Genomic DNA, 72,089 nt, shown 5'->3' on the forward strand with positions numbered 1-72,089 from the left:
TGAAGGTGACTGAGTTTCTTACCAGAGCATCAGAACTGTAGAATTTTTGAAGACATCTGATTCAGCATGGTTAGAGGCAGCTGATACAAGAATACAGCATGGTCTGATATATTTTTTTCTCCCCTTTTTCTTCCCTTGCCAGCACAAATGCAATCCCCTTGCTGTTACAGTACTCTCCTGTTTTGGGACCTGTGCAGGGGCTTTTGTGTAGAGCAGTGGTGGTGAGGAGTAGTGCTGCGTCCTGTTATCTCCTGGTTGCCCATCTCAGAGGTTATAAGATAGCAGCCTGCTTGTCCTCTGCCTGAAGAGAGTCCTGGCACAGTTGGATTCAAAATTCTTGATTAACACAGGCCATATTTCTTCTTCTGAAACTTGTGTATGAGATGTCAAAGGATGTAACTACATGACATAGTGGACTGCTTTGTTAGATGACTGAGCGAGCTGGTTTCTATACTACAGTAGTGTGTGATGTGCTGCTTTTGTTTCTGAAGAGCTTCTGTGTTGCATGTGGTCAAGCTGTTTCCAGCTCTCTTTAGAGATTTTCTGCTGTTCTTTATTGTAATCATAGCCCAAAATGGAAGCTTAGCACCGCTAAGTTTATTTAGAAAATAAACAGCTTTATATTTATGCTATGTTGATTAAGAAAAAGCTGTTAGCTACATCAAATACTGGAGAACTTTTAAATACTATGTGGTTAAGTAAAATGAGTGGAAATTGCTATATTCGTATACCTTTATAGTCTTAAAGACTCAAGTGTATTGTATGTTCTTCAAGTGGAGTGTTATTATGAACATTCATGACTTTAAAATGCAGATTGTCATGTAGAAGACATGATTTATAACTCTCAGGGTATAGATACTTATGGTTGATACTTAATGATGTTTCAGCGATGATATTTTGCAGCCATTTCTGTAGCTTAAAAATTTCATTGATTACATTTAATAGATCAAATGAAAGAAGAGTCCTCTGGTCTGCAGCACAGAATAGCCACAATCACTTATTTAATTTTTATTTGCTTCACCTACTTTTTGTCTCTCAGTCCCTCAAGACATATTTAGCTTTCATCTTGCTGGTGCTCTGTCCTTTTGCTGCATTCAGGCTGGGTTGTTTCCCGCCATGTAGTGGTGATATACTTCATGGATGATGGAAACGAATAGAATAAGGTCTTCTTCCCAGACATTTTGCTGCACTGAGAAAACACATATTGTATTTTAATGTTGTATGCTTATTAGCAAAGTGTCTGTGGACTTTTTATTAATGATAAGGAGCATGGCACTGTTCATAAGACATACGTACCAATATTTCTGAGGTGATAATTCAGAGAAGTCCAGAAGCTTGAAATACAGATTGGTGAAGTGCTATGAAATTCTCTTTTTTTATCGTAACAGGTAGATTCACTTTGTGATTAAAACTTCAGGCACTTGTTTGCAATTAAGTTTTCTCTGTAACCAAAACAGAGCACAGAAATTACCCTTGTTGTGTGTTTTTGCAGCCTTTTTATTCTGTGGATTACATTTTTTTCCCCAAAAGTATTATTTTCCTAGATTATTGTAAACCTAGGTCTTATTTAAATACCCTTTTTGTTTTGTTTATTTCTTTAGAAATAGGCCTGCAAGATTTAAACTATTTAAACAGTTGTTGAGACATGCAGAGAATGAAAGAGCTTTCCTATAAATCTAAAACAATTTATTTGACAACTCTAGAATGATAAATCATAGCAATTATTTTAAAGTGAAATAGTACCATGTGGATATGTTTATTTTGTTAAGAGTATAGATCCATAGGTAGGATGTTCTGCACTGGAACCAAAGTTATTCCAGTCTAGAAAGGAATCTCAAAATTTTATACAGTAATGCATTTTTTTAATACTATTTTTTTACAGCCTCTTTGGTGTAAAAATAACATTCTATTAGCCTTCCTTGTAGGACAGAAGTAAATTTCTAGTATTTGCTTCTTTTATAATTTTTATTTATTTGTTTTCAGTGGGATGATTTGACAGCATGTGACAACTGAATCCTAGAGTAGGAAACAGGAGGCAAATAAATAGAATCAAGCATTTATGAGCCTCAGAACAGCAACACCTATTGTTCCAAGCAGAGGCCATCATTTGCAGGGTCAGCCTCCAAATGATGATGTTTTGAAAATTCCACAGCAGCGCTGATGTCTTTTTTTCGTCAAAGCGTTAATTAAAAACCAAAAAGTTAGACAGCCATTTCCTACAAGGGTCCTAGTTGCTACTCTGTTGGCATTTTTTTTGATTAGTGGGATTCCATACAGCTCTAATGGAAATAATAAATAAGGATGCTCTTCAAGTTTTTCCATTTAGAATCTGCCGTGGTCAGATAGATTGAGGACTCCTCCGCCTCTGGTGGAATGGGTCAAAAGGCATGAGGTTGCTAATTTATAAATAATGAATGAAATGCAGGAGATGTGCTTACAGGCAAAGAAACTAGCCACAGAACACCCTTTTTTATTTAATTACAAAGCTGCCTTTTTCTTGTTCTTCCCTCGTGGTTATGTGCACACATAGGTATCTTTTAGAAGGAACTCAATGTTTAGTTTCGTGGGTTGAAAGACATTCTAGTAAAGTATTTTCTAAGAGGTATACCTTTTTTAGTGCCATTCTTCTAGTTTCTTATGCAGTGAGTTTCTTAATTTCTTTTTCCTTGATCTTTTCAAAACTTTTTGTTTACTCAATTTTAATTTTAGAAAGCTGGGCATTTTGAAGGTACTTGAAGATACCTAGAAGCTTCTTTAAGTTTATAGACTGGGCTAAACTGTAAAATACATATATTAAAGATACAGACAGAAAGATGCATACTTCCCCTTTGCTTGGAGTTCTAAGAGATGAAAAGAAGTGAGAGGAATATAGACACAGACTAATAGGCTGTTCCCTCTCCTGATGAGTATTTCATTAAATTATTTATTCCTTCTGGATGATGTTGGAGAAGGAACAGGAAAGGTTTTGAAGCTGTGTCACTGCACAGTGCTGATAAAGTACAGAGGATCTGGTGATCTGGCCTGAAGCAGTTGCTTTCTTTTTGTCTGGAAAAGAAAATAGTGGTTTAAGTAAAATAAGTAAAATATATATATATATATATTTTGATAGGTGTCTTGAAGTTCTGTTTTAATTATATTGTGGTTGTGCAATGTAATCCACTTTCTGCGGTGATACAGCTCTTTGGAACAAATACTTTCTTGTTTCTAGGGAACCATATGCTACTGTATACACAGCAAGAAAAGTTGTGTCTCTAAATCAAGGAAAAGCAAGTTGATCTATATACTGTGTTTTGTTGTACACTTTGATTTTTACATGACCATCTAAAATGTTGTCCTAAATCCACTGGTGCAAAAGGAAGATGTAGGGTTGCGTTTTGGTGCTTCTCTTGCATTCAGCTGCACTTTTTTTCTCCTACATACGGGAGTTATAAATGTGCGTATGAATTAAGCAACAGTAGTCAGTAATGAGAGGCTTTACCCGCTAGTGCAGTACTTTGATGCTGAAGTGGAAAATGTTATGCTGTTGGACCTTATGAAATGTATGTTTCAGATTTTTGGTCATTTTAGGGTGTTCTTTAAAAGCTATTTATAATAGAAATATTATTTTTCATAAACTCTTTCACATGAAGAAAGCATCTTTCCGTGATTTCTAGTAGTTCCTTTTCATTTGGTTTTGTAGCTATCCAAAAGTTACTGTGTATACCAAACATGCCCTGTGATCTCAGCCTTGATGAAAAGGTTGGAGAGGGAAAATGGCCTTTCAAGCTCTTCTCATTCACTAAAATATTAGAGTTTGAGAGTTGCTGCTGACCTCTTAAATTAGGAACCTCCTCATGTCTTAATTTGGCTGCTAGTTCAGGATTCGGCTGGAGGCTATGATGAGCAGTCTAGCTTGGCTAGGACATCCTAAGTTTTCCTGTGAAGGCTCAGGGACTTTGAGGAATTGTAGCTTTCATCAAGATGTCTGAGGTGTTTCAGGAACAAAGAGTTCCTGGGTCTTCAGAGCCGTGCCAAGCGCCCAGCACACTCCTCCACAAGGTGGGAGCCACTGGAGCCAAGGCAGAGGCCGCAGGTGATTCCAAGCAAGAGAAATGGTTCTGGGTAGATATTTCTAGACTGGCAAACACTTTTTCTTCTTCTGTTCCTGTTCCTTTTCCTTTCTAAGTGGCACACCTTGAATATGCAGTGTAAGCGGGGCAGCTTTTTCAAATATAGTCATGGAGCTGTTGCAATTATTGCAAGTGATTTGAAGTCTTCAGAAGTTATCAATATAAAATACATATAAAATACATATACATATATGTACATATATATGTACATATAAAATACATATAAAATACATATAAATACATATAAAATACTAAATACATTTCTGTCTCTTCATTCTTGGTTATTGCAATTTTATTTAGACAGCTCATTGCCAACATGAAGTAGGTTTGGTGAAGTATAAAAAGTGAAGAAACTCAGTTCTCTTGTATTTTTTTTGTTGGCAGTGATGAGAAAAGTAGATTGCAACAGAACCCTGCATTTATCTTTGCATACAGATTTTAGTGAAATTACTAGTTAATCCTTGTTATCTTCAAAGATTTTTTTTTTCGCCTGCTCAATGAAATTTCTGATTCTCATTCCCTGGACCAGGGTCACCCTTTAAGCTGGACTTCAAACTTTAGTGACTTGCCTGTTGAATTCAGTTCTTTGTTTTGATTCTAGTGTCATCAGTAATAACACTTTATTAATAAACTATGAGTATTTTTCAGTGTTTTTCAACAGTCTAGTGTGGTCTGTGATTTTTGTTGCAGCCTCTTACTCATTACCATTTGGAAACTGATATTAGCCAGTTCATCCTTGACTTGCAAATTTAAATACAGAATACAAAACATATTCAGAGGGAAGCAAATTATCATGAAATTAAATCACCTCTTCAGATTGAATTTCCTTTCACATTCAGCTTTTTGTTTAGTTTCAGAGGGTACTGTCAGATCTGTTTACTTGTTTGTTGCTTTTTCCTGCGAGTGGAATGGTAGCCTAACCTTGACTTTGTTTTAGAATTACTAACTCAAAACCGTCATTTTCTGCATTGTCTGTAATGTTGTTTATACCAAATGGAATTAGATTTTTTTTAAAAAAACAAGTAAATAGGAAAACTAAATGAAAGTATAAATGATGTTTGCAGCTGTCCTTTGAAGTCTTTGATTGTGTGGAAGTCGTGTGGCTTTGAGAGGGGGAAGAGGCTTCTTGTTGTATTGCTGCCAGTTGGATGCACTGTCGAATAAATTGAATGCAAACCATTCAATTGAATGTAAAGCCAAGGACGAGCGGGAAGCGGGGGAAGGAAGAACGGACAAATCCTTAAGAAAATACAAAAATTCTTGGAGTCAAGCCCTAGAGAAAACATCTGCCAAAGTTGCCTGGCAAGTTCCATTGTCCTGGCTTATGATCACATGAATGTCTGAAAAGGGCTCATAAAGGCTGAATTAACATCACTTAGAGAAAAGGTTTGTTAGGGTTTTAAGAAAAATTAAATCTCTGAACCAAACTGAGTAAATATGGGGAGCATAATAAATGCAGGTTTTATGTGATCATGGAACAGACCTGTAGTTATCATCCTAGTCTCACTGTGACTTTTTCTGCTACTTCAAATTTGAGCAACCATTCTTCCAGAGTGATTTTTTCCTTTTGACTCTTTTAATTATGATGGAAAGCAATTCTGTAGCCGAATAGATCTGACTCTTAGAGTAGGAAAACCACAGGAAACACTTTTTTTAATCTCTTCTGTCATTGGCAAATTGTTGGAAATGGTGTAAAGTTATCACCTTAAATTAAAGTCTAGATTAAGAGCAATGGTGATGTGGGTGCTTTCTGGGGAAACACGGCATGAGGAAAAGAAGATAGATCATCAGTGCTTCAGATCAGCCCTTTATGTCCAGTAATCCTCTTTAACTGTTGTCATATTTGTAATCTGTTGCCTTGCTCTATATGTCTTTCTATGTTACTGTTAACCTGTTATAATTTCTGCTTCACCCAGAGGAGTTTCTTCAGATCTCTAACGTATTATATCTTGTCTATACCCTTCTGGCATCTTTGTTTTGTGGGTTTTCCTCTCCAGGAAGATGGTTGTGGTGCCAAAAGGAAGGCACAATCTTACATTAATGCTGATATTTAGGAAGGTTTTGTTTGTTTGTTTTGGTTTTTTTTTGTAAGTTCATAGAAATTTGCACAGGTATATCTGAATCTCTAATATTATTATGCTAAATTAGTCAGATTGGTCAGCCCAGAATGTGAAGATGACAGGATTAACTCATTTACTTTCAGTGCGTTTTTCTAGATCATAGTTGCTTTTAACAGTGAAGTTGGGTTTGTGCCTGTGTGGTCTTTGTGTATCTTATCAATAACAGTAAAAATACTGAAAAAAAAAAGAGAAAATATCCTAAATTAGAATTTAACTTGCACAGCTTGATATTATATTTTGGTAAAATCAAAATCTGTGTTCAACAAGTTTTGATTCATTTGTCAATGTAAACTCAAAATGTAATGTTTTGATATGTAATATATATAAATGGTTATTTCAAATATTCCATCTTGCCTCATATATACTTTGTTCAAAATCATTTGGCTTATAGACATGTTCCAAATCATTTGACTTAGAGACATGATGATTGTCTATAGGCTTCTTATAAGGCTAAACTTGTTATAGACTTGGTGTGTTGCACAATCCTGGCTGTTAGATGTGAAATCAAGTTTCTGTACATTTGTGAATCTCTCTGTTGCCTTGTTCAAGTGTGGAAACTTTCATTTGCCGTTTCAAAAAGTATGTCATTGATTAATTACTCAAAGGTGGCTGACGCCAGGTTGCAGGATTTTGGAAAAAGAATTACCACATTTATCTTAGCTATATCTCTCTTTATAGAATCTGTCTATACTAAATATAGAATGAATTAACTGGGACTAATTATCAAATAATATTCTTTATAGATGTTACCTAAAATCCCAGACACTTTAAGGCTTAGGTTGTGTTGAGGCTTAAATGTGATTGCAAAAATTTGAACTGAAGAAGAAACAAGGTCTTCTTACTAACAGGCTTGTCTGTGCGTGTCTCATATACTCATTACTCAGCACTTTTTCTTCTGAACTACTTTACAGGTTTAGGAAATAAATTCTACTATTAGTTTTTTATTTTACAAATAGGTCTACTTATAAATGTTTATTTAGGAATGTAGCTTATATAAGCAGACGTTATACTTTTAAGGGTGAAGGAGAATAAAATCAAGGTTAACTGATTGCAAAATAAGGGAACTTTTTTATTTCTTTCAGTCACTTTTAAGCTCCTGTGTTGTCAGGATTCTGCAAATGCTGGTGGAAATCACTGTTCTCTTCCGGTAGGTCAGTCACCTCTAGGTGGGACATCAGGCAAATAGGAATCTCTAATGGATATTCATCCTTCAGTCTGGCTTTGCTTAGGGAAGAGAGCCCTGCTTAGGTCACTGCTCTGTGAAGAACTGAATATGAATCTTTTATGTTAATTATCTTTTTTTCTTCTCCTCTCTTACTAAAGAAGAAAATAATATGGATATTTGTCTGGAAGACATGCGTTTTTATAGATTCAAATGCAAGTTTAAATATTTAGAAAGTAAAGCTTTATAGTTATCTATGGATTGGATGCAGTGGGAACACTGGCATTAGAATTGCTCCAGAATTGCTCGGAACTTCAACTGGAAGTAAATTAGCAGGATTTTTTTCTTTCATATCTGCTTTGATCTTCGTCTCTCTTCTGTGGCTGCTCATTGTCGTGTTGTAGAATATTTTATCTTCTCATGCTCTTCTGTCCATTGGGAAGTAGATACTGGACTTTGCCAATGTGGTTGACAGCCTCAGAATCTCTTCTAGCATTAAAGCACTGTATTTTAGGCCACTGAATCGAAAAGGATAATTGGTATTGAACATAATCAGATTTTTACAGGTTTATTCTGCTTTTGTGGTCTTTTAATGGATGTCGTGCGTATATACCTTATTTTATTTTATTTATTTTTTTAAATACATACAAAAACCCAATAATATTCTACAGGTACCAAATCCTCTTCGTGAACCTTTTCATGAAGAGTATCTCTCTACTCTGCGCGCTGATGGAATTTTCCATTTTCAAGGTGTTTGCCTGGAGGCTTATATGTCCTGGCAGCATGGATTTGGGAATACTGCTTCTGTTATATCCGTATAAACCTAGCCAGAGTTTACTGATCATCTCCAGTCTTTATTGATTTGCAGAAATGCAGCTGAGCTTTGTTAGAAAATTAGGCACAAAAAGGAGTCAGATTACACTAATGAGACCATTAGTTGAGGAATAGGGAGCCTGTCTGGCTGGCACAAGGAACTGAAAGCAGAAGCCTGACACTGCTGGTTTCTCTATTTCGGTTATTCTGTAGCCAGTTTTCATCTTCTGTATATTTACTGGAGATTGTTCTTGTTCTTGTATTTGCTTTTCACCTGCATTCTCTTGTTTCCAAAAAGAAAGAAAATATTTCCTTCTTCCACCATTTGAGGGAGAAAACCTGATGTGACTGGTATTTGCAATCGATAAAGCTCATACCATGGACAATGTGTACAAAGGATTGACAGGTTACATGAAGTACCTTTGCTGATCTCTGGCCCTTTCTCAGAACACCTTATATCAGTACATGGAGAATCAAACTACAAGAAAAAACATGTTTTAGAACACCTTATATCAGTACATGGAGAATCAAACTACAAGAAAAAAAGTGTTTTAGAATGGGCATTAAAACACCCTCACATTGCTAGTAAGTATCACATTGCTTTTCTTACGAGACTTGAAATAAGCCATTCAGATGTTTCTGCATTGCCCAAGTATTGTGTACCGACTCGGGATATGTTTCATGGAGCTTTCTTACATGTGTGGCCTAACAAAAGAATTTTGATTCCATATTGATAATAGCTAAAACAAAAAAAAAATCACTTGTGTGTGGATGTGTACAACTTTGCTGCCATGCACAATGCTTATGTACTCTGAAATATTGTGTGTAATTTATTTATTACTTTATTAATAATGTATTAATACTAAATTGTGGGACCTGAACAAAATAGATTGTGTAGCATTTCTGGTTAGGTGCTGAGATGCTCTGGAAAGTGGAGAAGGTCTGAGAGGATGTATTTTAATACATCTACAATGGACTCACTGGGTTAATTCCAGCACCTCTCTATAAAAAGGCAAAAGAAACTCTCAACTTCTGTCTTTTATTCCAGGACTAAATCCCTTAACTTGCAGTTAAAACATCCCTTAAGGAGAGGATTATCTGTATCTTTTCATGAGAGAAAGGGAGAGAGAGGATGAGGGAGCATGACAAGGGAGAAGAGAGAGAGAGGGAAAGAAGGAGGGAGAGAGCTACATCTGAAGAATTACTCTTGGATTGTCTACTTTTTCTACAGAAAGCATAATATAAATTATTTCTGTAATAAATGTTTCTTGAGATTTGTATCTAATACTGATTCCAAGAATTAGTTTCCTTTCTTAAGATGATAAGTAACATAAGATGCCCTCTAAGAAGGAAGGTTCATCCTGGTGTATAGCCTAGTGATAGAGCAGTGAGAATGACAGAAGTTCCCTCACTGTAGTTAAGGTTAAAGCCCAGCAGCAGGAGCAGTTGCAGACTCTCAGTCTTGTGCCTTAAAGCACTTTTTTCCAAATACCATCCTTACTGGAATAACTAAAATGTCTGTGGGAATTTATTTCTATTCCGCACATTCAGCTCTTCCTGTATGATGTTGTTTCATCTGATGGTTGGAAAGAACAGCCAGTCGCGAACTTGAGATTGTCTTGCAGGTCATAGGCAGGGCTCTGTAGGCTCTGAGGCCCCTGTGGGCGGGCTCTATGATTTTTGATGTAGTGGTTCTGGCTGGTTGTAGTACATCATACATATATTAACTTGAATCGTCTCTTTGGTTAAGAAGTGCATACAGTTTTTGGAGATAATTTTAACTCATTCTATGCAACATAATATTGCTGACATGGTGTTGACATGTATGAGGTAATTCCTTCCCCTAAGTTTTCTTAATGTTCAGCACCTCTCCCACCTCTTGAGGGATAGTCATTTAGAAGTTCAAGTTAAAATTTCAGGTGTGACATTGTTTAGAAAGATATTTTATTCCTTGCTTTTAGTTATATTAATAATTATTTAATTGCTGCATGCAAATACGAATTTTTAAGTGCTGGGCGTAAGAAGTTCTGCTTTGCTTTTTTTTCTGAAGGAAAGCAGAGTATTGGTAGTTTAAAGAGGTTGCCTACTTCAGCGAAAATAATAACCCCCAGTGGGAGATCAGAAACCTCCTGTGTAATAATAATTGTGTAGGTACAGAGATCATTAGGTTTGTTGTTTCAGGCTCAACAGCTTTTTACTATGAGAGCAGAGAAGGCTTACATGTAGAAAGGAATAGAAATTTCTATATGTAGAAAAAAAATATATCACATTTCTCTGAATTGCTTAAAATAGTACAGTTGATAATAAAGTTCAGACATCTAATCAGAAAGCTGGGGAAATGTGTATTTTTCTTACAGTATTTTAAGATTTAGCTGTCATTCTAATTTAGTCTTGTTGCAGGTAAGTCCTCCTGTTAATAAATCACAAGTAAGCTCTTTCTTAAAAGATATAAGTTAAGGTAGAAGTGCCATAAAGTTTGAGAAGAGTTCACCAGTATTTCTGTGTATGACTCATGTTATTTCAAAGACAGTGCAAGTGAAGTTTTCAAAAGTCTCTTTTGGACTATAATCCTACAGAAATCTATATTATAGTTCAGATTAATATAATCTGAAACAGATTCAGTTCTAGGACTAAAAGAAAGGTGTAATTCCAAGCTGAGAAACAGGAAATTTTGGTCTGATTCTGAACATGGCTGTGGACTTATTGGATGAACATGGATGAATCATGCAATTTTTCAGTGCAAAATCAAAGAGCATAGTACTGTAATCTCTGTTAGAGAACTATGTCTACTATATTTCACTTAATGATAATACATGGTTTTCCCTGTGTATTTGCACAGGCTTTGCATAGTCTATCAGTGTCATCTGCCAGTTGTTCATTAATCTGCTTCCCTAGAATTAAAGTACTCAGGAAAACAGAGATTTTTCCAAAGTATTTGTTTGATGGGCTGGTTGTCTGTGGTTGCAGAAGAACAGTGGCCCTCTCTGTGTTACTTTTGTTAAAGGTGTTTATTTGTTGCAAGACTGAGTGATGCCAGGACAAATATGACCCTTGGCTTTTTTTTTTTTTTTTTTAACCAGTTATTGACCTATGACCTACTCATCAATGTTTCAGTCTTAAGCAGACTGATTTTGATCTGTCTTTTGTTTACAACCCTGTAAATAATAAAAATCCCCCTTTAATATAGCCCTCAACATTGGACTGACAGTGTAGCTGTACTATTTTTCTTCAATTTTCATTATACAAAATAATAGTGACTTGCCTTGTCTCCATGTCCGTTTTACTTTACAGGCAGCTTTTCATTTTGTACATGAAAAAATGTCTCTTCACTTAACTGTTCTCCAAACCCCTCACATTAAATTTAAAAAGGTTATTATTCTGGTTTTATATGTATCTGTGAGTCCCTGCAGATTCAGTTTTTGTAAAAGTTATCTATTAATCCAGAAATGAAATGTTACCTATTATCTACCGCCTAACTTGTGAGCATATTTTGTTTGTAAATGCCTGCTCTTTATAATAAAGACTATCTAGGAGACCTTAGCCATATTAAACATAATACAGCTTTTTTTTTTTTTTTTTTTTTCCCTCCTGTGTTAATGGAAGTTGTAAGTGGCTTTGAAAAGGATAAAACTAATTTGGTCATGTAACATAATGCTTTATACAGTTAGGCCATTCCACTGTTCTAGAGAGCATAGTAGCTGCGCACCCTCCAAGAAATGATCCATTAAGCAAGAGGATCTGCATAATCAGTTTTAGGTATTATGTTAAAAGCTGCAATGCTTATATACATACTAAATCAAATAAGAATTCATGATCTAAGAACTTGGACTAAATTCTGGGGTTTTTGGTTGTTACATTGTGGCATTTGTCAGATCCTAAATGAACTTGTGAACTTAAATATTTTTCTGTCTGCAGTAGACTGATTTCTGGATGTCTTGTACATGTGTGTCACTGTGAACTCTCATTTTGTGGATGAGAGTCCTTCTAAGCACTATACATTTTTGTCGATGTCCCATTTGAAAAAAAGAAAATGCTCATCTTGTTATTTATAGCTTCATACTACAGAAAAAGAAAGATTATGCCCCTGAAAGATTTTCTTTTAAAATGACATGTTATTTTTATTCATTTCAATATTGCATTATCTAAGAAGATATGAACAGAATAAGAAAATAGAGGGTATTTTCTAATATGCTTTCTGATATTTTAGAATATTACTATATTCCAAATAATTTTTTAAGTCCTTTATCTGTTTTGTAGCCAATAAAATCTTTTAATAACTGGACATTATGTTGACATTAGTTCTTTGCACAGAGCCTGAATTTTAAATTTGAAAATTAGAGGCAAGAATCAAGAGCATGGTGTCTTTGCTACTTCAGGAACATCACCCATTCGCTTGAGACTGATGACAGCCAAACAGAATGTTGTTAAAGAGTACAGATCTGTTACATGTGTTCTCTGATGTGACCATGATGTTTAAGTATTTTATAGATGTATTCTTCTTTTTTGTGTGTGTGTAGGCAGAACATTTTAAAGTAGTACTTCAGTACCTTGTGACAGATCTCTTCACAATTTCATTTTGAGGATGTGTGTTTTTTTTTTCAGTTTGCATTCATTCAGTGAAGGTGAAGTCTGAGCCAGAGGACTTCTGAAAATTTAATTTAAGAACATTGTAATGCTCTGTTCTTTTCTGTAAGTGTTATATATTGACTTCTTGGAATCACTGCAGCACATTGGTGATGTAAGAGAAATTTGTGCTTTAAAATTAACTTGTAACATTTTTGCTGCAGTTCCTTTGTTGCATATTAAGAGTTATTTGCTGTAAGTAAGGTCAGACTAGGTAGTTTTGAAAGTCTTTTTTTTTCAATTTCTTCTTTGTTAAAACATCGTTATTCCTGCCCCTATTTATACCCTTAAACAGGCAAACAAAGCCACACACCAACCTGACACTTTTTTCACCAGTCTCTTCTTAAACATCCTGTTAATCATCCTTTTAAGATTTTCTTATGCTTTTTTTTTTCTCTGTTGTATATATAAAAACTTTTCTCACTGTGTTTTCACTAAATATATGGTGGTACAATATGGTAGGATTGAAGTGCTACAAGATCTACTTCATATTATTTCTGAACCACTTCACAAAACCCGTTTCAGATTATAATTTGGAGAATGTTACAGTAATGTCCTGAAGAGCTCATATTGCTAAAACAAATTTAATGAGAGTATTAAATTAAGTAATCAAAAATAATAATTGTGAGAAAATAACTGAGTATTCAGTGTGAAGGAAATGAATTAGTATTGTTAACAGCTGCTTTGATATTTGCCTTTCTTTCATAAGGTCATTCAACTAATGAATACAGGAAACAAAACAGTGTGCTAGCACCTTGATTGTTTGAAAACTTTAATTCTCAAATACATGAAAAGGATATTGTATCATAGTTTAATCTCTAAGCATCTCCAGGGATAATGCATAGTAGTGTACTGTAGCTATCACATTTTTATGTATAATTATTTATGAAGCATCAAAACAAGGAGTTAGTTATGCTTGATTCTCATTTAAATGAGTGGAAACTGTGCTTAAAAGCTTTGACTGCCACTCTTAGCAAAATGGCAAGTTGCTGTTTGCATGTTAAAAATGGTCTCTTTGCCATGAATTCATACAGAAAATTAATCCAAAATGATAAAGCAAAAGGTCATAATGCAATTACCTTGATATCACCATCTTTTGTTTCCGAAGAGACAAATGATATTCTGGAGTAAAGGTCAGCCAGCACATATTATCGGGGCTTTATGCTGGAAACTGTATCAAAACTTTCTTACCATAAATTGGTTTAATGACACCTCATAAATATGGCAGGAAATTGAAGGAAGAATCTTGAGAATGGTGAGGGGGGAAAAAAACCAACACATGGAAATGAAACTTTGCAAGACTAATCACCAGGATTCACAAAAGCAAATCTGATCTGTAGATGAACATTTACAGCCAAACTGTAAAAGTAAAATTTCAGTGGCTGATTAGATATATAGAAGAGGTTCAAATAAATTGTTTAGCTGGCAATTGAAAACTGAAAGATGTTGGTTTTATCTATAACTAAAAGAAAGGAGTAAGGATCTGGCAGACTCTTTAACTGAAAAATAACCTTAATGTAGAAGCAATTCTGATACAAACTTGTCGTTAGAGTCTAAAAGAATTAACAGCTTGAAGAGACTTAAATTAGAATTACTATCCAAGGATAACATGAAAGTGCATATATGTCACGTTTCTGACAAAGCAAATCATACGGTTTTGACAGGTTTTCATTGCATTGCTAACAATAAAAGCCTTTCGCAGTTTTGCATTTGCTGAAGTATTGACTCTACTCAAGAATTTCTTGTTTGCTCCATCAGTGATTGGCTTCTTTGACTGGTTAGCACTAGGTATCTGGGATCTATGCCTGATGAAAAACATTAAGGAGAGAAGTAGATCAGTTTACATCAGTGGTCACTCCATTTTCCAAAAATGGAATCACATTAGATTTTTTTTTTTCTTAATATCAACTTTTATACATTTTACATATATTACATACATAAGAGCAGCTTTTATACATCTTTCTTTCCTGCTGTACTTATATGAGAGTCCTCAGGAGCCTTCTATGTATTAATAGGAATTTGTACATTAAATTCAAGTGATATCCTGAGCCAAAAATATCTAGTTTGGAATAGCTATTGTTTGGAAAAGATGCAGGTCATGTAAGGAGAGTTACATTTAAGAAAATGACTGGTTGGAAGTGCACAGAAGTTCAGTATGTCTTCAGTAGGCATATGTTTAGGTAGTCTTTAAAATAGTTTTCAGGATCAAACTTTTCAGAAAGAAACAAGTTGTAAATGGCATGGCAAAATCTGTTGATTAAGATGAATTGTTGCAGTTAGTCATATTGCATTGCTATGGGCTGCTGCTGAGAAATACTAGGGATGAAATGTGCCTTAAGTCTAATTTATTCAGACTCAGAGCAAATAATAATTCAAGTATCTTCTAGTTCTCATTGATGTTCAGGATGAATAGTGTGCAAATGCTGTATGTGCTCTTATCGTTCAGACAGGAAATTTGGGGGGAAGAGAAGGAAGAATTCTAGTTCTGTTGAGTAACAGCAGAGGCTCTCTAGATTTGCCTTTTTTCCAAGAACTTTCTGGATTTGTAGTATAGTCAGCCCCTTGTTTAGCAGGTGACTACAGCATAGTTGTACTCAAGGTGAAAACGGCCTCTCTTCTGTAGTAGCTGTGATAGTGAGGGCTGCACGACTGACTAATAACAGCGTAGCAATGGGCAATGTAATTTTTACCTCATTAGTCCAATTTTATATATCTGGAAAAAGCCATGTTATTTTGTATGTACAAACACAAGAAAAGAACACAGTAAATAAAATATATGCAGGTTTGCTGATGAGTCATCCAATTTGGTCATTTGCTGAATTGAATTTCACTGCACATCATCACCAGACTGTCACTGCAGCAGCTCCTTATTTTTAATTAATTTTCCTAGGGCTAAGAACTTACACTGTCTGTTGAGATTTAGTAACTTAGCAGGGCTTCTTCAGTAAGCTGAAAAATGTGTTCAGGTTTCAGGTTTAGCACTCTGAAATACCATAGCGATTGCCAGTAAGGCATAAAGAAGACTGAAAATAATATGGTAAAAATTCATCATTGTATTGAGGAATATAGAATCATAAGAACAGATTTATTGTTCCTAAGATTACAAAAATTGAAGATAAATATTCTATGTACTTATGGGAAATAAATTTCCTGAGTATTAGGGTTTATTGCCGTATGGTTTGGTTCTAAAGTTGAACATTATTATTGAAAAGCTGTAGTACAACCTGTCAGTTCAAACTCAGAATCTGAGATTTTGATGTGCAAAATCATATAGGAGCAGGTTTAATAGAACTTGATGGAGAGTGTGCTGCAGAAGTAATCTGTTTACATGCCAAACATATAAAATAGAGCTGTAAAGTAGTTGTGCTGTTTCTAAATTAAATAGGTGTGGCATAAATATACACATTAAAATAAATTTCAAAAGATCACTTTACAATCTTGGTCATTCAGCTATGCTCTGTAAGAGCATAATCCTTCATTTCCAACTCTTGTTTTTTCTTGGGAGCCTCTATTCAGGCTTTCTTCTGCAGCCATGGTGAGCTTATTGCAAGCTAAGCTTGAGCTTTTTCTCCTGTTGGTGGTAGCTTTTCAGGGGCGGGAGTTTGTTGAGACAAATTTGTGTTTTTAGGGGAAAGGGAGCTTCAGTATTCAAGTTGGTAATATAGTAGCTATCAGGAATGCAGAAAAGAGAAAGAAAAACACAAGTTATTGAAACCAGTCCATCTTTGTGCATTATTCTTTTCTCTCCATTCTTTCTAGATAAGCTGATTTCTCTGATGAAATGATATAAATGGCATTAAGGTGTTCCAAAATGTTGCAGAGATTATATATATATGCAATATTTTAAAAAAATATGAGTAGAATATATGATCCCTGAACCATAACTCATGTTTTAGTGGGTGTTGTTTTTTTTTAAGCATGAGTTGTTATTAGACTGCTAGAGTAAATCATTAATTGAACAGATTCCTGTTACGTGTTGGAAGAGAACATTTTTCTGTTTTATATTTACACTGAGGGATGTTCTGTAGTCATTAACTGTGGCGTCTCTAGAGAGAATTGCTGGAGTTCATGTCAGTCCTAAGGATACCACTTAAGTATTATAGAATTAACCAGGGGAGTATCCACACTCAGCAGAAAGACTGGTTCATATTCTGGTAGCATCTGTAACTAGGAGAAACTGCCACAAGGCCATCGTGGTATTTGCTAAAATGAGTAGTTGTATACTTCTAATTTTATGCGTTACAGGCTTCTAAAGAGTAAGTTTAGCCTAAATGCTTACACAAGCATAGGAGTTTAGTGACATTTTTCAAGTGCACATTTGATAAAAAGTAGTGTCTGCAAGGCATCGTATTCTGAGCCTAAGATGATTTCATAAAGTTGAGTAGAAAACAATTTTTAAAGTTTTGTAAAGTCGTTCTCCAAGTGATGCAGAAAGGACTCCATCACCCAAGGATTAACTGAAGGTTATGGTAGACTGCTCACTCATCCTCTGAGGGTCTTCCCTTTACCTGAAAATGTTTCTGGCTGTCCTGTCACACCACCAAGTATGCGCGTGCTTGCTGGCCGGCGTGGCGCTCTGGTCGCCGTGGGGTGCCTGGGCACAGACTCCTGTGTCGGTGTTTCAGTCACGGCAGGCCGCGCGGCGCGCTCAGGGCACAGCCCCTTACGGGCAGCTCCGCTTTTCATTTGGTTTTTAAGACAGAGGCTGTACTAAGGGCTATAGGTTTTGCTGTCTTGTATCTTCAGCCTCATCAGAGTTTACACAACTGTCCGACTGCTTTATATAATAACTGTGTATAGGCTTTTTATACATACCTATTAGGCAAATATGTAGCATTAACTGTTAGCTTGCATTCCTTGAAAAAGAAATAGCCTATTTTATTGCAGTGTAGTTCTTGAGGTCTGTTAAAGCATATGAACTGCTGACTAATATATAGGAAGTGTTTTTTGGGGAAAAAAAAAGACTTAATATTTATCTTAATGCTGCTAACTCGTTGGTGAAGGAAAAGGCCCTTGCTAGTTAGAATTTTCCTTGGATTAAAAATTAAATTTACATGAATGTCCACAATTGGGAAATTTAAAACTTGCTAGTAGAAAAATCAGAGAGCAGCAGATTTAAATTTCTTTTAAGTATTGACAATGACTACAGCATTATAGATGTCAGCAGGCAATATCCCAGTTTATCTCATTTTCCTTGCTTTGTTCGTGTTTACAGAATTGGTTTATCTGGCCAAAATAGCACCCAAAGCTGTTACTGTGCTCTCACTTTAGAAAAGAGAAACCCAGGAAGAATCTATTGAAAACTTATTTATCTAATACTGTCTTAGAGGATAAACACTAGTCAAGTATAGTGTAGGCCACCAGATGGAGTAGTGTTGTTATCAAAAATAATTGGAAGTGGTAGGAAAAGTGTGTTTTACATTTTTTCTGTCTCCTTCTGTAATACAAGTTTATGGGATTTTGGAAGGTACTGGTCTAGATTTTACAAAAATGCATATTTTACAGCTATCTAACTGTTATTTGCAGCAGATAGCTATGTTAACGAACGGCACCTAACTGCATTTATATGTCTTGCTTCTTTTGTAATAAGGTATATCTTGGACTTTATGTTTGGACTGGTAATGAAAATATTTTACTTCTTGTTGTGACATTTTTATTATCCTGAGTTGGCAATAAATTCTACAGAAATTTGACCACAGTTTTTGTCTTTTCATGTTTTTTCTTTATGCCATAATCAGTATCTGTTTGCTGTATTGTTTCTTTACTAAAGCTAAGGTAGCTATTTTTTTATTAAGTGTTTGACAATTAACTTCTTACTTCAGTGTCTTATAACTGTGAAACAGGCAAGTGATGCTCAGTTTGAACATGTACCTGTGGGTGACTGTTTACATTGAAAATAAATGACGTCTATAGCAAAAGTGATGAATCAGGCAAATTTTTATTGCTATTGCCTTCCCTTAATTTCCTAATTCTTCCCCTCTCCCTCCTTTTCTGCTTTCGCTCTCTCTCCTCCTCTCCCCCATTGTTCTTTTAGGATCTTCTTACACAGGAGCTTGCAAACATTTAGAATTTGCAGAATGAAAAGATGGCACAGGCAATGCTGGTACCACCTGGACCTGAGAGCTTCTGCTATTTCACCAAAGAGTCTCTTGCAGCTATTGAAAAACGAATCACTGATGAGAGACGTGACGGTGACAATGACAAAGACGAGCATAAAGAAGAAGGTGCCCATGAAGAAAATCATCCAAAGCCAAGCAATGATTTGGAGGCAGGAAAGACGCTGCCATTCATTTATGGTGATATTCCTCAAAACATGGTGTCTGAGCCTCTGGAAGATGTGGATCCATATTATAGCAATAAAAAGGTGAGTTTTTATTAGAACTGTAAGTAAAATACTCCCATTGGGCTATAAAGTTGCAAGTGCTATCTAGTCTGGAGATATCAGCCACCTCAGTGAAGGTTTTATATAGTCTGTGATACCATGTTAACTGTTCGTTTTGAATGCAGTATAAATGTGATGGTAGCTTTTGTACTTAAATTAGTTTTCAGTTTCAAGGATTCACTATGATAATGCTTTGTGTTGGTAGATTTTGCATTAGATGTCACTGAAGCTCTTCAAATATGATCAAATGTTGAAACATTCAACTTCCTCTGTCTTTGGTTTCTCTGTTTCTGGAGATTCTAGGAAACATAGCTGTTATCTGAGATATGGGCTAGTAGGAAGTTTTAATTGATCATTTCTAGTGAAATATGTTTCTTTTTTCAAGAAATGGATTCTGAATTTTCAGAAGAATTCTGGCATAATTGTGAAGTCTGGCAGCAGATTTTCTTCGTCCAAAGTGCTAATACATTGTCATATGTTAAAATAATTTAATGTCGAATGTTCCTTGAAACGTCACAAAATATTTGTTATACCAAAAAAGAACAAGTAATTTACTTGGGGCAGGACGCGGGAGGGGACAGGGCACAAGAAATGAAAAATGTGATTGTGAGCTCTCACTGCCGTGTGAGGTGTCACTTACACGTATCAGTTCCATATGTGAGATTTTGCTTTGGGACCACTGTAGCAGTGGTAGGAAGTACAATCAACAGATTAATATCATATCTATAAACAATATATACACAAATGACCAAATAGCTCAGTGAAAGCAGTATTATTTTAGCATTTAATGTTGAAAAATAGCCTTAGTGAGACTTTTTTTTTTCTTTCAAGGCCATGAACTTTATTGCCAAAAAACCTATTTTTTTTTTTTACAGGAAATTGTATGAGAAGTATTCAATATTAAAACATGCCCATTTCCATACGCTAGCTTTTCCTAAGGAGAACAGTCATGAGATATAGATTGAACTAAGATTTCATTACATCACTATTCAATTGTGTCTCCTGATCCAAATCTAAAATGGTTATGTAAATCGGCACTAGTAATAATCTTACTGTAAGATAGGTATACTGATAGGTAGACAAGGAAACTTTAGAAACCTGCAGTATCTCTTGTCAGCAAGAAAGGGTTAAACAGGTGCTCCTCTGAGAATGGTAACCATCCAGAAATGAGTAACTAGGTGCTCTGTTTGGCACAGCCAACCTTGGTGTCAAGTGTAAATAATATGGCTGGGTTCATTTTTTGTGTTTAAAAGGGACTAATTTATTTTTCATGTTTATTTATTTATTTTTATTTTCCTAATGCTAGAACATGATGAAATGCAGATTTTGTTTAACAATGCAGAGACCAGGCATGCATATTTTTTACTGCTCATATAAAAATTTAGACCCTAATATTTGCTTTCAGAGTTCTCCTGAAAATGAATGTTGTCACTTATATCCGTGTCAAGTTCAGCCTCTGTATTCATGGGAGGATTGCGGGCGTCCAGCCAGAATTTTCTAACCTTTCCCCTTTCTTTTCTTTTTCCAAGACATTTATAGTGTTGAATAAAGGGAGGACAATCTTCAGGTTCAGTGCCACATCTGCCTTGTACCTTTTATCTCCTTTCAATATTCTTCGAAGACTGGCTATTAAGATCTTGGTTCATTCATATCCTTTTTGAAGTGTTTTGTTAAAAATTATTAGTGGTCTTTTTAATATTTAATAACACTGGATTGTTTGTTTTAGAATTTAAATGTGTTTGAATATGTTCCTGCCCTTAATTATTTCTCCAAATGAATCAGAGCTAAAGTTTATGACTTCTAACTGATGTATTAAATTCAGAGGAGGAGAAGCACGACATGTATACCTCAATTAAAGAATTACTGCTATAGCCATTGTCATTAACATGAAACGTCTTTGCATTATTTATGACATTGTGATGTTAGCGATTTCTATCATGTCCGTTGTCAATATTATGTAGGCTAGAAAGTTGCTCGTATTTACTGTGATACATATTCAGCATAAAAAACGGGTGTGTTCCTTAGCTACGGTCAACATTGTTCAGCATGCTCATTATGCTCACTATTTTGACAAACTGTGTCTTTATGACATGGAGTAATCTTCCTGAATGGACAAAGAATGTAGAGTAAGTATACTTGAAAAATTAAGTCTTCATTAACTAACATTTTTAAAGGGCTTTAAAAATGAAAAGCTAAATTAAGACCTAAACCACATAGTTTCATTGATTGTCGTGTTTAAAAGTGGTATTCTCCTTTTTCTAACCTGCAGTTTTGTCCTGCCTGTAACTCAAACCACAGGTTTACAGGTTCTATGAAAGAAAAAAGCTGTGATTCTATTAATGTTTTGCTTGAATGAAAATAGGTAATATTACTGATCAAACTGTTTGTACCTGGAATATTTTTATACAGTTTCCTTCTTTAGGTGGTCCTCTCTAGCATTTTTATTTTACTTTATATATATATAGGGAAAAAAAAAAAAACGAAAGGAAAAGGAAGAGCTATTTAAACTGCTTTTTAGAGTGGAAGATTCTTTCTACAGCCAGCGGGTGAAATAGCCTCATTTTTATCAAAACCTAAGACTGAAAGATCCAACTTCTTTAAAGAAAATATGGCTGTTAACTAAGGATTATTTTTTCTGTAGGAAACAGTTTCACTTAGTCATATATGTTTTTTATTTCTGAAATGCTGACTATGCTGAAATTCTTGCTTGAGCAAAAGTTTTTTTTTTGTTATTATTTGTACAGAGTTGATATTTCAACACTTTCTGTGCCAGAAACTGAGAAAATATGTTTCAGATTAAAAAATAAATAAAAGAAAGAAAAAAATAAAAGAAAACAAACAAAAAACAACATGTAGAAGAATGGGCAGAACAAGCATATTTTATATAATTTTGTAACTGCCATTACAGTTTGTGTAATAGTACTGGGTTTGAGTGATGCTTCTGGGTTTGACTGTGATGCTGTATCATTGAATGAGAGTCTTAAACTTTGGCTTGAATTGCTTCTTCTAGGTATACTTTCACTGGAATTTATACTTTTGAATTTCTGGTAAAAATCCTTGCAAGAGGTTTCTGTATAGATCCTTTTACTTGCCTTCGTGACCCCTGGAACTGGCTTGATTTCATTGTTATTTCCTTTGCGTAAGTATATAATTTTTCTGTGAATTCAAATATCACTCGAAACATACGATCATTTGTCCGAGTCATTGTATCTCATTTCAAATAATTTGTAATCAAAATGTATTTCAACCTTTCACATTTTGATGTTTTGCGTTGATGTAACATACCGTAGAATCTGTGTACTACCCCACAGTGCAAAAGAAGTTACCCATAAACAGCTTATTTTAAATAGTACTTAATAATATCAGGGTAATCCATTTCATTATTCATTTACATTCAATGGGAATGCTTAAGCATATGTTTCTTAGGGAAAACTTCAGTGAAACTTACAGGAAAATATGAATGTAAGTCTTGCACTTAAAGTTGCCCCTTCCAAAAAAAAGTCCGGATTGCAGGTCCAGGCTCTGCCTCAATTCTGAATAACTGTGATTTAATCCTACAGGTATATAACAGAATTTGTAAACCTAGGCAATGTTTCAGCTCTTCGAACTTTCAGAGTATTGAGAGCTTTGAAAACTATTTCTGTAATCCCAGGTAAGAAGTAAATGTGTAAAATGGCAGGCCCTCTACATCACCTCTGTTTAATGTTGTGTGTGCTGTCATTGTGTTTGTGTGTGGAATCCCTTACTACAGATATCTGACAGAGTTTGTGGACCTGGGCAATGTCTCAGCGTTGAGAACATTCAGAGTTCTCCGGGCTTTGAAAACAATATCAGTCATTCCAGGTGAGAGCTAGGTTAAACACTGAGGCTGACTGAATTTCTACAGAAAACTGAATTCATTTTTGTTGACATAAGTATCCAGATTTTAGTCTTAAGATTCTTTCTAATACTTTAAAACAGTCAGCCTCAGAGTTTAGTTCATTCTTGCATGAGAAAATGAATTATGTAGTCTGTGCATATTTCCATTTCATGATGTCAAATTTTCTTTCCCACAGTAAGAATCCAAATTATTTTTATTCCATTTTTCTTACATGAATATGAATGTTACCATTTACTGAAGATGTTTGGGATTGAAAATTTCAATCTAGTTTGAAAGTTGAATCTCTAATAAGGATGAAGGAATGAAATATTAAATAATAACATGGTAATTGCATGAAGTATTTCTTAAGATGCCTATGCTTTTGGAAAAGGACACTGGCAAAGGCATCAAGAGGCATCAAGAAAATTAAAACTGGAGCAGTGCTTCTTTACATGGAGTTAACATTTACAGAGAGCATGAATAAAAACATTACATATTTATTTGAACAGAGATTTGGAGTGTGTGCTAATCATTCCCATTCATAGTTTCATATTAATTTCTCGTGAACTATGAAACTTACTGTACCTTTTCCTTTTTCAAAGTGAAGCAGTGCATGATCTGTAATAGTTTCTTTGAGTAATGTGCATTTTAGCTAAGGTAGATGTTTAATATTATAGTAAAAATCTGCTTTTATTTGCAGGCTTGAAGACTATTGTGGGAGCCCTAATTCAGTCCGTGAAGAAGCTCTCGGATGTTATGATTTTGACTGTGTTTTGCCTGAGTGTGTTTGCACTAATAGGACTGCAGCTGTTCATGGGCAATTTGAAGAATAAGTGTTTGTTGTGGCCATCCAAAAATTCATCGTCTTTTGAAAAATATTTAGCTCCATACTTTAATGATACGGTGTTTGATTGGGCAGCATACATTGAGGATGAAAGTAAGAAATAGTATTGTAACTTGCTTTGTATTTGTTTTTAAGAACACCCTGACACATACACAGACACATTAGTTTACCCTTTTATAGGGCAAGTCAAACTGCTAGAGCCTGAAGATTAAAAGCAATTAAATAGGATTATGGAGTAGAGATTTTTATATATCGTATCCTAAATTCATTCTGACATAATTTTCTTTCTGAATTAGATTAGCTTTCACATCACAGAAGGGAGCTCCAGAGATCATCTAGTCCTACTGTGTCCCAAATTAGGTCCAATCAGTGCAAATTGCTCAGGGTCTTGTCCAGCCAAATTTTGAATATCTCCAGGGATAGAGATTCTACAACCTCTGTGGGCAAACTGTTCCAGTGTTTGACTAACCTCATGGAGAAGCCTTTTTTTTTTTTTTCCTTTTTTATTCTTTATTTGTTTTATATCAATGAATATTTTTATATGTCCCATCTTATTCTTCTTGGGTCTTATCCTTCCATTATGTGTGTCTGAGAAGAGCAAGGCTCCATCTTCTCTGCCGTCTTCTGTTAGGTAGTATGAAGACCACTACCCCAGTCACACTTCTCAAGGCTGTACAAAACCAATTCTCAGCTTCTCCTTGTAATGCCAAATTATAACCTTTGGATTATAAGTAAAATATGAGAGGGCATAATAACTTTCAGATTTCTTTATTAAGATGGACTTTATTATTAAGCAAAGAGAAGAAATCCTTTCATACCTATGAAATAAAGAAGTCCCCTGGCAAACAGAGATTCCACTTGGGGAACTGGAATAATTGGGGAAGAGACGGTGTTCATTTGTTGTAGTAAGATAACTTATTGTTTCCGAAGACTGTCAACTTGTAACTTAAAAAGATTCTATGGAGTGTTCACTGTGGGGCAGCCTTTATAATCTTTTTTCTCTTTCTACTTGCAAATACACGACATTAACATTGAAGCAAATATCTTCATTTAAATAGTATCTTCATATTTTCCCTCACAGGGTGTGCATGTTAATATAATTCATGTCTTTTATAACTGTTTGTTAGCTGTTGTAAATAATTATTAATAGATTGGCTTTAATTGTCCGACAATGCTCTACTGATTAAGAGATTGAGTTTTGTGCCTGTATTCTGTCAATATATTTTGGAAGGATATCCAGTGTTTGCTGTGATTCAAAAAGAGACTATGGTGTTCATATTGTTCTAATTCCATTAAGCCTCAACAGTATTTAAGGATTTCAGTTCAACATTACATTTATATTTTATCTTTCATGAAATTTGCAACTTTACTTATCCGTATAGATACCCCAGTTTTGAATCTATTCTTGGGAAAATGAGATTGGGAGAATATGAACAGGAAAACCCTGATAACTTGAAAATATGTTAAATTTAACCCTCCCCCAAAAACAGATTTTCTGACATTTGTAGTCATGTTGCTTTCTGTCTCTACAGGAGAGAGAAGAGTGTGTGTGTGTGTGTGTGTGTGTGTGTGTGTATTTCGCTTTGCTCTGTAAGTGGTTCTATCTATAAGAAAAGAACTATCAGAAGGATACTAGTGAAAGTAAGAAAGTACAGTTTGTTTGTAGTGCTCTTTTGGGGGCAGGCGTGCTTTAAGTGGAACAAGCCTCTAAGGGCATGTGGGAAGATACGATGAATGCGGGAAAAGCTGTTTTGTAAAAGTAGTACATAAATAAGCATGTCATTCCCTTAATTATTTCTTGATGGAAAAGTATATCTGGTAGTGATGATGTGGAAGTAATTTTGGTATTTTTGCTGTGATATGGCCTGTGATGTAGCCTATCAGAATGCATGTTATCAAATGCAATGTGATAGTAGTTATATTTTGATTGACATATAAATCATTATAAGCAGATCCAAATGAAGCATACCCTAGGGCTCTGGAAAGAGAGTGGGAAGAAATCAAATTAAGCCAGAATATCAGGTTTTCATTTGAAGGATTTTTTATTTTTCTGTAACAACCTAGTACAGCTTTTGATATTTGTCATATATTACTTTAATTGGTGGCATACTCCTTTAGTTTAATTATTATAATTTACCATTGTTGTTTTCTTTAGGTCATTTTTATCGTCTAGAAGGACAAAATGATTTCCTGCTTTGTGGCAATAGCTCAGATGCAGGGTAAGATGTGCCAAAAATTACATATAATCATTTGTGAGAACAGAATATAGAAGTTATCACTGTAATGTTGAAAAGTGAAATTAACACTGAAATGTTGTAATTTAGTGAATTCTGCTCTTGACAGTCCATAGCCCTTTATCCTAAGCTAACACTTAAACTAGGAAAAATACTTAAAAGAAATACTCCTGGAAAAATTCTGGAAAACTAGAAAATTCCATTTCAAGTGATAGATTTTTACATTGTGAATGACTTTAAGAACTTACATCTATATCAAAGATTTAATTCAATTTCTCATCTCTAAAGTAGGCAAATCGACTCTACTTTGCAGCGGAACTTTTGCAAAAACATGTTCAGGGGTCTTCTCTTCCTGAACTGCATTAATGGCACTGTCTTGTGCTCTCTTTGGAACAGGATCACAGCGTTCTAGATTCTAATAACAAACCACCTTCTCCATTGTTCTGGGATGCTTATGTCTTCAAAGCAGATATACACAGGCTTTTTTATAAACATGTCATGTGTAGATGTAAGTAGGTATCAGATAATTTTATTTACATGTGCTGAGTCTATTTGTGCATAAATACTCATAAAATATACACATGTATATAAAAAGCAACATTTATGGTGGCTTTCTGTGGAGATGTTAAAGGACTGAAACTCTTCATAACCCTCAGGAATGGAATCACAACAGAGACAATCTACCTGGGTCACCTACTATCAAAACTGATACGTACAGTTTCAAGACATACAAATATCACAATGACAGTTGCTTCTTGTTTTGGAACTGGTAGAATCTGTTAACTCAGTTTGGCTAATTCACAAACTGCTAGGAAAGCTGATATGCCAACCCTGCTGGCAGATGAAATTTGGTGTAAATCTGCTCTAGAACACATACTGAAATATCTGTATTGACTTTCTTTTTTTATGGGGAGATATTCATCTTATGGAATGTCAGTGCTGACTGAATATATTATTTTCAGTGAAGAGATATGGATAGAGATAATTAAAACTATCAAGAAAAATTTTTATTGTGTACATCATGGTGAAAGAAGGTTGGAGTAAAGTATTCTTTATTTCCCTCTCTGTTTCTGTCTTATTGGTTGGTTGGTTGGTTGGGTGGTCTTGTTTGGCTCTTTAGGAGAAAACTTTTTCCATTTCCTCATTTATTTTAAAAATATTTTAAGCCAAAAATGACAGCCTCTTCACAAACCAGATCTAGTGAGTATCCATTAGAAACTCAAGATTTAAAAAACAGTTAACACTGAAATTCTGTTTAAATTATTATTTGAATTGATTTGCATTTTTTTCCAGCAAATGCCCGGAAGAGTTTATCTGTGTGAAAGCTGGAAAAAACCCCAACTATGGGTATACTAGCTTTGACACATTCAGTTGGGCTTTCTTGTCGTTGTTTCGACTGATGACACAGGACTACTGGGAAAATCTTTATCAGCTGGTGAGTATGTAGCAAAAATTGTTTGATGTCTTAGTGGGACCTTTATATTACCCACCATTGATACTGTTAGCAATTTCAGGTAAACTGTGTTCCTCAGAAAAAAAGCAAGCTCAGTTATGAAATTGTGCAGACTCTTGGGCAGTTATTACAGAATCTCACATCATTTCTGTAGAACTCTGAACCTTTTTTTTTTTTCTGTCTTCTGCATGTGTTTCATTTAGTGCCTTATAACAATATCTTCAAAAACTTTATTACTGAGTTGTAAAAAGAGCCTGTTAAAGCAAAACTTGAGTCTTAAGTTTTATACCTTTAATCTCCGTTTTGGTAGCTAAGAACACATATCTTGGTATGTAACGTTTCTTGCCATAGCCTTTCGTTATAAGGTATGCAAAATTCTGTAATAATAGTAAGAAATCACTTTTTATTACTGTTATTATTATTGATTGTAGCGTCTTTAAATCTCCTGGTTAATCCAGGAGGCAGGCATGCTAATTAATTTTTTAGTACCAAAGATTCTAAACTGTGAAATAAGTTCACATGGAAAGTCTGACTCTATTTTCTTCTCAAGATTATTAGGCGTTAAGATAGGTTCCTCTTGAATCAGCCAGTGTTTTTTAAGCATGCATTTTCTCAGATAAATGTATGTTTCCTTTATTTTGATTACCTTGTAATTTAGAAAGCATTTATGATCTTATGGAAGGACGAACAACTGTATAATACAGTTTTGCTCTTTTCAAAGTCAGTAAATGCTTATCAATTGCAGAATTGCTATTTATTTTCGTATGGGTTATTTCTTTTCTTCTCCTCTAGACTTTACGAGCGGTTGGCAAAACATACATGATATTTTTTGTTCTGGTGATATTTCTGGGTTCCTTCTATCTGATTAACTTGATCTTAGCTGTGGTTGCCATGGCCTATGAAGAACAAAATCAAGCAACTCTGATTGAAGCAGAACAGAGGGAGGCAGACTGGCAGCAGATGCTTGAACAGCTGAAAAAGCAGCATGAGGAAGCTCAGGTAACTTTTTAATGATAGTTCAAGTTTTAGTATCTTGTATGTAATTTATTCAAAATAAATTTATTTATTCAAAACCTTGTGAGAGAACATGTTAAAAACACATTTGCTCCATGATAAAGACATAAAGTAGAACTCTACTCAAAAATGTCTGTTGTTTCTTGGTATTTGTACTACATAACATTTTGATTTGAATTTTTGTGTAAACCCATCTAGTCTTTTGCTACATATATGTAAGTTATTTGATGTACATTTCAGAAATAAGAACTATTTCTTTCCTAATGTAGCTAAAATTGCGTGATTGTAAAGCATCTGTTAGTATAATATGCTTGATACTAAATTAAGAAATTATTGCAACAGGCTATTGCAGCAGCTGCAGCAGCAGTGAGCAGATACAGCAGTGACGGTGGGATTGGTGAGCCGTCGGATAGTTATTCAGAAGAATCCAAGCTTAGCTCAAAAAGTGCCAAAGAGAGGAGAAATAGGAGGAAAAAAAGAAGGCAAAGGGAGCTGTCTGGAGAAGAGGATAACATGAAGGATGGCAAGCTTCCAAAGTCTGAGTCAGATGGCAGTATCAGAAGGAAAGGATTTCGCTTTTCTATGGAAGGGAACAGACTTGCATATGGAAAGCACTTGACGTCGCCACATCAGGTACTATGAATAGTTGTTTTTTGAATTTTTGAGATAGTTGTAGTAACCAGATGACTTCACTATAACTTTGGAAAATATTACAGCGAAGGAAGAAGAATTTTATATATACTGTATCAGTCACCCCACTGATTTTTTTTTTTTTTTTTTTTTTTTTTTTTTTAGAATGTACCTAAACAAATGTTTTGCCTCTTCTCATGTTATCCTTTGAAATGTGGTGGATCTTAATGCATTAAATGCATTCCATTTTCATAGTCCTTTTGAAATAGAATTTCTGAAATCTTTGTGTTTTCATTCCTTTTTAATTCATAAAAGGAAGATTCAAGTATGAAGTGTTAGTGGGAAGAATTCTTATGCTATATACATTTTTAATATAACTCATAACCTGCATGGGCCATTAGAATTTCTAAAAGTTTTGATTTTTCTCTTTAATGAGAATGTGGAAATGAATATGACCACTGCATGCCCCGTTTTTTTACTCTTTAAGAATTACTTCACGTGTACTATAAGTTTACCCATTCAGATGTTTGTCACTTCTGGTGCATACCTGAAGTCTTCCTGAGGCACCCAATTAAAATACGGAAATATTCCTATGATATCTTATGATATTTTTATAAATAGACATACATTTTGTATATTAAAAATCTTAAATAAAGATCTTAAAGTTACTTTCTTTGTTTCCTTTATAGTCTTTACTGAGTGTTCGTGGCTCCCTGTTTTCTCCCAGACGTAATAGCAGAACAAGTCTTTTCAGTTTTAGAGATCATGGAAGAGAGGTAGGATCGGAAAATGATTTTGCTGATGATGAGCATAGCACATTTGAAGACGCTGGAAGCAGAAGAGGTTCTCTCTTTGTGCTGCGCAGGCACAGCGAGCGGCGCAGTAGTAACACTAGCCAGACCAGTAGAACATCCAGAAGGCTGCCAGTGTTTCCAATGAACGGGAAGATGCACAGCACTGTGGATTGCAATGGGGTGGTTTCCTTAGCAGACGTACCCCCTTGTCTCTTGTCACCAACTGGACAGCTTCTTCCAGAGGTGATAATAGATAAACCAACAACTGATGACAATGTAAGAAAGATTTAAGTTACTCCAGGCTTCATGACCATTACTTACTGTACTAGACTAGTGTTTTTACAAAATGGGATGCTTTGGAAACAATTGAGAAGTGGGCTTATAATAATTCCATAATATTTGGCACATGTATGTGGAAAAGCACCCCAAAATGAAAGGATGAAGCGTGAAAATAAATCAGAACAAAGAAGCATGTATTTTATATACATATAGGATATGCATACACCTGCATATTGAGCTTAATGAGCAATGTTCCATTGCTGAATCTGTTTTGTAAATGTGGAAAAGCAACCTTTAAGATCATGTTGACATTCTGGAAGCTCTGAAAACTTTTTTCCTGGATGTCAGAGATGTTCTGAAGTTCTCACTGCCAATGGTATAGTATAAAATAAATAATAATCACTTTTAAATGTATGTCTTACTCCCTCTGGTCAGTCATCACTTTTTCCCTCAATCCATTTTTATGAATGGGGCAGAAGGATCTTGTGCACAACTTGTCTAAGAAACCCTCTGTTCATAATTTATTTAATTTCCTGAAAAATATATATCCATGCTCATATATTCAAAAATTAATTAAGATGAGCTTGATAATATAACTATAAAACAACTCTGTAATTTCAAGCTCACTTTGAAAAAATGTAATAAAAAATAAGTTGTCATTTTTGGAGTCAATTAAGGCAGGTTCGGCTTGTTTGAGTGTGAATTCAAAAATAAATCACAGTCAATAGCTATTCATTTTGAATTTTCAGTCACTTGAATGGGTATAGAGATCAAGGCTTAACCTATAAAAACTGAATTAAGAGAATAACTACTGCTTCTGAAAATTTCCTATCATAAATTACTACTTAGGAGTATTTTGTAATTTAACCTAGTTTGGGACTGCCAGAGAAGGCATGAAGCAGGGAAATGTGGATTATGAATTTTTCTGATATCAGTGCTGCAACAGTCTTTATTTGTTACTTGGATGATGTTATTCTGTTCCAAAAATTCTTGTTTCTAATATGGAGTTAGTATAATTAACTATAATGTAGTGATAATCTGGGAATTAATTATCAAATACTTTTTTTTAATATTTCAAAAGATGCTTGAGAATATTCAGAAGTCTAACATGAAAAAACAGATTTTTTTTGGGAAAAATACTAGGCTTACATAATAATGGAAACAAATCTAATGTAATAACATACATATAAAGCTGCATATATTATGAATGCGTTATCTTCGAAATCAAAAGGGCATGTAGTACCTTTTATGTATTTCTGAAGTGGAATTAATTAAATCTTCCCTTCCTCCCCCTGCACCTCTGTTTTTTATAGAGCACTACTACAGAAATTAAAAAAAAAAAGAGGCATTCAAGTTCGTATCAAATACCAATGGATTTGCTGGATGATCCAAATTTAAGGCAAAGAGCCATGAGTATAGCCAGCATTATCACAAACACAATGGAAGGTACGTAACCATTGCAGACATGTCTGTGACAGAATCTTAGACTTGCTTGAAGATATTATGTTCATGATGCACGTGCAGAAGGCAAAAAATAAGTAGCTATTGCAAATGCATAGTCTGAATGATAGAACAGAAGTACAGGAACAGAGTGGAAAAAACAATGAAAGAATCTGATAATCAGATTAAGCCAACAGGTATGTTCTAATTAGAAGACATAAAGTTGTATGCACTTTTCTACCAGCTATTCATGTTATCAATTCAGTTATTGAAAGAAGTGCCTTTCCTAGTATAAGCTTTCCATTAGTTCTACTGTAAAAATGTTGCATAACATAAAAGGCAAGGCCTTAGTTAGCAGAGAGAAGGAAATCAGTAGTAGACTTATTTTGGAAGAATGAGATTATTACTAGTGCCGTGATCAAACTTGATAAATTTTCAAAAACCTGTTCTCAGTGAAAATAATCTTAATTTTCTTGCAAAATAATCATACATTTGAGAGGATTGGAGCTACAAACTTTACCAAGAAAAATAACTCTAAATGTCAGGACTTTTTTTAAAAAAAGAATCCATCATAGTAAAAGTAGATAATTTTTGTAGCTATAAAATCTTAACTGTTTGTTTTTTTCGTTGTTTTTGTTGTTGTAGTTGCTGTTTGGTTTTTTTTTCCTAGTCTTACCAATTCTTCACAGGCAGCAACAATAAACTACATTAAAGGTTGTTTCCCAAATTCCTAAGTATGCAGTATCCTGACTGTGATGTTCTATTGACTAGATAGAGAATTCAGCTATTCATTCAAATGTTCCCATCAAGTCTCTGAGTAGAAATTTTGATTAAATAATTGAGTACCCTTTTTTTTTTTAAGGTCAGCCCACATATTTCATCTTGCAGTTTAAGTGCTTTTTGTTGCTTTAGGTTGTTTTTGACCGGGGATAGTCTGATTTTACAGGTTTTAATGTCTAAGTAAAAATGTATCTTCATTTTATTATCTCGTTCACTATGCATTTCTGTTTTGTCCAGAACTTGAAGAATCTAGGAAAAAATGTCCACCCTGCTGGTATAAGTTTGCCAACACTTTCTTGATTTGGAATTGTTGGGAGCCCTGGCTAAAAGTAAAGCACATAGTTAATTTAATTGTAATGGATCCATTTGTTGATCTGGCTATTACTATTTGTATAGTCTTAAACACACTGTTTATGGCCATGGAACATTATCCAATGACTGAAAACTTCGCTAATTTGCTTAAAATAGGAAATCAGGTAAGTTCATCAAACTATAGTTTCTGTTTGAACTATGATTAGTTGTAATTTAATTATTTTTATTATCATCCCATAAAATACATTTTAAATGTTTAATTGTATGAGAAGCAGTTTAAAAATACCATTTGGGGTAATGTATTTAGGAGTTAATTTCCATGTTAAAATTTTTGCAGATAGAATTTTCATTGACAGGACTGAAGATGACACATGCAACCAGAAAGATGTCTGAATTGTTTCTGGTTAGCATTAAAAGAAAAGTAGTAGCCAAATTTGCTTATATCTCCCAAAAGTATCAGTGATAACACCAAAAGTATTGGATGTTACTTCAACAGAAAGGAGTTCTGCTTCAAAAGTGCACCTACGCAGGTCAGCTAGCAAGAAAAGACATGCTTACTGTTTCTGTGTTTTCATGAGGACTTCATTTCATAGCAAATAAATCCAAATCACCCTCCAATTCATGATCAATTTTTAATTTTCCACATTCCTATCTTAAAGTAGCTTCCCTTGTGGCAAGAAGAGCTGTTATATCTTGATGGGGATTGTTACTTTAATTTTTCAGGGCAGATGTAGGGAGCAAATAGGAGCTTTTTATAAACAGTTTACTTCTTACTAGTCACTAGATGTATCTTAAGTCTAATTAAAATGTTAATAAAGATACGCTACAGTTCATTTTGATATTGTCAATTATCTTTTCTGTGAGGTTCGACTTGCAACAATCTTCCTTACTGACATGCTGTTGTAAGAAATATATCACATGTTAAGTTATTCCTTGTGTTCTGGTTCATTTTATTCATGCTCATCTATAATATAACAATAAACAACATTCTTCCTTTAGGTGTTTACTGGAATCTTTGCAGCAGAAATGGTTCTCAAGATAATTGCCATGGATCCTTATTATTATTTCCAAGGCGGCTGGAATATTTTTGATAGTTTTATTGTCACCCTTAGTTTGGCAGAACTTTTTCTTTCAAATGTGGATGGATTATCCGTTCTCCGATCATTCAGATTGGTATATAAATTATTATTATTAGATTGGTATATAAAATATAAATTATTATATAAATGATAATATATCTGCTAATGCACTCTGTTTGTATTTTAACTGTACTAATGTAAACAACACTTGATTTGCATGATGTATGTCACTTAAGCATCGCAAGATATATCTGTAAGGAGGACTTTCAAAATGATTTGTCATTAACAAAGTACTCTTCATGTGTGGTTTAGAAGCAGCTAACTATTTTCAAGGGGAAGGAGTCATAATTTTATTGTAATTATATTAACATAACTGGATAACAGTTTAGTGATTAGTGTGCTTTAGTGAATATTGAGGGATAGGTAATTAGACATGCGTAGTCTTTTGTTTGCTTTCATATCTGACAACTGGCAAAATATTAGAACAGCTCTTTTGAACATTTACTTAATTTTTGTTATAGAGAAAATACTTTTTTTTTTAAAAAAAAAAAAAAAGAGTAGGAGACTGTTTGAGATATTTTGTTACTGTGATTTCTTTCCCTGACTAATTTTCCATTATACTTATATCTGAAAAATTAAAATTATTTTATACTTTTGTTCTTTTTGCTAGATTAGAGAGATGAAAGAATATGAGTTACACTTTTTTCCTTTGTAAGTGGAAATATGCAAGTTAAAGTTTAGGTTTGACTTTTGATTCCAGACTGTGGGTCTAATATATTTAAATTTGTTGAAGAGAGTTTTCTTTTGGAAGACTCTGTCCTTTAAGAGTTTTTAATTCTTTATTTTTCTTTTCCTTTTTTTCCCTTCAGCAGATATTTTGGTTTTATGTTTTTTCATGTTGCTTGAATGTTTCAATGCTTGAAATAGATGCCATGTTATGGTTCACTAGCCTAGTGCATTTAACCAATGGATTGTTCTGTTCATATAGAAGAGAATGCAGATATACTAGGCAAACGATAAGAAAGAAAGGTCCAAAATGTGTTTATTTTATAAATTGGGAGTTTTATGGAATTCCTATTTCTGAGTAAGTTATGGGTTTAGGAAACATGTTGAAGTTTTTTCTTTTTTTCTTTTTTTTTTTAATATTGCAGTGAGAGATACTAGGCCATGATGTGTTGCTTTCTCCTATTTCTATATATTTTTTGTAACTAATACAAATAATGTCTCTGTATTTTTGTTTTGCAGCTTCGAGTTTTCAAACTGGCAAAATCTTGGCCAACTCTAAATATGCTGATTAAGATTATTGGCAACTCAGTGGGGGCTCTGGGGAATTTGACCCTGGTGCTGGCCATCATTGTCTTCATTTTTGCTGTGGTTGGGATGCAGCTGTTTGGCAAGAGCTACAAGGAATGTGTCTGCAAGATCTCCAGTGACTGTGTACTTCCCCGCTGGCACATGCAAGATTTTTTCCACTCCTTCTTGATTGTGTTCCGAGTGCTGTGTGGGGAATGGATAGAGACCATGTGGGACTGCATGGAGGTTGCGGGCCAAGCCATGTGCCTTATTGTCTTCATGATGGTCATGGTGATTGGAAACCTAGTGGTATGTAGCCAAATAATTTGAGCATTCATTTAGAGAGAGAATTGCAATGAAACCAGTGATGGAGTTGTTTTAGCATTAGGCATGTTGTTTACTTATGTCTTGTATGATTTTGAATTCATTAGGAATTGGTTTATAAATGCCTACATTTTGAACCTATTTGGTAGCATCCTCAGCCTGGAGTCTGGATTCACTCAAGGCTCTAGGTCTTTATTGAGAGGATATGGGGAGAGAGACGGGGATAAAAGCATCTTGTGTTCCAGTTCTTGCAGACTTCTCTTAGCAAGAATAGTAAAAGAGCCACAAGAAGTATGCTCCCCAGACAGAGGTTACCTGCTAGCATAAGATAAGAGCTTTCTCACCCTAATTTGCAGAAAAAAATCCAACTGTGTTGTCTTTGTTTTTAGGTATTGAACCTTTTTCTGGCATTGCTGCTGAGTTCATTTAGTTCAGACAGCCTTTCTGCTACAGAGGATGATAATGAAATTCATAACTTACAGATTGCTGTGGCAAGAATTCAGAAGGGAATAGATTATATGAAGAGAAAAGCAGCTGAATGTGTCCAGAAATCTTGTAGGGGGAAACAAGCTGTTGTAAACGAAAGTAAAGCAACAGATCAGCTGAACGATAAGAGAGCCCATTGCATTTCCAACCGTACCATCGCTGAAATAAAGAAAGATCAGAATTACCACAAAAAAGAGAATGGAACCAGCAGTGTTGTAGGTGGCAGTGATTATACGTCATTCATAAACAACCCAAGTCTTACTGTTACGGTACCAATAGCTGTTGGAGAATCTGATTTTGAACATCTAAATACAGAAGAGTTTAGCAGTGAGTCAGATCTGGAGGAAAGCAAGGAGGTAGGTTTCAATATGTTCATTTGTACTAATTGTTATGATCTGTCATATATCGATTGTATTTTTTTCATAGTATAGCTTTTCTTGCTTAGAAATAGAAAGTGTGTGTGATTTGAGATTGCTGGAGTGGGCTGTGAGTAAATGAAGTCTGAAGTGTGAAAGTGGAGTGGAAGAGATTGGGAAAGGCAGCATTATAAAAAAGGTATATAAAAAAATTATAAAAGAATTTTTCAAAACTAGCTTTTTCATGTTTTTTATTTGGATAGATTAATTTATATGTCTATATATGCAGAATGCTCCTAAATAAAAGATCTGCATCCTGAAAAGAGAAAATATTCTAGTATTTAATTAAATTTCTGTAAAGTCAGGGTGAAAGTAAAGTGCTATTAAAAATAAACCGTGGACAGATGAGACAGATAAGCAGATTTTCTAATTCTAAATGAATTAGAAAAATAGAGTTTCTGAATGAGAAATGCTGACTGCTTGCTTGCTTCTAGGAGTTTTGAACCACTCACTCCGAATTCAACTGCCTGGTTTAGGAAAATAGACACTTGGCAGAAGCAGCAGCCCGAGGAGGGCAGCCAGGTCAGGATGCTGTAGGCTCCTGAGGGAGGCTGCTCGAGCTCCGGGCAGTGGCTCCAGTGCCACCCGTGGGGCAGTGGCAGCAGGGACCGAGCATCAACCTCCCTGGCAGCTGCAGGTGCTGAGGGCGACCCCCTCTGCAGGAGCCCTCTACCACCTGCCTTGTTTTGGGCGGTTTTGCTTGCTTTTTGGAACCAGCAATGAATTGGCATCACTAACGTACCTAAAAGACTAGGAAGCTGCCGGTATTGTTTCCAAGTTACAGAAACATGCTTGTTGTAGCAAGATGTGCTTTGATTAAATTTATATTTGGAAGATGTAGTAAGATGATTTTTAGGCATTTCTTTTACTGTAGGATGCAGAATAATAATAATAATTTGCTATTTGAATAGCTTGTTAACTGAAACTTGATCTTCCCTTTCTGCTTCCCTCCTTTTCTGGAGGTCCTCTGCATTATCTTCACCTACTAGTTGAGAAGACCTTAGATTACCAAAAGGCTTTTCAAAAACAATGAAAAATATCAATAAATATTCATAAAATGCTTTAAAGTAGTAACTGCTCTTCTTTAGGAAGCTATATAGTTCCTGCTCACTAGCTGCTATATCTTTTGTTTATTATTAATGTAAATAAAAACTACTGGCCTTCTTGTTAGCATGTTTGAATAAAACTTGGATTTGTGGAAGGAATACGTGATGATTCCAAGCAATTCACTTTTGCTGTGGTAACTATGTTAAATCTAGCTGTTACACAGGAAAAAATATGTAGCCATTGAAGATACTTATTCACCCTGTTACCCAACTATTTATTGTAAAATAATCTATACTTCATTAATTCTGATATTTGATATGAAACATGAACATCGGTTGGGTTGAATTGTAAAACTATCTGTGGCTTCTTTTAACTCACTCCATTGTGAAGTGGCTAAAGATTTGCATAGTTAAAAGACAAATAGGAGATAGGTAAATTGAAAACATAAAACTATTTCACGTGCAGGAGTTTGTGGTCAGTAAGGAATTGCTTTTTTTTGTCCAAGATCTGTCTGAAAAATGAAAACCTTGTCAGTCACAGGTCATCAGAGCATATACGTGTTTAGTTTCACCTCTTCCTTGCAGCTTTGCCTTTAGAGTGGGATAGGCTGTGTTGAAGGTGTTAAATAACTGCACTCTGGTGATCTTCGAGAAGTCATTGGTGAGCAGTGTGGATGAGATTTGTACCAGAAGATTGATACAAGATAGATGTTAAGTACTTCAGAGCATTACAGGATTGTCACTCAGCATGGATGTTGCTTTTTACATAGCCTCCAGTAAAGACTAGAGACAGCCTTGAATATGAAGTGCAAAGATAAATTTGTTTCTGTTTTTTTAAAGGTTCAATTACTACTATTAAGAGGACTCTTAAACCTGTAATATACATAGTGTGAGTAGTCTGTCATTTTTTATGTTCAGGCCCAATCCAATACACATCTATAAGCCTCAGATACTCTGCTAATTTTATCTCTTTCAGTATGTCTTTGGATATGCTTAAGTCTCTAATCAACAGCTATAAATTTTATGTTTTGCAAATGTGCTAAGTATCTAGATTTTTTTTTTTTAATAAGTAGGAATCCAACTTCTGCTGTTTCCAGAATTCAAACAACCTAGAGCGGGTACAATGTTTCGAACTTCATTACGTACAATTCTTCTCACAGGAGTAAAATCAAGCTGGATCAGTCAAGAATGCAGCTCTGGTGCTTTTTAACCAGGCAAAGCAACATGTCAGCACGTTTACACAGGTTATCTAACCAAATCATATGTATATGATCACTTTTTAAATGGACTGGCCTGCATGCTACTCAGCTACAGTATATTTTTCCCCATCCATTGTAATGTAGTGGAAACATGCACAGCTGTTTTGTAAGCTGAGTCCCATGACTCACATCACAGCATGGTTGGGGGCAACCGGAACATGTTTCTTTGTTACATCTTTGGCATTTTCTGTACTTCTATAGCATAAACTGCATGCTCTGTAGTTTTTAGTTATGGTTAACTGAATTATCAAGTGTCAAGGCTGTTCAAGTTTAAGACAGATTAACAGCCTATGATTTTATGAAAATACGAAGATTTAATTGAATTTTTCTGTTCATCTGTTGTACCGTGGTTATAGCTGCCATGTGATTATAAACATTTTCTGATCATGCTCATTTGAACAATGCCTATTCATATCTTAATATTACAAAAATGTGTATGTTAAAATATTTTGTATTTTCAATAGGAATTTTCATATTTCTTCATAATATTTTAATCCTTTTAATTCCATCTTTATCATATAAGAGAAGTTAAAATATGGGATGAAAGATTACACTCCTGGCAACAATCAAACATACCTTTTTTTTATACATATGCATAGTCCTTTTGCTTTCATTAAGGAATAGTATTTTAGCTATATTCAAAGCATGAAGTTAGTGTGTGTCAATAAGACCAGAAGTTAGGAAAGCATCTGTATCAGTTTTACTCTTCATCAGCAATATATGTTTCTTCATGAATTTAGTCCTATTGATTATGTAGAAGGAAGACATAAAATGTAATTCCAAGCAAAAATTTTAAGTGTCTAAATTAATGATGTTATTTTAAGACAATATAAAATCAAGATGCTAAAACAGAAATAAAATTAGAAAAATCAGAGATAAGATTAAATTTAAAAAGTTATTGTTCAAAAGACAAAACAACAACTAGTAGCCTTCCAAAACTGTAAACTCTGGATCTCCATAACCAAAGAAATAATGCAATTCCTCCAAACCATGTGTTCCCCATGTCCAATCATCTCTTCTGAATAAATGGGTATATTGCTGTTTGCCATTTAAGGATCATTGGGCCATTCCTTTTTCAGATATAATTTCTTTCTTTTTTCTTTCTTAAAGCTTTTATTACTGGAATGGTTCACAAAATCAGTTAGATCCCTGCAAACTTTGTATATAGGAAAGAAACTAACTGAATTTTTAATTAAAACCAGCCAGGAGACTTCTCCATACACAGTGCTCTGGTAGATTTTTTTTAAAAAAATTAATTTTAGCAATTTAAATCTTAGTTTAAGATTTTAATTTTAGCAGGAGGCTTTCACATAAAAAAGGAAGCACCTCCCCAGAAAGACTACTGATGTTTAATTAAATGTGCCACTCTTCAAGACAAGCCCAGAAGGAGGAGGGAATGGGACCATCTCTCCTTGTCTAAATTGGACAATTTAAAGAGCCTCTGATCTGCCTTCTAGAATCATGACAACTACCCATTTTAACTAAACTTTGCAATATCTGATTCTTCTACCACTTATTAAATGAGATATTTGCCTTGATGTCCTAGGCACACTGATTCTTTCCAGTTTCTGTTTCATTTGTGAGTGTTCATCATTTTTTTTAAGGATGAGCAGTATTAAGTCTGCATTTTTTTCAGTTGAATTTACATAATCTGTTCACAGTACTAATACTACTAATTAACTTACAGTTCCAAGGACCCAGGCAACTTGAAGTCACATAATACAAAGTTTCTTTACTCCTAAAAATATATATATTTTAAATTGCTAATTATTACTGATTTGTTTTATAGTCCATAAATGCATAAAGTCAGTTTACCTACCGCTGCTGTAGCATTTTGTGCGCACTCTCTTTGTGTAAATATATATATGTATATATATACACACATAAATTTCTGTGGGTATGTGTATGGATATATACACATATATGTATGTATGTATTTATATATACAGATTGTCTTGGAATGATGAAAGCAGCATATTAGTAAAGTGACGTAAATATATAGTGGTATCTTCAGGTTCAGTAGATATAGTCCATAGGAAAAGATGTTTGCTCTGCATATGGATATTTTAAAAATTATTCTACTAGAAATGAGAAGAGCCATTTACATAAATATGCATAACTTGGAGATATTATTCCAGGTACTCCGTTTCTAATGTAACAGCAAAGTTGGAAATGTCCTTTAATCGCTTTCTAATAAAATTTGATGTAGAACACATTCTCTTACTAAATTATTTCTACCTTCTTTTGTCAACATAGCAAAAAAAAAAAAATAAATTTAATACCTAAAATGATTTTTTCCCTTTACATTTCACAATCAAATTCTAAATAGAATTTAATTGAATGGTGCCTCTGACTTGTCTGCTCTTATGTCTTTTAAGTATTTCTGAATCATGAAAGTCTTGCTAAATTCATGAAAATGATACTAACTCTATAAAAAGGGAGCTGTTTTACAATGTATGCTTACATCATTTCCTACACATTTATTCATGTGTCAGTGAATCCATTACTGATGTTATATACTTTTTGGTAATAACATTGTAAAACATCAGAGAATGCTATAACCAGAACTACTTTGGCTTAGTTTGGTACTCATACTCTGATTAAGTGTACAATACACAACAGTCTTGCTTTAAAATCTCTAGAACCTAATTTTTGCAAGACATATGCAGATTGCAGAACAAAAAAAAACCAGACTTCTTCATATACTAATATATGTTTTATTATATAGTTTATCTAATTTTATTTTTTTTTCTGTTAGTTGACTGTACATGTATGTGTACCAGAGTAATGAGTAGTTTCAGAATGTGTAATGTAACATAACTATGCATAAAAAAGTGAATGCAAATTAATGCCAGTTGAAATGTATTTATCATACTTTTTTTCTGCTACAAAATTCAATATGAAAAAGCATAAAAGATGTCTATATGATAATGAAAATTATGAGTTGACAGGTTTAAAACTAAGGATTGAAATATGTAACCTTGCTATTTTATGTCTGATTTTACCATACAGTTTTCTACTCTGATCTTTCATGTTGCGGGGATGTTATTTTCCCAAGTTAATTTGTTTTAAAAATGTATTGATTGAAATTGAGTGAAATTTTATTTTAATAATTTCTCACATATGAGCTTTCCTATAATACTTACAGTTTTTCTTTAGTATTTTTCAATCAAGCAATCCCTTTTTAGATCACATACCTAAATACTTCTTTTTCTTTGAGGAATATTGCCTAATATTTTGGCATGACTTACAGCATAATAAAGAAAAAAAAAAACCCAAGTACTCAATCTTACAGTAAAAATGGTCATAAATGCTAGAATATATGCTAGTTAACTCACATCAATCTGACATTTAAAATGGCAGTGAAAACAAACTATTAAGTCTTATTTTTATGTTATGAAAAGCTGGCACAATTAAAACTAATTCTTGAACGTCTACTATATGTTTCTCTCTGGGACAGATTATCTTTATAGTTCAAATCTCAAAGTACTTTTATCTGTCAGGTTATTCTGTCTTAAGGTCGAGGAGAAAATTATAGCGAAAGGCGTTGGTAACTTGTGTCATCTTGGAGTGAAGTTTTAATAGATACTGGTTTAGATTGCAGTAAGAGAAAAGTGTATTAAGTAAATAGTAGCAGAATACAAAAGAAATAGATTATTTTAGAAAGTCCACTTGATAATAGTTTTGAAAAAATGATAATGCTGTACTACAGTTACTTGAAAAATTCTGGAATTCTTTGAAAAAGATTACATGATACACTTTCCAATCACGGACAGAGAATGGAAGATTTATGCACATTTCAACAGCATTGACTGCAGTATGTGGATGTTTGTGTGCTCTTGGCAAAAAGTACTGTTCTTTGTTGTTTTTTGCACAAACTGTTGCATGCTTAATGTTAATTCCATTTTTAATCATGTAAGTATCAGTCAAGTAAACTATTATTATGGAATTTTATTTTCAGAAGCTAAATTTTTCTAGCTCATCTGAAGGAAGTACAGTTAATTTAACTCTCTTTGGAGAAGAAAAAGCAGAGACTGAGCTAGAACAAGCCCTAGAGCCACAGGCATGTTTTACAGAAGGTATGTTTTACAGAGGTATGGAAAGAAAGTTTGGGATTAACAGTTACTTTTGTGTCTGCAACAAGCATTGACAATGTATAAATTAAGCTAAGCTTCAGAGAAGCTATTTGCTGCAGCAGTCTTAGCTCTGAGACTGTCAGTTCCTAGGTTATGTTTAATTTGCCCGTACTGAAATCCAGTCATTTGTGTGATACAAATTTAAATGTGTCTGTATGTGTTAATTTAGAGTATTTGAAAAAATGCCAGATATTATTCCATAAGCATTTTCACAGTGATCAGTAATTCTGTTGATTTAAATGAGATGGTCTCAATAGTGAAATCTGCGAGATTAAGCCCTAGACCAGGTTCACTCCACTTAAATGGAACCACCTAGTTGAGAAGCTTAAATCAGACTCATGATTACCCGTTGTCACCCGGTAGCATTAGAAAGCAATCAAGGGAATGGCTCGGATCTCAGGAAGCAACAAATGGATTATCTTGACATTCACGTGATAATATTTGGGAGGGGAGGGTGCATAAATATAATGTGGGATGCCACAAATAGAGTTAAATAGGTTAAAGGGGATTCTACATGTGTATGCCAGTAGAAGTTCAACTATATACTTGAGTGCATTGAGATTTCATTAATTTTAGCTTTGCATATATGTCTTCTTTTGGAGAACTACAGTATAGGAATGTTTTCCATTTTTATATTATCACAGATTTTATCTTTTAAGTAACGATTAACAGAAAAATGCTCAAAAAAGAAATGATCCAAGATTAACTCTCCTACACCTCTCATTTTTCAGCCTTGCTTTTTCCTTAGTGTTACGAAGATGCCTTCGAGAGTAGGCCTCTTATCCTCAGAAAAATTCTTATGTGTTTCATTTTTAAAAATAAAAATTGTTTAAGAATATGGTGTTGTTTTCAAGCACTTGATCAGGATTTTACACTTCTGAGTAATTTCATATAATATTGGGATTCTTCCTTATCCTTACAATGTGCGATGCCTATTATTTTTGGGCATGGGATTGATTTTTCAGTTTTCTAGGCGTTTTGAGTAGTTGAAGGTGCAATAAATCATGTTCTTCGTCACAGCGATAGTATTTTTATCTTAGCTGATGAAAGACAGTGTAACGTGTAAGAGGCAAACTCAGTAACACTCACCCGATTGTTGCGTTTGGGATTCATTATCATCATTTAAATTTTGTTATGTTTCCTTGTGATTAATCAATTTTGAATGAACAAGGAGAGTGTTACTAGGTGAATGCTGTGGCTCTTGGGCTGTCCTAGAGACTGAAAGGCTTGCAGGTGGTAGATCTTGGAGTCCTCATAGCGATACAGAGAGCTCTCCAAGGTGGACCTGAACTCTGTGCATGGTTACCATGAATCAGCACCACATGGAGAAGTTTTTCTCTGTTACTGTTTTCAGATAACATTGTACTCTAACTGTAATCTCACTCATAAAACAAGAGCTACTTAACATTTAGTATTTGGAATGGTGAACGTTCTAACACAGTGACTTGTTTTTTTTTTTTATTTTATTTTTTATTTTTAGGCTGTGTACAGAAGTTTAAATGCTGTGAAGTTAGCGTAGAAAGTACCACAGGAAAAATCTGGTGGAACTTCCGAAAAACCTGCTACAGAATAGTAGAACACAACTGGTTTGAAACATTCATTGTCTTCATGATTCTCCTCAGCAGTGGTGCTCTGGTAAGCAGAGCATACACTTATAGAAACAGTACCTTTAAAAATCATTTTATCAAAGATACGATTATAGCCTATCTGTGTTCTTTAGGAAACATTTACAGTGTTGGTTTGAAAGAAACCTTGAACTAAGTTCAGAGAATATTCTAGGTAGTGCATATAAAATAGTCATGAAAGTTTAGATATCAAATTACTTTCTGCAGATCAGTTTTTGATCAATATGAGGTGATATGTGTGTGTGAGGGAGTTTAGGAAGAGGACTAGATTTAAAATGTTGTTTAAATAATTACTGCAACATGCAAAATTAACTGTATGAATTAACTGGAATCACCCCTTTCCTTATAGTTCATTTTTCTTGAAAAGTTGATGTTGATGTTCCTAGTGTAGGTTTCATGAGTCTATTGTACAACATTCAGGTACAGGACATAAGTTAAATAAACATTTATTTGCTATGCCTTAGAATATAAATAAATTTTATTTCAAATCACTTTATTTGTATTAACTAAGATAACTGTATGTGTTAGCAGTTACTTTATCCAGTAGTGTATCTTATTTTCATGTAATATTCTGCTTTAATATTCAGTGTGGTATTGCTTAAGTGCTGTCCTTCAAAGGTTAAGGAAGTCAGCAGCAACCCTGTGTGTAGTCACCTTAGCTCCTTACTCACTTTTGTTAGCTGAATTCATTACCATTATCAGACTGCATTCCCGCCAAGTTAAGATTGGGTTATTTGAGAGTGATAGGTTGTTAATTCTGTGTGGACTAGTCCCATTAATATTTTGTAATCCTATCTTCAGATAATTAATTCAAAAACTCTGAAAAAATACATTATAAAGGTGAAACATCTAACGTGGAAAGTGATTTATCTTTGCTTGTTTTTTTTCTTTCCTTCCTATGATTTAATTTTAGTGTGTGAAGTTAGTCAAATATTTGACTTATGCCACCTATTTTTCACAGGCCTTTGAAGACATATATATTGAACAGCGCAAGACTATCAAGGTCATACTGGAATATGCTGATAAAATCTTCACTTACGTCTTTATTCTGGAAATGGTTCTAAAATGGGTGGCCTATGGTTTTCAAACTTATTTCACTAATGCTTGGTGCTGGTTGGACTTCCTAATTGTTGATGTATGTACTCTACACTCCAAGTAGCCTATTTCTACTTTTTCTTCTGTATCTATTTTTAATCAGGTCATTTTGAGTTACTCCAATATGATATATGTATAAACAGTGGAGAATATAAACTTGGGTTAAAATAACAGAGAATTACATACAGTTAAATTGTAGCTACTAAGGAATAACTACCTCTGCCTTTATATGTATGTTATCTTTAACTCCATGTCTTCTATCTGTGTTTTACTCCACTGGCTCTCATCCAGTGAGTGAGATGTGTCAGCTGTAAAGGAGGGATGTGCAATGCGGATTGCAATGCAGTCTTCTGGATTTGGTGACAGAGAGGAATAGAAAGGAGACGAAGGATTAAGTAATCACATGGGGTTAGGGAGGAACAACGGAAGCTGAGCTTAATGATTCATTTGCAAGGAACTGCAGAGGAGAATTGGTATCTGGATATCAGGAGCCAGGTGGCAACCAAAGTGAGCAGAAGGGATGGAAAAACAGAAAAAGGAAAGTAAAAAGGAAGAAAGAGTGATGGCACTCACTGTATGCTTAACTGCAAGGCTAATTTCAGGGCAACTCTTTGTTTTTCATGAAATTTTATATAGCTTCTATAGTCTTTCTATAGCTTCTTTTTTGGAAGCTAAAGTTCTTTTGGTTTTGTTTGGCTCTGTCAATGATCACAGAGAAAGGCTTTGTTGCTCCTCTGGATTCGGAAGGCCTTAAAAGAGATAAAAAATGTTGTTCAGGAAACAGACTTATTTGGGCTTCGAAGACATTACAGAAATTAGTGGTATTGCATGATGTCAGGCTGTGTTACTAAAGAGTTTTTTCTTTGTACAGAGATTAGAGGACAAAATCTACAAATGGGCAGGGATGGATATGAGAATTTTCAAAATGTATTTTGCAAATGCTGAATCTAAGTGATTCACCCTTACATTTGCATTCACTGCAAAGTTTAGTTAATGCAGCAGCCAGGCAGCTATAGACTTGCACCTAACCATTTACCTTTTGCAACTAGGGTCAAATCTTTTTTGATTTTGCTGCTTGACTGAAAATACTTTTATGTAACATTTGAAGCAGAAGAGCAAAACTATGTATTCATTAAAAATGCTGTGGATTTACTCTTATTCCCTTGTAATAGTTTCTTTTTTTTTTTTTTTTTGGTTCAGCTGCTCTTCAACTAATACTGTAGCAATATAAATGCAAAAGGAATCAATTTATTCCTTTGCAATGTATTTCTTCATTTATATGATATATAATGATGCACTTCATTGTATTTTAATGTTTAGCTGTTTTAATAACCTGCCACAGATTACTGCATGTGATGGTAAAAAAATCATTAAGCATTTTAGTTCTTTTCATAAGAAAGAGTATTGTTTCATATAATAGGAACCAAACAATAGTACCAGAGAAAAATATGATGTGTTTTGCACAGGTATTTGCTGCATTCTTTTAACTAACATTTCACACACAGTGTATATCTCTGATGAAAGTTCCAGTGATTCAGATCTCTTCTTGTTTAAACTGTTCAGAAATTTGCAAACAACTTCCTGTTCCTTTTTAACTTCTTGTTTTATGTGTTCTCCTTAGAACCTTGGAATTCACTGTAATTTTTTTCTAATGTCCATATTCAAGTTTTCTTGAATTTGAAGTAATTACATTTATATTTTATAATATATATTTTGTATTAAAAACTGCTCGTCTGTTTTCTGCTAGGTCTCCTTGGTTAGCTTAATAGCGAATGCCCTTTGTTTCTCAGAACTCGGTGCAATTAAATCTCTCCGAACGTTACGAGCTTTGAGACCTCTGAGAGCTTTGTCACGCTTTGAAGGCATGAGGGTAAGAAAAAAAGGAAACTGCAATAATTTGTGAAATAAATATATAAAAATATGCCTAATGAATTATAAAACTATGCAGGAGCATTGAATTGCATTGCTATTATCAAGGCAGTTAGTATCACGTTTGCTTGTATTACTTTTGTATTGGTATTTTTAAAGAAATTAATTTGGCTTTTTAAATGCAACATTTTATTTGTACTTATGCTTTGCATTAAATATTTTGCTTTATTTATAAAAATATTTGATTACTGATACATATTGTTCTTTAATTTTGTCTGTGTGTTTGCTTACTAGGTGGTTGTAAATGCTCTTACTGGAGCAATCCCATCCATTATGAATGTACTTCTGGTCTGTCTTACATTCTGGCTAATTTTCAGCATCATGGGAGTAAATTTGTTTGCTGGCAAGTTCTTTTACTGTGTTAACACCACAAGTGGTGAGATGCTCCTACCAGAGACAATCGATAATGAGACTGCTTGTGAAAATCTTAGGAATGATGCTAAGGAGATCCAGTGGAGAAACGTGAAAGTAAATTTTGATAATGTTGCAGTTGGCTATCTTTCTCTGCTTCAAGTAGTAAGTGTATATATTTTGCTAAATTAATTTCTTAACTTTTACTGCTTTGTAGCAGTAAAATTTGATTCCATAATCTTCAGAGTTATTTTACAATATACACATGGATACAGTATCTTTGTTTCATGATTGTGCACTTTGTAAGTACCCAGTCAATACAGCCTTTTCAAATTCTACAGAAATACAGAATCTAGTCAATAAAATGCAGCTAGGATTAATTTTATATTATTTACTTGATTTTTTTAAAGTGTAGATTTTTAGCATGATCATCAAATAATATATTCTAGAGCTCATCTGATTTTCAAAAAAAAAAAAAAGAACCCACTATCCATTTAAAAATAGGTTGAAAAGGAAAAATGCACTTTTTTCCTTTCTCTTTTCCAATGTATTTTAAGTTTGTCTTCTGTTCTCCTATTCCCATAGGCTGCATTCCAGTCATTGTTATTGTCTATTTTTTTTCTTTGGAGATCACCTGGGACTTGTGTTTGCACTCCAGACCAACAGCTGGTGAACTTGCCAGAATCCTAAGCACAAGTTTCCTTCTAGTGGCGACATCTGTGGAGTGCAGCCAATAGGAAAAGAACATCCGTTCCTAATCAGCTTAATTGACAAAATGCTCTGGGAAAAATATTTTGCTCGTAAGGACAGGGCAATTAATCTGTCTTTCAGACTCTCAGGCAGGTAGGCTACCATCCACTTGTTGTTGGACTCCAGGCAGAAGCAGTAACTATTGCTAAATAGCTCCAGGAAAAATTATCAGCCTAAGAGGGACTGCAGTGTTTCTGCTTTTGTAACACATCTTTTGTGGGTCACTTGCATGCCGCTTGCACTTGAGTGGGTCAAGTATCTTCATACCTTGTTCTTATGTTATATCATGGCTCATAAGAATATTTTCCTGGAATATTAGAGCTGCCTCCGTTTATTTGAGAGTAATTGATAAGCAGTTTCTAAGAATTATTTAAATTTGAAAAATAATTTCTTATGAAGACCGATATTACATAACTCCTGCCAACTGGGATTACTCAGGAAAAGTCAAAAACTATTAAAGTTTGAAATTCTAGACAGTATCTTATCATTTTGTTAAAAGCAAGTGACCTTGTGGAACATCATTTTAGGTACACAGAAGCTACATACCCTAGGAAACATCAGTTTTTCTAATATCCTGACAAGTGTGTTGTTTCTCAAACTCATGCAGATATAATTTCTTTATTACTCCGTAACGTAGGAACTATGCAAACAACTGCAAAAACAGATCCAGAATAGGAGTGTTATAGTATATAGTATCATTGTGTAATATGATAAAAGTATTATTATGTTAAATAGACCAGTTTAATGTTGGTAGTAGTTTCCCAGTCCTCCTGAAGTCCAAAAGCTTGGTTAACCTTTCAATGCCACTATAATTCAAAAGGCAAATTTACTGCAGCTTTGAAAATTTAGAACTTTTAGAATTTTTTTCTACTTTATACTCTAGCAGTTTAGCTACTTTGGAAATCTTTGGCTTTGTGGAAACTAAAAGGGTGTGATAACTTAAAGAGTGTTGGCTTGTTCAGTAAAGGATGTTTCACTATATTCAAGTTGAATTTGTACCTTTCAAACTTCATCCAAAAATGTGTATCTTTTATAAGGTAGTAGGTATTATCTACCAGTTTTAGAAAATAGGTTTGTGTGCCTTCTGTAACAGGACATCACTTACACCCTGTGATTTTTAAACTTTTTTCTATTTCACTACATGAAAACTTGTCATGATAGTTTGACACTAATGTCCATATGAAGACAATCCAATTGCATTTATGGTGTTAATGATTTTCTCCTTTACATGTGCTATGAATGCTGCTAGTGAGAATAGCATTTTAGGTAGACTTTATAGAGTCATAAAGAGAGAAATTTCATAATCAGTACCTGAACCACAAACAGATGTTATTTACAGAGATGTGATGGTATATTCAGAGAGATGTGACAAATCTATTTCTGGACCTCAGAGAGTAAATGTTGCTGGAGCAGGTCTAAATATTGGTTTATTTCTATGGGTGTTGTAACAGATGGTTGAATTAAAATCCTTCTTCAGACAGTGCATGTATATTAGCTTAATTTTTGTGGTCAAGTCTGTCTATCCTTACAACAGAAGCTTAATGTTTTCTTAAAATCTCCTGGGACTGTTTATAATCTGGACCTTCCTTTAGGACTATTTGCAAATTCTTTCTGAAGAATGCAAACCTGTTTTGCCTGGTTGTATATAAAGTCCTTCATCTCCTTTTTAGTGTCAGGAAGTTAAAACCAAAAGTTTTGTTATAAATTGTGCTCTTTTTTCATGCTTAGATACCGATTTCAACGTATGGCATAGAACTGGATGACTTTGCATTAATTTTTTTTTTTCCCCCAGAAATTCTTTACAAGTGTTAGGGATAAATTAAATTCCACAGTAAATTCTCTCTTGTGAACAATGCACTCGTATTTTGCCACTATCTTTTAATGTTCATTATTTTAGTTGGTGCAAATACAGTGCAGAAGACAGTGTTTTGTAGTTGAGGATGAGTATAAAATAGTAGGATACTTTTTATTTGAAGCTTTGAAAGAAAATATTAACAAACTGTTTGTTTTTAGGCAACATTTAAAGGATGGATGGAGATCATGTATGCTGCTGTTGATTCTAGAGAAGTAAGTCCTATGTCAACTTTACTGAGCTTAAACAAATACAAAATTCGTGTAGTGCTTCTTGAGTGGCACTTGGAATAAAGAAAAATATATGTAAGAAAAATGTAAAATACTGATTTTTTTGTGTAAATCAAAAATTATAAAATATTGAAGTTAATTTTCTTTGGTATCAGCGAATCTACATAAAATATCATTATACTTAAATGGGTTATCTGCAAGTAGCATAACTAATGAAATATGAGTTCTTACAGGTATTTATCACTGAGGGTATAGATTAAGCACCTGTATTCCTTAGAAAACTAGGCTAATTAGATTTTCCGGACCAAAGAGTAGGGAAGTTTAGGGTATGCTCAAAAAGAGCCGTTTCCTGCCTTTCAGTCTGCCCTCTTGTCAAGGAGTTACTGTGCATCTGGGTGCAGGTTTTATTTGTACTCAGGCTTCTGTAAATTGTCTTTACTGCTTTTGGTGATGTATTGCATTTTTCTTTGTTAATTAGATCGGGAAACAGCCCAAGTATGAGTACAGCCTATACATGTACCTTTACTTTGTTGCCTTTATCATCTTTGGATCATTTTTCACTCTAAACTTATTCATTGGTGTCATCATAGATAACTTCAACCAACAAAAAAAGAAGATAAGTATCCCTGATGTTTCATTGTCATAGTATTTCATTGTCATTCAGTAAATGTATGCAAGAATCAATATTAGTAACAGAAATTTCTCAGTAATCACAAAAAAAAAGGCACAGAAAACAACTAATTAAATTTTTGATGATTTTAAATAGTGAAATAATAGTCTTTACTTTTTAAAGCATTTGAAGTAATTTGAATTTACACTGGTATCTGTGTGTTCTCCACACCCTTCCACACCCCCATGACAGACTGTTCATCGGAAGGTAATGTATCATTTCATTTTTGCTTCTTACAGTGCTCTGACAATTCTATGAGAAATATAGAGGATTTCTACAGTGAGGAAATAGGCGACAGGGTAGAAGAGATTATGCAAAACTAGAAATAGTAAAATTAAGAAACAGATCATGTTTGATAGTACTGTGAAGGCATTATGAATTACAAAAAGACTAATTAAGAAAAGCCGAATCCAGGAATTGTTGCTTACTGTATTGCAAGATTAGAGTGGTTTAGAAAACTCTCATGTGTTGCTAGTGAGTTTGCAAAAGAGATAAAATATTTCGTGTGTAGGTTCTTGTTTGCTGGTTTAACATAACTTTTTTAATTATTCAAATGAACCCAAGACTGTCAGAAGTCCAGGAGGATTCAAATAGATTAAAATGCAGACTATGATGACAAATTAAATTCTACTTGCTATCTACACACAGTCTAAGGTCTTACAGTAGTGTTATTTTTTGTGCACTTTGGGAGCACAATTGCATGGGAATTATAGGCTAGAAAGAATGGGAAGTGAGACACTAGTTAATAGCAAGGCAGACATAGCTGCTTTGTTTGTTGTTCTGGACTGTCAAATTGGATTCTTCATCCTAAAAAATAATACTGATAGACTTACTGAGAAGGAAACTTACCCTAAAGTTGGAATGTTCTCTTGTTACTGTTTTATTTAAACTATTTAGAGTGTTCTGTTAAATTAATCTAAACCTGGCAGTAAATTTCCCAGATAACTGTGGCTGAATAGGTCTAATGAAGTGTGCTTGTTGGTATGATATACTGAAAATGCTTAAATATTTTCTGGAATCTGTAGATCATAAAAGACTTAAAAACCTTTTGATGATTATTTTGTCTCTTGAATTTTGAGAGGTTTTGACTTTTCATTCCTTTGATAGTGCTATTCTTCTCTTTAAGCTCTGTAGGGAGCTTTATACACGGTTTCGTATACATGTGTACACAGTTTTGTGTGCAACAAAACAGTTGTACAAATTTATTCTTTCATTTATTTGGGAGAATATTTACGGTGATGAATTAATAGTCTCTCGAATATTCTTTCTGACAAGTTTTCTTAGACATGTTTTCCCCAAGTGTGGAATAAACAGTTTTTTTTTTCCTTATATATTTTTCTCCTCACTTCAATTTTTCTCTTTCATCATTTGGAAAAACAGAAGAGTTGGCCAGTATAATAAAGGTTGTTCATCATGGTTTGTCAGATCCAACTCTTGGAGTCAGGCAATTTCTTTATATGTCGGTTGGCTGTATCTATTGATAGAGATAGAGATTATATGAATTATAAATTCATATATTGCTTGCTCAGATATTTTGAGTCTTATCTGCAGACCTAAAGGAGAAAGGAAGAGTTTGTGGATCCAAAGATGGTGACATTTTCACCCCCCGTCAGTTTCCAGTTCCCTGGAATCATGTGAGGGACTTCCAAGTCTGAAGAGGGAAGTGGTTCTTTTTCTTCTGGACAGGAAGAATAAGGAAGTTATATAGTTGCAATTGGTGTTTTTGGGCAGCCAATATGTAACAAGGTGACCTTACTCGTTAACAAGGTGGTTTTAAGTTCTATTAAGCTCGTTTGACAGCTACAGACATCTTTAGTCAGGGCATGCTACGTGTGTCTACGCAGCAGTATTCCTCTTGTCTTTTCCTGTATGGACATCACACAGATGTCTCCGTTCGGGCTATGTTTTGGAAGAGACCTTGTGCTGTAATGTACTGTCCCTGTGTAGTTAAATTGTGTCCATTTCTTTAGTTCCTGTGTGAATCCCACTTTTATTACATTAATTCTTATGGGAAGAAATTATAACTATCTGTCATATTGCTAGCCATCATGCCCCTCAAAGATATCTAGGGTGTGTATTTAGGGTGTATCTCATCTTGAGAGCTATTCTCTCTATGGACAATGCACTGAGATGGTGAGTTGCATGGTGAGTGCTCTTGATAACTGTTACATCAGTGAGGGAGCAATAGAAAATCCTAGGTCAGTGTTGGTTCTCTCATAATTGGTGGGGTCTTGTTTTTGTTTGTTTGTTTTAATCTAGCTGAGTAAAATCTCCTCACAGATTCGCATCACATTTCAGCCATAATCAGTAAATTAATGTCCTTTCAAAATACCTTGCTGTCTGAGAATTTAATTATACTTGAATGTGTGGGTTTTGAAAAGAACATGCTATGCAGGATTTCTTGTGATTTCTAAATCTTTGTGCAATACATAGCTGTAGCTGAAAGGTCTGAACATACTTTCATCAAGTATTACTTTCTCACTAAGGCTGACACTGTATTTGACAAAATGAGAGCAGCTTGGTTCTCCTGTCGCTCTTAAACTCGTTTCAAAATGACACTATGTTGGAGTCGTGCAGTGACATATCAACTAATGCATGCCAGATAGGCAGAAGCTGTTTTGTCAAAGTACATGTGTTCTTGAGGAGCATTGCCCTATGTGTATTACGCATTGCAACCCAGGTGCTCTTTTACTCAGATTGTGCTGTCCTATTGCAGTGTCAGGCAAATAAAAATAAAGGTTGACGCATGGTTGTTTATGCCCTTTGCACAAGTAGGGGGTGATCAAGCTACATACGCACTGCGGAAGTACTACTGTGGCAAAAAGGTATCTGAACGGAGGTGCCTGTACTCATATGATAAAATGTACATCCTGAAAACTAAATAACGTCATTAACTTATCTTTCCTCATATATTCTCCTTAAGGATCTATCAGCTCACTCTGAATTGTTTTACCATTAATGTCTTTTTTAATCTATGGTTGACTGATTTACAGTGTGAAGCTTACGATGTGTTGTATTTATAAGTATCTACAGATCTTGTATTTTTACATATGTAGGGCTTTTCCCTACACTTGTAAATGAATTTTATTTTGATTGGGTCTATAATTTCTTAAAATTTGTTGATAACAAATGCTCAAATTTGTTCTATTTACTTTCCCGTTTACTGTTTTCTTTTTACTTTTCCAGATAGACTTTTGAGATACGCTGTCTTTTGTATAATTGCTATAATTTTTGGTATTTCATAAAAGCTGTGTTCTACAATGTGATTTAATCTTTTGAGGGAAATGATTCTAATTAGTTTTATTTTTATTACTTTACCTTGGAGGTCAAGACATTTTCATGACAGAAGAACAAAAGAAATACTACAACGCAATGAAAAAATTGGGTTCCAAAAAACCACAGAAACCTATACCTAGACCAGCGGTAAGAATGTGTGTATTCCTGTATCATCCACATTTGGAAACAAGTTGCAGTGGTAGACTAACTATCAAAAAAATATCTTCCTTCAAGATGATTTAGGCCTAGAAAAACTTAGCCCTTCAAATCAAAGTACTTGAAGAAATATAAACCTGACATTTTGGAAGGGAGGACTTAGAGCTGACAAAGAAAAAATTACTGAAGAATGTTTTTCTTGGCCTTTTTTTTTTTTTTTCATCCTTTTGCATGGCTGTATATTTTGCGGGTGGTGGGAGAGAGGAAAAGAATGTTCAGTTTGTACAAGGTAATAGTACATGCTTCTTTCTTCCTCCTCCAGAACAAATTGCAAGCCCTGGTGTTTGATATTGTAACAAAACAAGCATTTGACATCAGCATAATGGTTCTCATCTGCCTTAATATGGTCACCATGATGATAGAAACAGATGAGCAGAATGAAATGATGGAAAATATTTTGTACTGGATTAACCTGATCTTTGTTATCCTTTTCACTGGAGAATGTGTGCTCAAACTCTTCTCACTCCGTTATTATTACTTCACCATTGGATGGAATATTTTTGATTTTGTAGTTGTTATTCTCTCAATAGTAGGTAAGAAACTCTTACATTCAAAACAAGTATAGTAAGACATGTATATACTAAAAGCTGTATTTCTGCCAAATTTTCTAGATTAGAGAATGAATGCTTATTCATTTCTCCTGATTTTTTTCAGGAATGGAGAAACTTACTTCAAAGTAGTAACCTTCTTAATAATTCTATAAAAATTTTAATATGGCATTTCCCTAAAGGTGCTGGAAAAAAGATAGAATTATTTTTAAGAGATAAAATTTACTGTCTCTTTCTCCATTTATAATTTGCATTACTGATAGAATGCTTTATTCATTTTCTGTGGTTTGGAAAATGTAAACTGTAATAAAATGTTGTCATTTTATTTTTATGTTTTTGTGCTTCACAGGCATGTTTCTAGCTGAGATGATTGAGAAGTATTTTGTGTCCCCAACTCTGTTCAGAGTCATTCGACTTGCCAGAATAGGTCGAATCCTGCGTCTCATTAAGGGCGCGAAGGGCATCCGCACTCTGCTCTTTGCTTTGATGATGTCTCTTCCCGCTTTGTTCAACATTGGCCTCCTGCTCTTCCTGGTCATGTTTATCTATGCCATTTTTGGAATGTCCAACTTTGCCTATGTCAAGAGGGAAGCTGGTATAGATGACATGTTCAATTTTGAAACCTTTGGCAACAGCATGATCTGTCTCTTCCAAATTACCACATCTGCTGGCTGGAATAGCTTGTTAGACCCTATTCTTAACAGTGGGGAACCAGACTGTGACCCACATAAAGCTCATCCGGGCAGCTCTGTGAAAGGAGACTGCGGCAACCCCTCCGTTGGGATCTTCTTCTTTGTCAGCTACATTATCATATCATTTCTGGTAGTGGTGAACATGTACATTGCTGTGATTCTGGAGAACTTCGGCGTTGCTACAGAAGAAAGTGCTGAGCCCTTGAGCGAGGATGACTTTGAGATGTTCTATGAGGTCTGGGAGAAATTTGATCCAGATGCAACACAGTTCATAGACTATAGCAAGCTCTCTGATTTTGCAGCTTCCCTGGATCCTCCTCTTAGTTTACCAAAGCCAAACAAAGTCCAGCTTATTGCAATGGATCTGCCCATGGTAAGTGGGGACAGAATTCACTGCCTTGACATCTTGTTTGCTTTCACAAAGCGTGTGTTGGGGGAAAGTGATGAGCTGGATGCCCTCAGAATACAGATGGAAGATCGGTTTATGTCAGCCAACCCTTCTAAAGCCTCCTATGAACCTATTACAACCACACTAAAACGAAAACAGGAGGAGGTGTCTGCCACTGTTATTCAGCGTGCTTATAGATGTTACCATTTTAAAAAATCATTAAAAAAAGTTGTATTTATGTATGACAAAGATGGAGTTGATCTGCCTATCAAAAAAGATATGTTTTTTGATAAACTGAGTTTAAGCTCTGGTCCAGAGAAAACAGATATGACCCCATCCACCACATCTCCACCTTCCTACGACAGTGTAACAAAGCCAGAAAAAGAAAAATATGAAGATGACAAATCAGAAAAAGAAGACAGGGGGAAAGACAGAAAAGGAAATAAAAAATAGAAGAAGACAAAAGCAGCTTGCTGGTGAAGAGTGTTCACAAGCCTGAGATGATGACATTCCTGTCAATAGCATTCTTGCTGACGGACTATGCTGAAATGACAATGTTTTGCATATTTACCCATTGGTGTAGTCAGTACCTATGTCAAGACAATGGCCTTCATTGTCAAAGTCACTCTGTAATAAGGAAACAATTGCCAGAAGTCTAGCTTTTATTTCCAGCTGGCAGTAACGGGGAGGACAGTTTCTAATTGGATTGTAAGGACCCTGAAAGGAATGCAAAATTATGAATACAGTCATAAGAAGTCTGTATTTCTGTGAAATAAGTGTGTTCACTGTGTACGTTTCATCTACCATTTGTCTGCTATATTTGTAATTTCTTTTCATGATCTCATTAGATTTAATTCACATGTTATTTAGGATTTTCATATGCTAAGGGAATAAATGCTCTTTCAGAGGTTCACAAATGTCAAGAATATATATTATAGTATCGTAACATGAATATAGTTTTCTGCTTGCCAGTTTTAGAAATGAAAATCAAGATGCCAGATTCTTGGACCTTAGGAACTAGATCCTGACATCAGCAAATGATAACAAAAGGACAGAGTATAGAGGAAAAAAATGATCAGAAACCGCAACAAGGAGAGTCTACAATCATAAGGGAAAGGTGGTTGGTCGTATATTGTCTTGGTTTTAATATACTTATGTTTAACTTCTTTAAGCTAATCATAACTTCCTATGTAGTAGTATGTTCTATTCAGATAGATGGATTTAAATAATTCTGTCTACACGCATAGCCTCTGTTTTATAAAAAGCATGAAGGTTATTGGGGGGGGGGGAAAACAGTTTACAGTCAGGGTCCAAGGTATCCCTTAATTCCTAAGGGATTTAAACATTTTATGACAGAAAAGGTACAAACATTAAGTTGTGCTTACAGAGATTTACAGAATAGTGGTGTTTTTCTCTTTGTTTGCTTTTGTTTTAATTTCATCAGTGGTTTCCATACTTAATTCTACAGTCTGTCTCTGCTTCTTATTTCACATGAGTAAATCACATTTAAGACAGTAACCAAAGCTACATGCATAAATCGATTGCAAAGCACCAAGGGACAAATACTGCCTTAATGTATACCTCAGGCTGAAATATTAATACCTTTGAGGGATGGGTCATAGAAGAAACAGAAGATATGCACCTAAAAGACCACTTGGACCCCTGTAGCATTTCAGTCATGCTTTCCCTGGAACCTTCGCTAGAATGTCGAGGTGACTAAAAGGGTTAACGTAAATCAGCTTTACCCTGCACTATAATTTAGATAACCTGTGTTCTCATCCAGGCTGATAACTATGTATGTAGGTAGATGCCCTCTGTTATTTAATCAACTGTTTTACACAGTGGTACCTGGAAAAAAGAGATGGTGACCTAAGTACTGTATTTATAACATCAAATATGTACCTTAGAAAGTGTAGCTTATAGTATTTCAATAGATAGTATGATATGTTCTGTAGTACTCCACATAATTGGGAAGCTTTAACTGATGCATGCTTGCTGCTATTATCCTACAGCTGTTGAAGTCTAAGATGGGAAGAATGTGAGTGGTAGAATGAAAGAAACTGTTCAACCAGACCATCATTTCTCAGTAAGCAATAGTTTGCTGCTTTTTTAAGATTTTAAATCAGTTACATGCAGTGAATAATGAGATTACACAGGACAAAATATATTGCTAAACTTGCTTAAAATGTGGGGCTAGAAAAAACTTTTATAATATATATCTATATCTATTGATCTAGCTATATTATTTTCAAAATAATTTTATTTTTTAACAATTTAAAATAAGAAAATACAAGTATCTTCATGTCATTAGTCATTTCTATTGCTTTCTATCCCTGACACTTTACTGCTGAGAAACCTAATATACAATGTAAAACGTATTTTAATAAGGAGTAATTTTAAAGGAAATAGACCTTTTTTTTTTTTTTAATCTCAGTTGTTTTGTTCCTTCTGTGAAAAATGAGATGGAACGATTTCTTTCAAATTCACAGTCCACTGTCAATTTTCTGGTTAGTCTTAGAAAGTCATAGAAACATATTTTTTTCTCTCCTAATCTCCATTTCTTCTTGATTCATGCTGCAGTAAAAGTGCTTTAATTAAATATTGTTGTACAGATTTTTTTTTGTTTTTTTTTTTTCATAAGAATGAGTAGTCAACTTACATAATGGACAGTGGAATACTTTGTTTTTCCTGCAAAAGAAATAAAATATAGTTAGGCTCCTTCTTTTACAGAAACTGTTGATTTGTCACATAGTGGTAGACTGCATGCAGAAGTTGTTTTACCAAAAATAACTGCATTGCTAACAACCCAAAAGAATAAAGATAACTTTTTTAATGTACTTATTTTAGTCTTTGTGTTTTTACTGTATAAAATTAATACAACTATTTTTTAAAATTAAGAGGTGGCTACTTTAGTGATGAGTTGGTTTTAGAGGGCTAAATCTAAGAAACTCTTTAAATTTGACAGGAATGCAGAAGGATTAAGTCAACATCTATGAAGAACATTAAAATTTCCCTTATGGAAAAAAAAAAGAAAATTAAGTGTAATGCAGGTCATCAATTTCCATGCAAAAAAATGTTGAATTATATTCATTTTTATGCGGTCATTCCTAACTTCAGTAGAATTCAAAACTCCAAAGAATTTTAATAATTATTCTTGAAAAAGATGTGGATACTGTTCAATGGCCAAGCCTCCAAAGGCTCTAAGCACCTAAACCATACTATTCAAAGCAAAACAAGGTATCTGCATTTTTAAGTCCTCGATTTACTTTTCTATAGGATTTGGAGGTTTATCAGAGGAATTTATATAGTAACGCCTAACCCTTTAATTCCCTAATGAATGCTCTGGAATTAATACTCTGCAGAAGTGAGTGATGTTGAGAGCGTAATCAAACTGAGGATACCATTTTTGTTGACTCAAGTTCCAAACTTTTTGTTCCTTTGCAGAAAGAGTAATATATTTGCAGATTTCAAGTGTGTGTATTTGAATGAACTTGCAGCCTTTTGTATTTCTTGAAAATTATTCCAGTATACCTGGAAATCATTTGCCTTTCTGGAGGATACAGTGGGCCTGCAATGTTCTTCCTCAACTGGCAGGTATATAATACATTAATGTTTTACTGTTGATATAAACAGATGTTTTTGCATAAATGGTCTAGTCATATAACAGCACATGAAGCATTAATCAAAATTCCACAGAACAGGAGGACACTGCACTCTCTTTTTGTGTTAGTGTACTAAGGAAAAAGCTTACTTTACTGTCTCCACACAGGAATATCAGTGTATTTTCTTACCTGAACCATTGTTCCATCACAGATATGCCATCCATTCTGTTCAAAAAACAAAATGCCGTAAAAGGCACTAGGACCAGAATGAGGAAAATTTCTAGTTTTTTTTACACCTTGGCCTTGCTAAGTCCATAGATAAGACTTAGCCTGCATCTAGGACACAAAGTTGTCTTTATTGTAAAATCACTAAAGTATGGTAGAGGTAGTATGGGGAAGAGAAAGGATATTTCTTATTCATCTCATTGTAAAAAGCCCTGCAATATCTTTATTTCTTTCTGCTGTTTTGAGGCAAAAACACACGTTCCTCACTATCGTCTATGCACCAGACTCAGTAAACGCGAAATCGCTCGTAGCTGTTGCGCGGAGCGCGTCCAGCAGAGGGCGCAAGCGGCTGCCGGGTGGTGGTGATGCTGCGGTCGGTGGCTTTGCCCCGAACCACGTACGGGATCAAGAAATGGAAACTGCAGTCACAGACCTAGGAGAGAGCTCAAAGCTTTGCAGAAAATTTATAGGTTTTATGCTTTGTTCCAGGAAAGTAGTGAAGCTAAAACGTGAGAGTTGAACTTGTCGTGTAAAGACAGCTTTGTTGTAATACTTTTGTGACTGGGCCAGCAATTTATGGATTTAGGGTTTGAACAGCAGCATGTGGCCTTTTATTTAGGGCTGACACCACATTGGTTAAGAACTGCCACACTCAGATGAGTTTCTTAAAATGTAGCCTTAGGGTGTCTATTACAAATGGGCTGGGGAATTCCACAGATAGCTTCTGCTTTTATTAATAGTCATTATTCATTTAATTCCACTGTGCATCCACAGTCCCAACCTTCTTAGACTTTTTTTTATTATCTCATTTGTATGGCAAACAGTCATAAATAAGTATTATTAAAAATGAACTGATTTTTTTGAACATAGAAAATCCCTAAGGTGGCCATTCTATAGAACACATTCAGAAAGGCTTATTTAACTTTATCATGCTTTAGCAGAAATATCCTGAAATATCTGCAGTATGAGAATAATGGCTCACAAAGCTCTGCATTATGAACATCATTTTCAGTGGGGGATGGTACCGATGTCCTTTGTTCCCTGAGCACAGCTAAGTTTCTTTTGTCCATATGATCCAGCATGCTTATGATCCATGCTTAGCATATTTTGTATTTGCTTTCTTGCTGGTGAGTGGGAGCTGTTACAGTGTGAAACACAGACCTATCCTAGTGCCTGTCTTAAAAAAAAAAAAAAAAAAATACTGCAGTGGAGCCCAAGCCAAGTAAACTGCGGCACATTTCTCATCCCTCTGGAGAGGGGGAATTGCATGCAGAAACACACATGATCTCTGCTGCAAGAACAACATTTGATGAAAATAAGACATGGCAGTTTATAAACAATTTATAACAGTCAAAAACAGCAGTGCCAGATGTGCTCAGCACTTGCATTTTCTATCGTTTGTTCTAAAAACATCTTCCTTTCTTTATAACAACGATCTTAATCTTTATAGAGTGTTTCAGCGAATAAAAAAAGCATAGTATTTTTCAGAAGATGAATTTCTGAGATGGAGCATAATATGCCATTTTCATTTTCAAAATAGTAAGTATCTGCAGCATGCACTTTCATAAATGGCCAGGGAATTGCATGCCTTTTTGCAGTATTGCTGTAGAAAGCTGTCAGGCTTGCGGATGCCATAGCAACCCCTGTCATGTGATACTTCTTGATTATCCAAATATACATTAGCTTTTTACCTGTGTTCTGCAGAAGTGTTTACATTAATAGCTGTATGTCTGTATAAAGTGTTCAATAAATATTGCATTTGCATCCACCAAATACAGCAAACTGAACTATGCTAATGATGATAATCATGCCTGTGGTCTCAGGCAAGCAAAGAGCTAAAATGCTTTCTCTGCTCATAGGCACTGTGAATCCCTGTGCCCTTTCTCATGTTTATAACTTTTTGATGGCTTTCAAAGGTGATGTTTAAGCATTCACACAGCATTGCTACAAATCCTGGAATATTTATGAGTTAGACTGAATGTAACTGCTCATGCTCTGTCTCTATAAGACTAGAAATTGTTGCCATTACATGGTGACATATACAAGGGGGGGTGAATGCAGAGGTCTTTGGACGTCTGTCTGGACCTTCATGAACCCAAGAAATAGAATAATTTTGGAAGTGATGTTCAGTAGCATTGTGAACTCTCTTCACATCAGCAGCTTTACTACTTTTGCTTGTGGGGATTTGTTTGTTTTTTGGTTGATTGTGTTTTAAGTCTGACATATTCAAACATCTTTTAGAATTCAATTTTGTATGTTCTTTGTATGAAAAGGACAAGGAAATAAGAATGTTTATGTCCACTTGACAGTAAGCAACAGCAGATGTGTAGAAGATATAATAAAATGTTAACATGATTCTTTTTCTTGCGCTTTATGATTAGAACCCTTATTTTGCATTTGAGTTTTACTCTGTATGCCTTTAAAAGTGTAATATTGGGAAGGACACTGATTTTTTTTCAAGCCAACTTTGCCAAATTAAAGAATAATATATGCCACTACTGCCTATCTTTGATATATAAAAGGAGTAACATATTTTGCATTATTATTTGACTAAAGATGCATAAAGTCTATAATTCCGATGTAAATTATGCAGGAGGAGACCACTTCAAAAATTAATGTAAGAGAATCTCTTTAGATGTGTATCTAAGAGCCAAATATCTGAAATGGTGTTTACATATGTTATTATACTATTGTGTAGCTCAGAGATACAAGTCACTGAAAGGAAACCATGCACGTGGAGGAATGGTCAAGAAGGGTTGTAGAGGCCAATAGTAGATATAAATGCTCCTCTTAATTCCAAAAGATAATGTAAAAAAACCTTTTGTAGCATTTTTTTCTGCATCGAAGTTTAAACATTGGTATCATTAATTTGTTTAATATTATGAGTAGTGATTAATGTTTACAGTGTGTTAAGTCTGCTTTTTGTATTCATAGCAGAACTATTGGAAGCTGACGATGTACTAGAAAAGCAAGGCATAAAGTCCACATGCAACTAGAAAAGGATAAGTTAGTCTCTACCCGGACTACAAAGGTTAGATTCCCATGTCGTTATCATAGAAGATATACCTGAGTAATTAAAAAGGATATTATTAAATAAGCCTGTTCTATGTAACTAATAGAAAGTTTAAAACATACATTTCGTTGGAAAACTCTGTTACTTGGAGAATTTCTTGGTTTTAGCTTACAAACATTACGGTAACACACACACACACACACACACACACAAGCCCTTCAATTTAAAGCCTTTCTTGGGTTAAGTTTTCCTGCTCTTGAATCAAAAGTGTGAAGTCCTACATGATCACAAATCACTAAAATCTATAGGTTCACTGTATAAAAATAGTATATAGAGTAGCTTACTTTCAGCATACTTTCTTGATTTATTGTCACCTCTCTGACAATATAAAATAGAACATGAAAGTAATTACTTATTTAATGACACAGCCCATCTTTCCAAGGCAATATTTTAAAACTCTTAACTGAAATAAGTAGCTAATTTAAGGGTGCAGGAAACTGTCCTGTACTTTTTCTAATATTACAAGTTGTTGTTGCTATTACTTCAATAGTCAAAGAACAGGACCTTTTTAAAAAATAGAACTGTTAAATATAGGATTTCAGTTTTTTAGCCAGTAATTCTCTTCATAATAATAATAATAATTTATAATAATAAAGTTCATAATCTTTACTAGTAACTTTCCAGGGGATAGACTTGTGTGCCAATATGGGAGAGAGGTATTCCTTTTAGATTTTATTCTAATTTTGCTAATACTTGTTTTGATGGTGTTTGTTTAATATGCCAGCTTGTCCTGGTGATTGATTCGGACACCATACAATCCACAATAATGGTCATGTCTAAGAGGATTTCTGTATTGTCATCATGTTAGATCACAGGATTATGCAGACAGCTTGGTTCTATTGTCTTTATTATTTCTCTGACTTTACCTTTTATCATTCACAGTGACTTCATATGTACTGGAAATGTCTGAATGTTCAACAAAATTACCCTGCAGCCTGGAAAGCTAATTCTGAGGTTTGATTAGTTAGGGAGCTAAATATTCTAAGACGTTCTTTGTTGGGGCCTGAGCTTCGGCATTAGGCTTTAAAGTGCAGTGATAAAATTAATTTTGGAAGACTACTTGTAATTGAGTCAAATGGCTTGGTAGATTAAGTTCTCCATCTTCTGTAAATCAGATACTACTTGTGTTAAGAGGTAAAGAATTCCTGAACTTTAAGAAGTATTGTTACAGTTCAAAAATTCATGTAGTGCCAGTTTGATACAAAAGGCTCAATACATTTACCTTTAATGCCATGTTTAAAAATCTATACCTATTCTTCTAGATACAGGCTTTCTTATCTTCTGACTTTAAGACAGCTCTAGCAAGTCATAATGCAGCCTGTTTCTCTATTCCTCTCCTTCCTGCTCCGTCCCCAGTCAGGAAGAGAAGAGCATGCCTTTCAAGCAGGAAGACCAGTAATCAATTTATTGCAGTGGATGGTTCAGACAGTGGACCTGAAGAGTAACTGGATCCAGCAGTAACAGTTATTCTCATGTGACAGCACCAGCAAATGGTGGTAGGTAACCTTGTTAACAAATAGACTTTGCCCACAATTAGAATAAATGCAAATATTATTCTTAGGAAAAAAAAAAAGAAAAAAGAAAAAAAAGAGACATGTTGAAGTCTTAGGATTAATAGATAAATTGACATAAGGAATATTGTGTTCTACATAAAAATGTAGTTCTGTATATAAAAGTGGTCTTTGAAAAGCAGGTGTACAATACTCAGCCCTCCCCCATGGAACAGAAGATATTCTAGAAGTGATTTAAAACAACTTTGAAGAATGCTGGTCAAAAAATATCTTGTTTAACTGTAGGTAGAAAGAGATAATAATTCGTACTTCTAAGGTTCATACTTACAGAATTATACTTTGTATTATAGTTTGTACTTATACCAATTGCCAAATATCTGTCTGCTTGTATTGATTTTTTTTTTCATGTAAGTAGGTCCTCTTGGTGGTCACTGAAGATGGATAAGTATTGTCAGTTACAGAGCAGGTAGAAATTCTGTCATTCTCAGCTTTCAAATAGCACTTCACCTTCATCTTTTATTATATCTCTGTGTTTAAAAAGCAGTTAATAAGTCGTTCCTCCACTCTGCACACTGTAGTGAGAGCCTTGAGTCCAAACTGGCAAATTCTGTTGGAGGAAGAGGTCCCCCATTACAGTTTTCTGTTTTTTACTGTTTGCCAGGGTGTCAGGTGAGCGGGTGAAGGGAAGAGATGGAAAGAATGAGAAGCACCACCTCCCTTTAGAGAGCTCCCAAAGAGATGGACAGAGCAGGGAAAATGGTATTAATGGTATGAATAATCTGTCAGGAGAAGTCAGTAGTTCTGTGACAATACAGTTGCACCTGGAGGAAAACCTAAGGTGTGGGTTTCCAGGTGTTCATGAGACTGTCCTTTCAAAGCAGTGTTGTTGGCAAAAGTTTGTGTTGAGCACTTTTACTGGAATGGAGTAAAGAGGCTTTGTGTTTCAAGAAAGTAATTTTTTTCTTCTCCTTTTCATGAAGACAATGGCATTTCTTGTATGTTATCAATCAAAATTACGCCCATATTTTATAAATTCATATCAAATTATATTGTTTTAAATAAAATGGCCATTGTATGATAACTGGCTTTGCAAAAGTTAAAGCTGTCAGTTTGTTCATATTCATACTGAATCAGGAAATTCAAAACTAAAGCATTACATTTCAAGAGAGGAAACTGGAGTACTGGAAAATAATCTGCTATGGCTTGTTCTCTTCCTTCTTAAAATTCCTGATAAACCTTTGGTGAGTAAGATCTGGAGCTGGTGACTCACAGCAGTTCTGACAGCTGATATCTCTGGAATTGCCCCACCCTTACTAATTGCCAAATTGAAGACCTAAATTAGGCCATAGTTTCACAAACATATCTAACTGCCATCAGCTGGCAATAGATGTGAAAGAAGTCCTGCCCTTGTTTTTCCCCTAGTTTAGTAAAACCATTTGTTTGGCCTTGCACCAGACTAAATTGGAGAACCGAAAGCTTAATGGGGAAGTAAAAATATTTTTAACCTAGATAATTTTTCTATCAAATTCACTGTTTGGCCACAAAAAATGTTTGTGGTAGGCAGAAGGGAAGTAGACTGGGACTACTGCAGGACTGGAAGTTATGCCCCCTGATACGGACTTCATATTCATGAAACTATGGGTTTGGGTACCTCCTAGTGGTCCCTGATGCTACAGTGTTGATGGTATTTTGCTCCTCTGTTTGTTAGAAGAAAATGAAAAGCTGGAGTCAAATATATATATATATATGAGAATTAAAAATCAGTATTCAGGGTTCATGGTAGCAAAATGGAATGGCAATGTAGAGCAGATCCAAAGTATTGTTTCTGCTCAGTTTACCATGCTCTGTATTTTCCATGCCTTCACATAGTCTGCTGTAAAAAAGAAAAAAAAAAAAATCTAATGGCTGACTTTCCTATGTGGAAACATGGATGAAAATCCCTTTGGTATCTGTCTTGAACTTCACTTGGTTTATTAAATTTATTTTCCTAAAATAGAAGCGTGCCTGTATCAGGAAAAATTGATAATAATTTAATTTGTGTTAAGTAGGAGCTCATTTATTTAAAGTAAAACTCAGCAACCAGTTAAATACAGTAGTATTTACAGTAACTCCATGGAATCAGGAGATGCTGCCTGTCAAAGAAACAAGGTGCTGCATCTTGCTAAGGCTGCAGCAGCGGCTCCCCAGTGAGTCCCCGGGAGCCACCGCGTAGGCAGCCCTGGGTGTCCCGGGAACAGGACTCTGCATAGCACTCAGAAGCCAGCCCCAGGCTATCTTTGGCCCTAGGCACGTATTTGCTGACTTGTAGTTTAAACATAAATTAATATTGTGTTCTTTTATAGTTTCTGAAATATTTCTCTCTGCTATGATTTCCAAAAACTGATTTTTCTCAAACTGGTACTGTATAACTTCATTTTAAACAAACAAAATGAAGCAGACATGAAGAAACTTAAGGAAACTCAGAAAATAAACATAATTCCTTCTGTAGGCACAATATTTCAATTTCCCTTTATAATTTAACTTTCTGTTTTGTGAAGAATGTGGTTGTTTAAAAGCACTCTTTTCTGGTACCATGTTGTACCATGTAAGTATGTCAGCAGAATAGATAGGTCCCCTTATGGCAACACGTATTTTCCTCCTCTAGTTTGATCATAATAATGAGAATATACTCAGGAATAGCTCTTGCTTATGGAGCTTTATTTTCCATGCCTTCTGCTGTGACTAGTTTTATAGCCTCAAATGCAAAATTCCTTATTTGGTCCTTTAAATGATCTTACTTTCAGTAGAAGAATAATATTCTTCAAAGCTTTGTCTAGCCAAAAAACTTCTTGCTCTTTAAAGCATCTTAGTAATTCCTGTATTGTCACCCCCAGTGTAGACCCCTGCATCTGTTATATAGAAGTATCAGGCAGTCATTTTGTCTACCTTTATCATCACTTCATTCTGGTTATTCTAACACTAGTTTTGACAGTAGTGTTTTTAGTGGGTCTTAGAGACTCTCAAGACATCCCACTTCCATTGGAAGGCCCTTTGCTCCAGTTTTAAGCAGAGAAATTGTGTCCACTACTCAGCAGAGGACTGCTGTAGCATACGCGACTGTTTTCTGGCACATGAGCAGGCCTTGGAAAGGGCAGGTGAGGCCCTTTCCTGCTTTCCTGCTTTTCACAGCAGCTCCTGTGGGTAAAGGTGATGGCAGTGACCCAGAGAGGAAGGAGGAGAAACTGTCATCCTTGAAACTCGCTACGAAATGTCTGGCAGCTACTACTATAATGAGCTGAGGTGATACTTTTGGTATGTGGCAGTCATGTAAACTTCAGCATGGGGTAAGATATCATTCCTTCAATGAATTTATTTTTCTATGGCAGGTTTACTTTCATCTTTTGCTTGCACAGCCAAAATACTGGATATTATTTATCCAGTAAAGATCTGTGACTTTTGACATGGTCAAAAAAAAAAAAAATCTGTTAGGTTTTCTTTTTTTCTTTTGGGTGTTCGTAAGAAATGATTAGCGAAGAACGTACAGAATCAGTGGGATTAATATGATTTGCTCTTGAGGATTTGCATAACTGGGACGTGCATCATGCATAAGTATCTTTGCCGCAGCCATGTCTTCCAGGGATCAGAACAGATTTTTTTAAAGAGTTTTTATTCAATTAAAGATTAAAAAAAAAAAAAAAAGAATTCCAAAAAATTTTATGAAGCAAAGCTTCTCTGTAGTTTTTTACAAAGGAGGCTGCATATATGTTTGTTGCTGTGGGTTGTTTGATTTTATATATGGACTCTAAGACAATTTGCAGGGAGAGCATGGAAAAGGCTTTGGGGAGCCATCTGGTTCTTCCCTTAACTGAAATGAAGTAGTCTCTAAGCAGGACTGTTTAGTGACTGCTTCCTTAGAAGGAGAGTAATGTAAATATAGTCTCATGTTTGTGCTCAAGACCCAAATGTTCCATCCTCAATCATCAAATTTGAGAAAAATCAGCATTTAGTAGCATGAATTGTTTAGTAGCATGCTCCTTTGAATAAACATTGTTTCTGATAAAAATATCTTGGCCACGCATCTGAAAATAATCAATGAAGCTAATTTGTATGTGCATTTAGTCATTACATATGCTTGTTAAATTAAGAAGATCATCAAAATATATTTTCCTAGCTTTAAAGTCCTTAATCACAGCAGTATACTCCCCTGCAGATGACATGCTCCCTTATCTTTGGGCTTCCAAAAGAATTAAACTAAAGGCTTTAAAATTAGATCTCACCTGTCTCTTCACAACACCTAATAAAATGGGAAAAAAGACTCATTTTCCATGCCACACTTAGTACATGTATTTCCATTTTAGGCAGAATTGGCTAGAGATTGGATTACTCCGCTTCATGCTTGTCGAGCAGGGGTTAAATTTGTGACGGAGGCAGCCAGCAGGCTCTGCAGCAGTTTGCAGGTGTTGTTAGGAGAGCAGCCATTTGCAGCTCAAGCTCTCACTAACCCAATGATTCTGCTGCCATCCTTTAAGAGAATATTGAGAAACTCAGTAAGCTCCTGATTCCTTAGGTGTTTCTGGGCATAAATGAGCAAAATGAGATTCAGATACACAGACCAGCTAAAAACAGTCTTCCTCACTAAACAGATTCAGGAAATTCTCTATGTTACTGTAAAAAAAAATAGGAAACTACTAGTGCTACTGATTTTAGATTTTAGGAACAGAGAACAGTAGTGACTTTAGCTTTTGGACTTTTTGTTACAAATACCAAACTGTTCTAATAATAAACCTCAAAATAAAAGATAAAATATTGTTCACTGTGCCAATATTTTTGGCAACAAGGGGGAGCACAACAACAGCAGAACAGTGCCTATGAATTTATTATTTCAGGAAGAGCACATTAAGAATGTGCATATTAGTTGCATTCTGATGATTTTTCAGAGGAAAACACAGGGTTGATTTCAGGTACTGTGAAATGACGTGCTAGGGCTAAGAGCCAAGGATGCTAGCAAATAACTGCACGCTAGTGACCAAGGTAGTGGGTGAAGTGTTTGGTGCATGCTTATTCAGCCAGGTGAGCTCACCAGCACATAAACACAGAGCAGACACAGTACTTTGAGCCTGTTTAATTAATACTTAAAAAACAACATGGCAAATCAATGATATGCAAGTTCATTTGGTCTGCCGTATGGGGGAGGAAAGCATGGGAGTTCAGGGAGCCTAAGAGTCAAAGACTCCTGTGGTCGAAAAAAAAGGGACGTGTTCATTGCAAGGGGCGGCTAAGGAGGGTAACAAGCAGTGCAACATCTTTTCCTAAAATCCAGGATGTTTTGGCAAGCCAAGTCTCTTAAACATTTGGTTTAATGTAAATATAGTTGGACCTAGATGCACTTTTACCTTTCTGTGCCTGAACTAAGGCCTCCTTTGAACGTAGAGCCCCCAGAACAGACATGCAGGAATGAGTCTGCAGGAGTCAGTTTTAGTCAGATTGAACTTTTGTACCATGTCTCAACATCAGCCGTGTGCCACACTCAGCCCAACTCTGCAAAAGCACCTGGATGTCTTTACAGGTTGTAACTCTACTACCCCCATTTTTTTCCATTATCTGGTAATGAGAGAATTGTTTTGGGAGGGTTTGGTTGGTTGGTTGGATTTTTTTTGTTTGTTTGCTTTTTTGACTGTAATGGAGATGAGCCTGATTGATTTGCTGCGGGCTTATTAATTGCAAGGCAGTTTATATGAAGCAGAAGTTATTTTTCTTTGAAATGAGGTAAACACAGGGAAATCACTTCATATTTAATTTTTATTTCTTCCTTTGCACAGCATGAAGAAATTCCTCCTGTCACTTCTAACTCTACCACAGCATTACCGGTAAGTAAAACACTGAATGGAGTTTTCTTTTGCTTTCTTCAGTATTTCTCTAAAAGGTATTTGAAACAGGTATTTCTTATGGGAAACTCAAAAGGATAATTAGATATTGCCTAAGTATATCTGCCACTGTCAGTTATAAATGACAAGACATACAAATTAAAATGAAAATTACTGGGCTAAAATTCAGTCAAACTGCTTTTAATTCCCATATTAAGGAAAACTTACTAAGGTGCCTAAATAGGCATCTGGGAAATAGTGGTTCATCTTAGAAATATTTTTGAAGGTGTATTATTTCCTGGAATAGTATCATTCCAATAAAAAAGGTCATTATTTCATTCTAGAAATGGATAATGGGATAGAGCACCCATTTCTAGCTTTACAATTTGAAGCCAGAAGTCCAAATCTCTCTCTTTCGGATTTTGGTGATTGGAGGGAGTTATCACTGGATGATCATTCAGCAGCCTGTGTGAAATGCGTTAGTGATTTGTGGGGCGGTGTAAGCAGGCCTGCATTGCTGCTGTGCCTGTCTCTATTTATATAGACAGGAGAACTCTCCAGAGATGCCAGTCTGGCACCTCTCACAAGCTTTGCATTTACTTACTATTTATTATTAATTGTTATGTGCTTGCAGCACACTTGATAGTGTAAAAAGTACAAAGATAGAGTTACTGCCTTGAGGAGCTTAACTTTAAAAGAAGCAAAACCAACTCACTATTTTCCTCTGTAACATGTATAGTTTACTTTGGATTTTGTTCAAATTCTCTAAAACTCACATAATGTGGGTTTCAAGACAGGTTATGTAACTTTTTTTTGCTGAATTTCACATTACCCACTTCAGAGTGAAAGAACTGTCAGAGCATAGTTGGCTATATACAGTGTGACAGATTTCACTGTTCTGAACAATTGGTCCCAACTGCTCTCATTTCTTATTCAAGGTTTCAAACCATTCTTGAAAGCTATCAAATTTCATGTTAATCTCCTCAAAAGAACAGTGAACGAGCCTCTGGATGGAAAGACAAGTTGGAGTCATTGCATATTGAATAGAGGGAGAGACATAATATTGCTCAGAAATGCATTCAGCCTAAAAATAAAGGAGAAAGGTTGGTGTTTTTCTGGGGGCATAAGGAGATTTATAGGTTAAGCAAAGGTGCCTTTCCATTCGATAAATAAAGAAAGTATATACAGTACCCTGCATATTGTAATGCAAATACGTATAAATTTATTTGTATATATCTTCCTCTCTAGTAAGCATGACTATGTCACACATTTACTCTTTTATGCCTACATTTATACTTGCTCAGTCCCATTCATTTCAGAGGCCTA

At 34.8% G+C, this 72,089-nt stretch overlaps 1 protein-coding gene across 2 annotated transcripts; it reads left to right on the top strand.

Annotated features, from left to right (window-relative positions):
- Nucleotides 1-18,912: 18,912 nt before the first annotated feature.
- LOC104573473 (sodium channel protein type 2 subunit alpha) lies at nt 18,913-57,320 on the top strand. 2 transcript variants are annotated; one of them, XM_010220671.2, is made up of 26 exons: nt 18,913-19,191; nt 20,739-20,857; nt 21,246-21,335; nt 22,220-22,348; nt 22,770-22,861; nt 23,769-24,005; nt 26,068-26,131; nt 27,440-27,581; nt 28,392-28,598; nt 28,956-29,246; nt 29,933-30,313; nt 31,630-31,762; nt 32,774-33,012; nt 33,848-34,021; nt 35,173-35,529; nt 35,934-36,386; nt 42,713-42,830; nt 44,368-44,522; nt 45,474-45,647; nt 47,355-47,477; nt 47,771-48,052; nt 50,651-50,704; nt 51,198-51,335; nt 54,708-54,812; nt 55,144-55,414; nt 55,779-57,320. In XM_010220671.2, the coding sequence occupies exons 1-26, from the start codon at nt 18,913-18,915 to the stop codon at nt 56,960-56,962; spliced, it is 5,991 nt and encodes a 1,996-aa protein (XP_010218973.2). In that variant the 3' UTR covers nt 56,963-57,320. The 2 variants fall into 2 exon arrangements, with proteins under 2 accessions (XP_010218973.2, XP_010218974.2); XM_010220672.2 differs by lacking the exon at nt 22,770-22,861 and adding an exon at nt 22,961-23,052.
- The last annotated feature ends 14,769 nt before the right edge of the window (nt 57,321-72,089 follow it).

This window comes from Tinamus guttatus, unplaced genomic scaffold, assembly GCF_059628265.1.
Source record: "Tinamus guttatus ecotype Peru unplaced genomic scaffold, ASM5962826v1 Tinamus_guttatus_pri_ptg000060l, whole genome shotgun sequence".
Classification (NCBI taxonomy): Eukaryota; Metazoa; Chordata; class Aves; order Tinamiformes; family Tinamidae; genus Tinamus; species Tinamus guttatus.

What these genes read in the sequence shown, in the direction of transcription:
- LOC104573473 (XM_010220671.2), top strand. Translation starts at nt 18,913, where the DNA reads ATGGCACAGGCAATGCTGGTACCACCTGGACCTGAGAGCTTCTGCTAT. An exon ending in CATATTATAGCAATAAAAAG is followed by an intron (nt 19,192 to 20,738) that starts GTGAGTTTTTAT and finishes TCTTTTTCCAAG; the next exon opens with ACATTTATAGTGTTGAATAA. An exon ending in ATCTTTCTCTGCTTCAAGTA is followed by an intron (nt 48,053 to 50,650) that starts GTAAGTGTATAT and finishes GTTTGTTTTTAG; the next exon opens with GCAACATTTAAAGGATGGAT.